At 42.2% G+C, this 55,123-nt stretch overlaps 1 protein-coding gene and 1 long non-coding RNA gene across 2 annotated transcripts; one reads left to right on the forward strand and one right to left on the reverse strand.

Moving 5' to 3' along the window:
* Positions 1-8,951: 8,951 nt before the first annotated feature.
* On the reverse strand, positions 8,952-13,034 carry LOC107969796 (uncharacterized). Its single transcript, XR_001711902.4, has 2 exons — positions 12,792-13,034; positions 8,952-9,234 (listed from the first exon to the last, which is right to left on the reverse strand). It is a non-coding gene; the product is annotated as an uncharacterized LOC107969796 (long non-coding RNA).
* Positions 13,035-24,547: 11,513 nt separating this feature from the next.
* FPR3 (formyl peptide receptor 3) lies at positions 24,548-53,459 on the forward strand. The gene is made up of 2 exons (XM_001174303.6): positions 24,548-24,722; positions 51,121-53,459. The coding sequence occupies exon 2, from the start codon at positions 51,131-51,133 to the stop codon at positions 52,190-52,192; it is 1,062 nt and encodes a 353-aa protein (XP_001174303.1). The 5' UTR covers positions 24,548-24,722; positions 51,121-51,130; the 3' UTR covers positions 52,193-53,459.
* The last annotated feature ends 1,664 nt before the right edge of the window (positions 53,460-55,123 follow it).

The following is a 55,123-nucleotide window of genomic DNA, read 5'->3' on the forward strand; positions in this document are numbered from 1 at the left end:
AATACAAAAATTAGCTGGGCATGGTGGTGCACACCTGTAATCCCAGCTACTTAGCAGGCTGAGGCAGGAGAATTGCTTGAACCCGGGAGGTGGAGGTTGCAGTGAGCCAAGACTCTGCCATTGCACTCCAGCCTAGGGGACAAGAGTGAGACTTTGTCTGAAAAAAAAAAAGTATGAAACTTGAAATGCTTTCTTTTATTTATTTATTAATTTCTGATTTTTGTTCTTCTTGTTGTTATTATCCTAGAGCACAGCCTTTGGAGATACAGTTTCTTTTAAACAACGAAAATGTAAGCTCTCTGAAGTCAGGGATTTTGGTCTGTATGGTTTGCTGATTGAACCCCATCCTCTATGTGTAAAATACTGTCTGATATGTAATAGACATTCATTAAATACTCATTGAATAAATGAATCAATAAACAATAGTATCACCTAGGTGTCAAGTGAGAAGTTTTAATGTCAAATCAAAATTATCTCCAACCCTCATTACATGAACCAGACCATGTCCAGTAAACACCCATCCTCAAGCACACAATATTTAGAAATACTCATGTGGCTTACTTTTTCATCAATTTCTGGTTTTGAGCTTCTGCTTTAAGGAAAGTACCATGGCTAACTGTTGCCTCACGCCTTTGTTTTGAAATAAATCAACCCACAAAGGTACTCAGCCCTTTAATTTGCTTACAGGAAATGACCACTCAGAAATGGTCCTTCGGTGCGGAACATACATTCCGGATGCACTGGCAAAAGACAGAACTCTACACGAATATGAGGCAGTCGTGTTATCAGCGTCCTCACTCACTCCACCGCTTCTCCCTTTCCCTCCTGTTTCCCCTAAAGTTATTTACATTTCCAACATTTCCAAAACAGAGAAGTTTACTTAGTTCATTTGCATTCTTGACTCCTATAAATGCTTTCCAGTTCCTAAGAAAAGTATACCCTTTAATGCCCGACTAAGTTGTGGCCATAGAAAATAAGGAACAAAGAGAAAACCCAAGAAGGAGAAACCTGGAGCCAAGAACAGCTTATGACCTTGAAACAGGAGAACCAGGGTTTCTAGATTGGCTAGTTAACAGCCTTCCTCCACTGCCAGGACAGAGGAGTCTTACTTTCCTTCCCACTGGCCTTGGTTAATTGCACTGGAACAGTGCCTGCTGCATCCTCCCCATTTTTCTTTTCTTCATTGGAAGTTGCCATTGTGGATTCTCAGTTCCAATTGCACCCTTGTGTACTGGGGTCTTCAGAAGCTGAGGATTCTTGGTGTTTATGGGACATTCACCACCAATAAACATTTCTAGACTTGCTCGAATCTGGAAGTCCAAAATAAAACTCTGGGGATAGTGTCCATGGGAAGAACAGGACCACTTTTTCTGTTTGGGGAGAAGAGTGTAGAGACTGTTGAGTACCCAAAGGCGTAAGCTCCCCTGGAGACTGCCAGCTGCCTACCCAGTATTCTTCCCCCTACTTTATTAACAAATGTGGGCAGCAATTCATTCATTCAGCTAAAATAATCCTTTTCTCAGTCATCCTTTCATCCTTCCAGCTAGGTGTGGGTAAATTCTAGGCCGTAAGATACAAAAATAGTATCACATTAGTACATAAGGGGCTGCCTCATTATTTTATTAACATAGTGTTTATTGATTGATTGATTGATTGAGACAGGGTTTCACTCTGTCACCCAGGCTGGAGTGCAGTGGCACTAATCACGGCTCATTGCAGCCTTGACTTCCCAGGCTTTGGTGGTTCTCCCACCTCAGCCTCTTGAGTAGCTGAGACTGCAGGCTTGTGCCATCATGCCCAGCTAATTTTTGTATTTTTTGTAAGGACAGGGTTTCACCAAGTTGCCCAGGCTGGTCTTGAACTCCTGAGCTCATGCAATGCTCCTGCCTTGCCCTCCTAAAGTGCTGGGATTATAGGCATGAGCCACTGTACGTGGCCTAGAGTTTATTTTTTAGGGCAATTTGAGATTCACAGCAAACTGGGAAGAAAATACAGAGATTTCCCATAAATCCACTGCCCCTACACATGCACAACCCCTCTCGTTATCAACATCCCCGACCACAGTAATATATTTCTTACAGTTGATAGACCTACGCAGATACATCATTAATCCAAAGCCCACAGTTTACATTAGGGTTCATTCTTGGTGTTTTACTTTCAGCGGGTGATATGGTTAGGCTTTGTGTCCCCACCCAGATCTCACCTTGAATTGTAATCCCCATAATCCCCACGTGTCAAGGGAGACACAAGGTGGCGGTAATTGAATCACAGGGGCAGTTCCATGATGGTCTTGTGGTAGTGAGTGAGTTCTCATGAGATCTTGATGGTTTCATAAGGGGCTCTTCCCCCTTCACTGGGCACTTCTCCTTCCTGCTGTCTTGTGAAGAAGGTGGCTTGTTTCCCCTTCCCCTTCTGCCATGATTGTAAAAGTTTCCCGTGGCTTCCCCAGCCATGCTGAACTCTGAGTCAATTAAACCTCTTTCCTTTATAAATTACCCAGTCTCAGGCAGTTCTTTACAGCAGTATGAAAACAGACTGTCCAGGCACGGTGGCTCATGTCTGTAATCCCAGCACTTTGGGGGGCCGAGATGGGCGGATCACAAAGTCAGGAGATCGAGACCACCCTGGCTAACACGGTGAAACCCCGTCTCTACTAAAAATACAAAAAATTAGCCAGGCGTGGTGGCAGACGCCTGTAGTCCCAGCTACTCGGGAGGCTGAGGCAGGAAAATGGCGTGAACCCAGGAGGCGGAGCTTGTAGTGAGCCGAGATCGCGCCACTGCACTCCAGCCTGGGCGACAGTGGGAGACTCCATCTCAAAAAAAAAGAAAAAAGATAACAGACTAATACAGTGGGTTTGGACAAAAGTATAATGACTTGTATTCACCATTACAGTATCATACAGATTCGTTTCATTGCCCTAAAAATTCTCTATGCCCTGCCTATTCACCCCTACCTCCTCCCTATCCCCTGGAAACCACTGATATTTTCATTGTCTTTATAGTTTTTTCCTGTTCCAGGATGTCATATAGTAGAAATCATTAAGTATGTAGCCTTTTACGATTGGCATCTGTCATTTAGTAGGATGCATTTAAAGTTTCCTCCGTGTCTTCATAGACTGATAGCTCATTACTTTTTAGCATTGAATAATGTCCACTGTCTGGATATACCATCATTTATTTATCCATTCACCTACTGAAAAACATCTTGGTTGCTTCCCAATTGGGCAATTATAAATAAAGCTGCTATAAACATCCATGTGCAGGTTTTTGTGTGGACAGAAGTTTATAACTTGTTTGGATAAATACCAAAGAACATGATTGCTGGATTGTATGGTAAGCATATGTTTAGTTGCATGGGAAACTGCCAAACTCTCTTCCAAGGTGGCTGTATCATTTTGCATTCCCACCAATAATGAATGAGGATGTTCCATGTCTTTGCCAGCATTTGGTTGTGTCAGTGTTCTGGATTTTGGCCATTTCTAATAGGTGTAGGGTGGTATCTCATTGTTTTAACTTGCATTTCCCTGATGATATATGATGTGTATCACCCTCTCATATGTTAACCTGGCATCTGTATATCTTCCTTCTTGAGGTGCCTGTTAAGGGCTTGGCCCATTTTTAAAATGGGCTTTCTGTGTCCTTATTGTTGAGTTTTAGGAGTTCTTTGCATATTTTGGATAACAGTCCTTTATCTGATATGTCTCCTGCAACACTCTCCCAAAGAGCAGATTTTTTTTTTTAGATTTTTTTTTTTTGAGACAGAGTCTCACTCTGTCACCCATACTGGAGTGCAGTGGCACCATCACAGCTCACAGCAGCCTCAACCTCATGGACTCAAGTGATCCCCCCACTTCATCCTCCCAAGTAGCTAGGACTGCAGGTATGCACCACTATGCCCAGCTAATCATTTATTTTCTGCAGAAATGGGGGTCTCACTTTGTTGCCTAGGCTGGTCTCAAATTCCTGGGCTCAAGTGATCCTCCCACCTCAGCCTCCCAAGTGCTGGGATTACAGGTGTGAGCCACCATGCCCAGTCAGAAATTTTCAATTTTAATAAGAATTGCCTTCTTGATTCTTTCTTTCACGGATTATGCCTTTTGTTTTGTAATTACAAAGTCATTGTCAAACCAAACGTCATCTAGATTTTCTCCTATGTTATCTTCTAGGTGTTTTATAGTTTTGTCTTTTACATTTAGGTCTGTGATCCATTTTAAGTTAATTTTAGCAAAGCACGTAAGGTCTGTTTCTAAATTTACTTTTTTGCATATGGATGTCTAGTCATTCCAGAACCATTTGTTGAAAAGACTTTCTTCATTGAATTGCCTTTGCTCGTTTGATAAAGATCACTTGACAATATTAATGTGAGCCTATTTCTGGGCTCTCTTATTCAGTTCCATTGATCTATTTGTCTGTTCTTTTGCCTGTAGTACACTGTCTTGATTACTGTAGCTTTACAGTATGTCTTGAAATCAGATGGTGTCAGTCCTCCAACTTTGCTCTTCTTGTTCAATATTATGTTGGCTATACTGGGTCTTTTCTCTCTCCATGTAAACTTTAGAATCAGTTTGTTATATCCATAGAATAAATTGCTGGAATTTTGATTGGGATTGTACTGAATCCAAAGATGAAATTGAGGAAAACTGACATCTTGACAATCTTGAATCTTCCTAGCCCTGTACATGGACTATCTCTCAATTTCTTTAGTTCTTCTATAATTTCTTTCATCAGAGTGTTGTAGTTTTTCTCATATAGATCTTGTACATATTTTGTTAGATTTTTACTCAGTGTTTCATTTCTGAGGGACATAATGTAAATAGTATTGTGTTTTTAATTTCAAATTCCATTTGCTCACTGTTGGTATCTAGGAAAGTGATTGATTTTTTTTGTACTCTGCAACCCTGCTATAATCACTTATTACTTCCAGGAATGTTTGTTATCCAATCTTTTGGATTTTCTGCCTAGATGATCATGTCAGTTGTGAACAAAATAGTTTTTTTTTTCTTCCTTTCCAATATGCATACCTTTTTAGTTTGTTTTTAATTGAATTAGCTAAGACTTCAGCAATGCTGAAAACCAATATGAGAGAAGACGTCCTTGCCTTGTTCTGGCCTTACTGGGAAAGCGTCAAGTTTCCCACTGTTAAGTATAATGTTAGCTGTAGGATTTTTTGTAGGCATTGTTTATCAAATTGAGGAAGTTCCTCTTTATTCCCAGGTTACTGAGCATTTTTAAAAATTATGAATGAGTGTTGAATTTTGTCAAATACTTTTTCTGCTTCTACTGATATAACTATGTGGTTTTTTCATTAGTCTGTTGATGTAATTGATTACATTAATTAATTTTTGAAATTTGAATTAGACTTGCATACCTGGCATGAATAATTTTTATACTTTGTTTTATATATTACATTATAATAGTTTAGACATTTTTGGGTTTGATTTCCTAATATGTTTTTGAGAATTTTTGCATCTATGTTCATGAGAGTTATTGGTCTGTAGTTTTGTTTTCTTGTAATGTCTTTAAATGGATTTGGTTATTAGGGTGATCATGGATTTATCATGAGTTAGAAAGTACTCCTTCTGTGTCTGTATTCTCAAAGTTCCTCATTCTTTTTAATTTTTGCATTGTATTTTATTGGATGAATGTAACAAAATTTAATCTGACCAAATTGCTTTGATCTTTTGCTCATTACAAAAAAAAAGCTACAATGAATACCTGTGCACACACACATTCCTTTGCATGACTGTGTGTTTGTCTATAGAAAAAAATTACAATAGTTTGTAACCTAAGTGTCTATCAACAGATGAATGAACAAAAAAAAAATTGTTCATATACGTAATGGAGTACTATTCTGCCATGAAAAATAATGAGGCTCTGTCATTTGCAACAACATGGATGGAATTGGAGGTCATTATGTTAAGGGAAATGGATCAGGCACAGAAAGAATAACTTTGCATGTTCTCACTTATTTGTGGGAGCTAAAAATCAAAACAATTGAACTCATGGAGATAGAGAATAGAAGGATGGTTACCAGAAATTGGGAAGGGTGGCAGGGGTCGGGGGAGAAGTGGGGATGGTTAATGCGTACAAAAAGAACAGAAAGAATGAATGAGACCTAGTATTCAAAGGCACAATAGAGTTAATATAGTCAATAATAAGTTAATTATATATTTTTTAAAAACTAAAAGAGTATAACTGGATTTTTTATAATCCAAAAGATGAATATTTGAGGAAATGGATACTCTATTTTCCATGATGTGATTATTACACATTGCATGCCTGATATCAAAGTATCTCATGTACCCCATAAATATATACAACTACTACGTACTATGTACCCACAAAAATTAAAAATTAAAAAAAGTAATACTAAAAAAGATCGTTTGTAATTTAGTTGATTTCTCTGCTCTTATCTACTATCAGAGCTATAAAGCCCATTGCCACATCTTAGGAAGACAACTTTTCTGAAAAACAAATAGTGATCTATTTCTTGACATGAGTGGGAGTACATGAGCATTTTGTTTTACACAAATATATTAATCTTCACGTTTATCTTTTTCTCATTGTGTGTGTTTATGTGGGGGGTGGTTGTTATAGTCCACATTTTAAAAGCTAAGAGAAATAAGTCAGCTGGATGTAGCGGCTCATGCCTGTAACCCCACCACTTTGGGAGGCCGAGGTGGGCGAATTGCTTGGGCCCAGGAGTTCGAGACCAGCCTGGGAAACATAGTGAGACCTCGTCTCTACTGAAAATACAAAAATTACCTGGGCGTGGTGGTGCGTGCCTGTAGATCCAGCTGAAGGACTGGGGCTGAGGTGGAAGGATAGCTTGAGCCCGGGAGGCGAAGGCTGCAGTGAGCTATGATTGTGGCACTGCACTCCAGCCTGGGTGACACAGCAAGACCTTGTCTCAAATAAAAGAGGAAAACATGAAAAATAAGTCAATCGAATTCGGGTCCCCTTTTCTTTATACCAGTAAAGCTTCATAGCTCCTGAAATTAGGCTGCTTGAAGCAGGACACCTTTCATATAGGTGCTGCAATTCTCTAAATTCATACTTGCTAGGACAGGGAGGGTCAAAGGCAGCAGGAGGAAGCCATACCCGGCATGACTGGCTCGGGTCTCCTGGGCTCGTGAAAACGAACTCATTAGACATCGAGCTCCCTCTTGTGGCAGCTAAAAGAAAACACAAGGAAATGCAAGTCTTGCTTCACTCAGTTCTGTGACCGCATTGGGAGATAACCCTTGGAAAGCTTGATTATTTGTGGGCTAGCTCGCCCAGAATACATTTCTAAGCACATCTGTACAAGTAACGTTGTTCTTTCAATGCAGAAAGTCCCCTTCATTCCAAAATGTACATTCCAGAGACGGTGGAGGCTAGAGATCTCTCCTGTATCTCATCCCATTCTATGAGTTACCAGTGCCATTAGACGAAAGAAAATCCATGTAAATGCTTAGGATGCTGGCGACTGTTCAACTGTGATTCCATTCTATCTTTCCATCTCATGCCTCCTGCGGCTCCAAACACCATCTAGTTAACTGTGTCCCAAATGTTGACCTACACTGATGCTGTTTCATCAGAGTCAACTGGGGAGGTGTTTGTTTGTTCGTTTGTTTGTTTGTTTGTTTTAATATGGGTTAGGTCACTGCAACATCAAAGCATCTTGATTTATAAAGTTTGGAGCAGAGCACAATAATCTGTGTTTAATCACAGATTAACTTTGTTCCCTTTAGGTATTCCCTGGTAAATTGTAATGTGCAATCAGATTCCCCTGTTTTCTTTTTTTGTTTTGTTTTGTTTTTGAGTCAGGGTCTTGCTCTATGGTCAAGGCTGGAGTGCAGTGGTGCAATCATAGCTCACTGCAGCCTCAACCTCACCAGCTCAAGCGATCCTCCCACCTCTGTCTCCCGAGTAGCTGGGACCACAGGAACATGCCACCACACGGGGCTTATTTCTACTTTTTTTTTTTTTTTTTTTTTTTGTAGAGACAGGGTTTCGCCAGGTTGCCCAGGCTGGTCTCAAACTCCTGGGCTCAAGTGCTCTGCCTGCCTCAGCCTCCCAAAGTGCTGGGATTATAGGTGTGAGCCACTGCGCCCAGCAATGATTCCCCTGCTTTCTAGCAGTTGAATAAATACTCTCTTAACTAGAGGATATAATAAGAACTAATATTAGACCATGAGAATTAGAACTAATATTACCTCTTGGAAACACGGATATATCTTTATGGTCCACACCATAGAACAAATGGTCTTTTTTATATGCAGTGGTAACACAGCCATTGGGAGGGAAACATGGGGAGAAGTCCTAGTTAGGAAAGCAAATTTGGAGAGTGAGGCTGTGATCGTGAAATCACAGGTGTGGACAAGCTAAGCTGTCAATACTTTGTTCTTCTGAAAGAAGAGGTTCTCAGCAACAGTGAACAGAATTAATAATTCATCAGAAAAAAGTTCCCCATGCCCTTTACACCTCAATTCTTACCACAAATAGCAAACCAACTAAATCTGGATCTGATTTTTGTATGCACACACAAAGCGCATAACAGTTACTGAGAAACACAGTGAAAGAGGAAAGACAACCTCTGATACAAAAAGAGCCAATATCGCCTCCAAAAACTATGTCCCTTACTCTCACTCCCTCAGGTGCTAACACTAACTTCCTGTCCCAATTTGTAGGGAAGTAGGTGCTCAGTGGTTCCTCTTGCCCAGTGTGTTCTCTTCCAGTTGAAATGGCAATCTAGGCATAAAGTTTGGAAGATAGAGTCAAAGAATTAACTACTAATGATGGAGATTTTGTGAGACCCACACAGAGTTGGGAGGCTTGCTGGTTGATAAAACTCCTGGCAATTCATAATGTTTCACCTATTCTAAGTCACACTTGAGCTAATATTATACCAGGTTGTCCCTGTGTTAGTTATCTATTGCTGCAGGCAAATCACCCTCAAAACATGGCTTAAAACAATAGTAATCTAATTTACTATCTGTTACAATTTCTCTGGGTCAGGAATTTGGAAGTTTCTGGCTTGAGTGTTTCTGGATTGAAATCTCTCATGAGTTTGTAGTCAGATGTGAGCTGAGGCTGTAATTATCTGAAGGCTTGACTGAGGCTAGAAAATTCACTTCCAGGTGACATAATCCCATAGATAATGAGTTGTTGCTGGAAAGTTGCTTCCTCACCACAGAACTGCTGGAGTAGTCTCATAACGTGGCTGATGGTATCTCCCAGGATGAGTGATCTGAGGGGGAAAGCGTTAAATGGAAGTTTCATTCTTTTTATGAACTACACTTGGAAGGGATATAGCATTACTTCTGCCATACTCTATTGGTCAGGGCAGTCACAAGCCCTGGTCCAGATTGAAGAAGAGGGGGAAAAAATCCTCACCCCTCTGTGGAAGGAGTGGGAGGAGTGTGAATTACCTGTACAGACAACATGTGGGATGAGATAAATATGTAACATAGATATCAGTGGAAAATATAGTCTACCACTGTCTCTAGAGATCATTCTAGATAGTCAAATCACGGTAAACATTTTACCAGTCACAATGGGTATCTAGACTATGGGAATAGGAATGTAATTTCAAGCCCAGTTTTAGGGAAGGGAAAGATTTTTAAAGTTTATATAGGTTATGCTGTTGTACATCAAGTACAATTTCTTCCCAGTTGGCACCTCCTATCCCATTATTGTTACAGTCAAAAAACCATAAGAGGAAGTAGATACATTCAGAGAAATCTAGTTTCTATCCTTGATCATTCTAACATGTTTCCTGCTTCTACAGTTTCAGTGGCAGGAATGGAAGCTGTTCCTGGGATCAGCAACATGGACTTTTGCTTGCCAAGGCCAATCTGGCTACACTCACTGCTGAGTGCCCAATCTGCCCACAGCAGAGATGGACACTGAGTCCCTGATATGGCACCATTCCCTGGGTAATCACCCAGCTCCCCAGTGGCAGGGTGAACACATTGGACCACTTCCCTTGTGGGAGAAGCAGAGCCTTGTTTTTATCGGGATAGATGTTAATTCTGAACATGAATGTGCTTTCTCTGTACATAATGCTTCTGCCAAAACTATCATCTGTGGACTTACAGAATGCCTTGTCCATCATCATGGCATTCCATACAGCATTGGTTTGATTGCGGGATTAAATTCACAGCAAATAAACTGTGGCAATGGGTCCACACTCTGGAATTCACTGGTCCTACCATATTGTCCATTTTGAGTAGCCGGCTTGAAGGAATGGTAGGATGACCTTTTGAAGACTTACCCAAGTACCAGCTAGCAGGCAATACCTTGCAGGGCTGGAGCAATATCCTTTAGGAAGCTATATATACTCTAAATCAGCACTCAGTATATGGTGCTCTCTCTCCCATAACTAGAATCCAAGGATCCAGGAATGAAGGGGTAGAAATGGGAATTGTACCACTCATTATTACCCTTAGTGATCCACTAGAAAAATTTCTGCTTCCCATCCTCATGACCTTATGCCGTGTTGGCTCAGAGGTCTTGGTTCCAAAGGAAGAAATGTATCCACCCAGCGACACAACAATGTTTCTACTGAACTGGAAGGTACCACTGCCCATCACTACTTTGGGCTCCTCTTGCTCTGAATCAGCAGGCAAAGAAGGGAGTTACTGTATGGATGGGGTGACTGATCCTGGCTACTAAGAAGGAAATTGGTATGCTACTATATTAAATAGAGATAATGAAGAACATGTCTGGAATATGAGAGACCCATTAGGCAGCTCTGAGTACCACCTTGTTTTGTCATTAAAGTCCATGTAAAACCACAACTCTATCAAGCAGGACTGCTAATGCCCCAGATCTTTCAGGAATGAAGGTTTGGGTTTCCCCACTAGGCACAGATGATGACCAACTGAGGTACTAGTTGAGGGAAAATGGAATATGGAATGAAGAGTGAAAGATGGTAGTTATAAATACCACGATGATCACAGAATCAGTTACAGAAGTGAAGACTATCATTTTAATGAATATTTCTTATTTTGTCATGAACAAATTTGTGTGTTTCAAAAATTTTTGTTTTCTTTCCTCTTTTGTCTCATTATCACCTAACATAAAATGTATTAATAATAGGTAATTTTAAATCATGGTGTTTATATTAGAGGAGATCAAAAAGAAGAGAGAAGGCTGGGTGTGGTGGCTCACACCTGTAATCTCAGCGCTTTGGGAGGCCAAGGCGGGTAGGTCACTTGAGGTCAGTAGTTTGAGACCAGCCTGGCCAATGTGATAAAACCCCGTCTCCACTAAAAACATAAAAAGTAGCCTGATGTGGTGCTGTGCACCTATAATCCCAGCTACTTGGGATGCTGAGGCAGGAGAATCCCTTGAACTCAGGATGCGGAGGTTGCAGTGAGGTGACATTGCACCACTGCACTGCAGCCTGGGCAAAGAAAAAGAAGAAGAAGAGGAAGAGGAAGAGGAGGAGGAGGAGAAGGATAGGAGGAGGAGGAGGGGAAGGGGAAGAGGAAGACAGGAGAAGGAGAAGGAGGAGAAGAAGAAACATCACCCAAGGACTCTGCATCCTCTTCTGGAGAAAGAGTCAGTGCATTTTTGGCTATAAGGAAGATAGGTGTATCATGTTAGGAGGAAGGAGGACTTTGTTCTTACCTTTCTTTGGAAAATAAACATGATTTAAGGAAACGTGTATGGGTGACTGGATGACAAGAATGGACTGTGAGGGTTAGCTTTGTGTGTCAATGCGACTAGGCTATAGTGTCCTCCTCATCAAAAATTATTATAGATGTTGCAGTGAATTTCTTTTCAGATATGATGAACATTTACTACCAACTGACTTTAAGTAAAGCAGACTAACCTTTATAATCTGAATGAGCCTGAAACAAAAAATTGAGAGGTTTTAAGAGCAGAACCAAGGTTTCCATGAAGAAGAAGAAACTCTCTGTGGACTGAAGCATCAACTACAGCCTGGGAGTTTCCAGCCCTCCCTTCCTGATGGTCTGCCCTATGGATTTCAGACTTACTGAGCCAGCTTCCAAAGTCTCATAAACCAATAAATCTCATATATATATATATAAGTTCTATTTAGCTGGTAGAACCCTGACTGATATATGTTTTCAGTGCTTTCCCCCCAGAGAGGGGGGAAAAAAGGTCTACTGCTCTGTAAAAAACTGAACATAATTATTATTGCTTTAAAATTCCTCATTTGATTCTTTATCATCTGACATCCCAGGTACTTACACTAATTATTTTTATTTATCTATGGAAACTCTGTAATTATGAACTGTGTTTTGAAACGCCAATAATATCTACTTAATTTCTCATTGAAATAAGGCTTTATATTTTGCTCTATTTAAAAACTGTCATTACTTTTATCGCTTCTGTACTTTCTATTAAAAATCACTATTCTGAGAAAAAACAGAGGAATGATAAAACATTAACTAATATAAATGAGTAGGTATTGAGAGGAAGAGATGGAGGTGGTCTCTCTTTTTCTCTCTCTCTCTACTGTATCATTAAATTTTATTTTGTTATTGCCATCAGCATATATATATGTATATATATGTGTGTATATATGTATATATGTGTATATATGTATATATGTGTATATATGTATATATAGTGTATATATGTATATATGTGTATATATGTATATATAGTGTATATATGTATATATAGTGTATATATGTATATATGTGTATGTATGTATATATGTGTATATATGTATATATGTGTATATATATGTGTATGTATATGTGTATATATATATATAATATGTTCTCTAATCTAACTGAAAAAAAGAAAACTCTTTGTAGCACAAACCTCCTTCTGAACGTTACAACCAATCTCTGTTCTCCTTGACAGCAAATACAAGGGCCACTTCGACTTCAGTTCTCTACTTCCTCATTTCACATTTTCACAACAACCCATTCTATATGGGTTCCTTTCCTGATTACTGCACCGGGACTACTCTTATTATGGACAACAGTGACATCTGTTGCCATGTTACCGCACTGCAGGTTCAGACATTTGGTGCTTGGCTAAGAATCCAATGGGGGGAAATCTACCATCTCTCAGGTAACAATGGAATCTTATGCCCCTAAGCATATATGACTCAGTTGACCAGTCCTTTCATCTTTAAATATATAATGTTCCTGGTGACATCACTCGTGTTTGGTTTTCCCTCCCACCTCAGTGACTTCTCTTTCTCAATTTCCTTGATTAACCCTTTTCTGACTTTTAAATATTGGTGTACCCAAGGGCTCAATTCTAGACTCCCTCACCTATTTGTGTCAATGTAGTCATCCTAGGTAATTTGTCCCTATAACTTGAAATCCCACCTGTCCATTGATGACCCCTCCCAAATCTCCATCATAATCCACAACCTCTTCTCAGAAGAAGTCCTGACTGGTATCTACCTCTCTCCTCTGCATTTCCACTTGAAAATCTAACTGAAGTATTTTATGTGGCATGACCGAAACAGAACTATCAATCTGATTCTTCCCAAGAAACTGATTGCCATGTTTTCCACATCACTTCCAATTTTAGAAAAAGTCACCACCCTCTATCTAATATCTTAAGTACCAAATATGAGTTATTCCTGATTCTTTTACTGTCATCCATCACCAAATCACATTGACTCTATGTCAGAAACATCGATCAAATCTGTGTGTTTCTTTTCTATGCACTGCTATCACGTGACTCCAATCCACCTCCATCTGGATGACTGTAATAGTCTCCTAATTCTTCTTTCTGCTTCCACTCTTGCTTTGTAGCAATCCATCTTCACAAACCTTTTTCATAGTGTAAGCATCATCATGCTCCTCCCCTGATTAACACCCTATAATAGCTTTCTATTGCACTAATAAAACAAACATTTAAAGCCTTTCTCTAGGAAAGCCTCATATTATCTGGTTCTTGCGTATTCTCTCATGTCATGTTTCTTCTCACTTATTATGATGTAACTACACTAGTAGTATTTTTATTTCTCAAACACACCAAGCTTACTCTTGTCTCACAGTCTTTGTACTAACCACTCCTCTGCCTGGAATATTTCTTCCCTTGAACTTCTGAAACCACCTTTGCAAAACTATGACTGAGATAGTGAAAGAGCTCTAATTTAACCAACTCCATCTTGCTTCTAACCTCCGAGCTGTCCTTGTTCATTTCTGGGTGTAGGCTGAACTGACTTTGGGAAAAACTTAGTTTGTAGTTTAAAACAAAGATGATAACAGCCCTTTCCCAAAGCAGACCTCCTTCTTCCCTGGGGACTAGATTGCCTTGTAGAACTAACATTAGCCACAAGATTAGAAATTATGGTTTAGGAGTCATGCGGCTGGAGGCTACAAGATTCTGACCCTCCCTAAACTGCTCCTAAGATCAGTGTTTGAGATATTTTGCAGACCCTGCACTTGATGGATCAGCTGGCACCACCCAGATGGATAAACTGGCTCATCTGATCTTGTGGCCTCCACCCAAGAACTGACTCACTGCAAGAAGACAGTTTCAATTCCCTGTGATTTCATCTCTGACCCAACCAATCAACACTCTTGGCTCCCCGGCTTCCCCCCACCCACCAAGTTCTTCTTAAAAACTCTGCTCTCTGAATGGTTGGGGAGGCTGATTTGAGTAATAATGAAACTCCAGTCTCCTGCATAGCTGGCTCTGCGTGACTTACTCTTTCTCTGTTGCAATTTCCCTGCCTTGATAAATTGACTCTGTCTAGGCAGCCGGCAAGGTGAACCCATTGTGTGGTTACACTTCACATTAGCAGTTCATGTAATTCTGATTTCAGCTCACATGTCACCTCCCCAAGATATTGTTTTCTGAGCCTCTAAGATAAAGTAGCCTCTCAGTCACTCTCCATTCTAGTCCATGAAACTGTACTTATTCTCTTGATAACCTTCATTGCTGCCTTCCGTCAATCACAAAATAACCCTTTTCCCTCAATCTTTACAATCACTGATCTGAGTGCCTTTGCATCTCTCACTCTCTGTCTCTTCATCTATTGAAACAGCCTCTGCATTCACCTGTTATTCTGTGAAAGGAGAGTAGATTTCCACCAAATGATGTCTGTGCCAGTTCTGGTAGAGCTTGGTAAGCATGAGTTAGAAATTTGGAAACCACTGGAGAATGAAGAGCAGGGGAATGTCATGATTTGCTATGTTTTTTAAATTTTTATATTGACTCTGAAGCCGAATAGCAACTTTCAAAAGAGTAAATATTTTCCATTTTAATTAAGTCCAATTTATACTTTTTTCTTCTATGGATTGTGCTTTTGGTGTCATGTCTATGAACTCCCTGCTTAGCCTTAAGTCTTCACTATTTCTTCTATGTTTTCTTCTAAAAAGTTAGTAGTTTTGCATTTAATATTTAAATCTGTAATCCATTTTGGATTAGTTTTTATAAAGGAGGTAAGACTAAGATTGAGGGGTTTTTGTTTGTTTTTATTTATTTATTTTCGAGACGGAGTTTCGCTCCTGTTGCTCAGGCTGGAGTGCTGTGGCACAACCTCGGCTCACTGCAAGCTCCGCCCTGCCGGGTTCACGCCATTTTCCTGCTTCAGCCTCCCGAGTAGCTGGGACTACAGGCGCCCACCACCACACCCAGCTAATTTTTTGTATTTTTAGTAGAGACAGGTTTCACCGTGTTAGCCAGGATGGTCTCGATCTCCTGACCTCGTGATCCACCCGCCTCGGCCTCCTGAAGTGCTGGGACTACAGGTGTGAGCCACCGCGCCCTGCCTAGAATCTCTTACATGTTCTCACTCCTAAGTGGGAGTTGAACAATGAGAACACATGGACACAGGGACGGGGAATATCACACACTAGGGTCTGTCGGGGGCTGGGGGGCTAGGGGAGGGATAGCATTAGGAGAAATACCTAATGCAGATGACAGGTTGATGGGTGCAGCAAACCACCATGGCACATGTATACCTATGAAACAAACCTGCACATTCTGCACGTGTACCCCAGAACTTAAAGTAAAAAAGAAAAGAAAAGAAATTATTCTTCAACTTCACATTCTTCTACTCACTCCAAAGAGTCTATTGTACTCCAAAGGGTCTATTAAGAATGCCCTTAACAAGCTCCCCATCCCCAGAGATATGTTCTTCATCTGGATTTTATATTCCACCAGCTGGGTCCTTGCTCTGGGAAGTTCTAGGTCCTGATCTCCTGGAGAGAGTCACTGTCATGTAATTTTCACAGGAGAAGTTAGCCCAAGGGACAGGAGGAGGAGTAAGAGAACTGAAACCAGTTGGGGAACAGGAAACAGAAACCAGAGCTCCTTCTGATTTTTAATGGCCCTAAGAACACACCAATATACTACTTGTTTTAATAGCAGTGGATTGTTGCGGGCCCATTTAGAAACTAAAGTACCTGACTGTGTTTCTCAACCTCAGTCTTTGTGGGATGCAGAGATTCAACCCTCTCAACCTAAAGGGCCAAGGAATCTGGGTGTCCAGGACCCTTCTCTCTCCAAGAGTCAAGGTAAAGAGAGGAGCAAGTACTGTAATGATGTCAGAGGCACTGGAACCAGAGCAACTCCATGTTGAATAGTAGCTGGGTAAAATTAGGCTGAGACCTACCGGGCTGCATTCCCAGACAGTGAAGGCATTCTAAGTCACAGGATGAGATAGGAGGTCAGCACAAAAAAACAGGTCATAAAGACCTTGCTGATAAAACAGGTTGCAGTAAAGAAGCCGGCCAAAAGCCACCAAAATCAAGATGGCCACGAGAGTGACCTCTGGTCATCCTCACTGCTACACCCCCACCAGCGCCATGACAGGTTACAGATGCCATGGCAACGTCAGGAAGTTACCCTATATGGTCTAAAAAGGGGAGGAATGAATAATCCACCCCTTGTTTAGCATATCATCAAGAAATAACCATAAAAATGGCCAACTAGCAGCCCTCAGGGCTACTTTGTCTATGGAATAGCCATGCTTTATTCCTTTACTTTCTTAGTAAACTTGTTTTCACTTTATTCTATGGAGTCACGCTGAATTCTTCCTTGTGCGAGATCGAGAACCCTCCCTTGGGGTCTGGATCAGGACCCCCTTCCAGTAACAGAAGAATTAGAGGGAAGCAATGAAAGGCAGAATGAAGACGAGAAGGATGGAGACCAAAACCACTGAGAGATTGAAGGGAGGCAGAGAAGTTGACAGGACAGAGCATCCACACCCAGGCACATTGCCAAGATTAACCCCATAATTTTTGGCTCCAGTGGAAGCTCATTTGTAGGTTTCTAGTGCAAAGAGGTGGTGGGCTTTCTGAAATATTAGGTTCTATCCAAGGGTATCAGAGTGGTATGGAGATAAATGGGAAGCAGAGACAGAAATAAGGTAGTCCACCTAAAAGCATTATTCCCAAGGCTTTGTGTCATTAAGGCTGTTTACAATTTTAAGTAGTTTATAATTTAAAATTATACCTAACAATGGCTTAAACCAAAGACAACATTTATGGTTTATTTGCTTTCCAAGAATTTTGCAAGTGAGTAGTACTAAATTACTTTCTGTCCAAATTATATCATTTAAAAAGTTTATTTTGATCTTTTCACTTTTTCATCACTATTTTGGCGTTTTTTTTTTTTTTTCCTGGAAATTGCCACCTCACGGCCCCAAGATAGCTGCCATAGCTCCTGGTCTCACAATACAGCATCTCATGCCAGGAAGATAGGGATGAAATGAAAAAATGCTGAAAATTTTAGATCTGAGGCGAGATATGTTCAGATTTATTTTATAAAAATTTATCTTTGGGTCCTAATAACCAGAAGCATTTTAGAAGATTCCCAAGGAAGGAAGGGTAAGAAGTATAGATGTGTCTAAGAGGCACAAGGAAACCAAAATACTGTGTGTGTGTGATGGTTGGGAGGGGGGAATTAAAATAAGGGAAATGGCAGAGGACACCATTATGCATAAAGGAGAAGGACCCAGATGTCAAGAGAAAAAAAGAGGCAAAGGACCCCACAGAGACTAATTGCCAAACACATTTGCAAGTCTTTTGAAGTCCAATTATTCTTCCTAAAACTGGGTTCCTGGATGCCTCTGCATGTTCCCCATAAACTCTCGTTATTAAAACATAAGCGGTTGGGTATGGTGGCTCACACCTGTAATCCCAGCACTTTGGGAGGTCGAGGTGGACGGATCACCAGGCTGGTCAGGAGTTCGAGACCAGCCTGGCCAACACGGCGAGACCCCATCTGTGCTAAAAATACAGAAATAAGCCGAGCATGTTGGCGCATGCCTATAATCCCAGCTACTCAGGAGGCTGAGGCAGGAGAATCACTTGAACCTGGGAAGTGGAGGTTGCGGTGAGCTGAGATCATGCCACTGTATTCCAACCTGGTTGACAGATCAAGACTCCATCTAAAAAAAAAAAAAAAAAAAAAAAAAAAAAAAAAAACCAAAACATAAGTAGGTTTTCTTTCTTGCTACGAAATGGCCCATGATTAACAAAAATGCCTAGAGGCAAGTAAACAGAATAAGAGTCTTAAAATGAACTTCCACTCCAACGGGGCAAAAATCATCTAAGGATCGTCTCAATCGGACATGGGTGAGACTCAAAGTATGATTCATCCTGAGGCAAATTCCTCTTCAGCTGTAAGCCTGTTAAATCAGACAATTACGTGCTTTCAAAAATATAGTGGTGGGACAACCTAGGATTGACATTCCCATATCAAAAAGGAGAAATACGAAGGAAGAAAGGGGAACCAGATCCTGAGGAAGTCCAAAACAATGTGGCAAATACATTTTAAGGCCTCGGTATAATGTTCTTTGACTCCATGTTCTGCTTTTTGGACACATTGGAGCTGGGGTTGGGCCACCACAGCTCTGGGCAGAACCACCATCATGGCTTTGCTGGGTGTAGCTGATGCAGCAGCTCTCAGGGGCTGAAGTCAGGTGCTGTAGCTCCCCAAGGGTGGTATTGCACACAGGTGGCTACACCATTCTGAGGTCTCAGGGGCAGCCTTACCCCCAGGGTTCCACTGGACATTGCCCTAGTGGAGGCACTCTGTGGTGGCCCCATCCCCGCTGCCGTACTGGGCATTCTCTTAATGCCATCATATTGGGGGAGGGACTCTCTGTGGAGAGACAGAGAGTCTCTGGAGACAGCCCTCTCCCTGAGTTGCATGCCTGCGACTCCAGGTAGCGCCTTCCTTCAGAATCTAAGGGGAGGCAGCCACAACCCCGCAGCTCATGCACTCTGTGCCCTGGTGGAGATGACACCACACAGATGTAGCCTTGGCTTACAGCCTGTGCCATCCAGAGAAGTGGCCTGAGCCGCAGTCTGGCGTGCTTGAGCCAAAGCTTGGAAGGCCAAGGAGTGCTATACTGGAATATGGGGAATACAATCTTGAAATTGTGTGCTGCCAAAACCTTGAAATTGTTTGCATTCTGTGCCTGTGATGGGCAGGGAAGATGTGAAGATCTGTGAGATGCCTTCAGAGTCATTCTTCCATTGTCTTGATGAATACTATCTGGCTTCTATCCATGCTAATCTCCGTATCAAATGTTCACTTACCCACACCATTGGTGTTCTCCCCTGAACATACTTTTGCACTTTTTACAGGCTGAGAATTTTCCAAATCTTTAGGTTCTACTTCCTTTTTGATTATAATTGCCATTTTTTTTTTTTTTTTTTTTTGAGATGGAGTCTTACTCTATCGCCCAGGCTGGGGTGTGCAGTGGTGCGATCTCGGCCCACTGCAACCTCTGCCTCCCAGGTTCAAGCAATTCTCTTGCCTCAGCCTCTGAGTAACTGGGATTACAGGTGTTCACCACCACACCCGGCTCATTTTTGTATTTTTAGTAGAGACAGAGTTTCACTATGTTGGCCAGGCTGGTCTCGATCTCCTGACCTTATGATCCACCTGCCTCGGTCTCCCAAAGTGCTGGGATTACAGGAGTGAGCCACCGTGCCTGGCCTATAATTGCCATTTTTTATGTAACTCTTTTCCTGCATTTTACTATAAGCAATCAAGAGAAGCCATGCCACACCCTCAATGCTTTGCTTAGATGTAACTTCCACCAAACATCTTATTCCATCACTCAGAAGTTCTACCTTCCACAAAGCACAAGGACACAGACACAATTCAGCCAAGTTCTTTGCCACTTTATAATGAGGCTGTCCTTTCCTACAGTTTCCAATAATATTTCTCATTTTCATCTGAGATCTCATCAGAATGACCTACTTCTACATTTCTACCAATACTCTGATCATTATTGCAATCTTCTTCTGAGCCTGTAGCAGAATCACCCTCAACGTTACATTCATGGAAATGTAGAGTTTTTTCTAGCACTCACATACAAACTCTTCTAGCTTCTCACATTACCCAGTTCCAAAGCCATTTCCACATTTTTAGGTATTTCTAATTATAATACCTCTACTTCTTGGTACAAATTAGTCTTTTAGCCCATTTGAGCTGCTATAACAAAATCTATTAGAGTAAGTTATGATCCACATAAATTTATTACTCACAGTACTGGAGGATAGAAAAACCAACATTAAGGCTGGGCACAGTGGCTCATGCCACCATAATCTCAGCAGTTTGGGATTGCTTGAGGCCAGGAGTTTGAGAACAGCCTGGGCAACATGGCAAAATCCCATCTTTACCAGAAAAAAAAAAAAATTAGCCGGGCATGGTGGCACACTCCTGTAATCCCAGCTGCTTGAGAGGCTGAGGCACGAGAATCCCTTGAACTCAGGAGGTGGAGGTTGCAGTGAGACGAGATTGCACTGCTGCACTCCAGCCTGGGTGACAAAGCAAGACTTTCTCTCAAAAAAAAAAAAAAAAAGGAAAGAATAAAAAAAGAAAAACCAAGGTTAGGGTGCCAACAGATTCCATGTCTGATGAGGGCCCATTACTCATAGACAGCGCCTTCCATATGTCCTCACGTGGTGGAAGACAGACAAGCTCCCTCAAGGCTTTCTTACAAAGGCACTAATCCTATTTATGAGGGTGCAACCATCATGCTCTAATCTCCTCCCTATGGTCCCGCCTTTTAATACCATAACCTGGGGGGTTAGGATTTCCCATACAAATCTGGGGAGGGGAGAAACAAACATTCAGACTGTAGCAGATGCAGCAATAGTAACTTTAGGAATGTGGAATTTATAAAGAGCACTCATTCTTCCCCATTCCCCACAGCCATCCAGTCTCCAAGGCTGGTCTACTCAGCCTGGACAATCTGTCTCTAAGCTACGCCTCTTCTTGATCACACTATTCCTGCCCTGGGTAGCTCTTCAAGAACCTTACCTTGATTTCTGGCAACATTCTCCATTCTAATATCTCTGTCTCCAATTAGAAACATTCTCAAAGGCATCCCTTTGCGGGACTACAGAACAATATTTTTCAGAAGCACACACCTGACAAGTCACTGTCCTGCTTAAATGGTTATTCATGTTATTATGAAGAAATTCCAAGTCCTTCTTGTAGCATTCAGGACCCTCCAACAGATGGCTTCTGCCACTTGCTACACACTCAGTGTTTATTGCTGTCTGCCTCACCATCTATGCTCCAATAACCACAGGTAACCTGCTATTTTTTGACCCTTTCCTGCATGCTTTCACTCTCCTCTGCCTGGAATGTATTTTTTTTTTCTTCTTTATCTGAGTCTTTAAGATTCATCCCGGATGTTATCTGCATTGCACTTGGAAGTGACCCTGGACCCTGTCAGTCTCAGTTAGTTGTTCCTTTTGGGAAATCTCATAATGAACCAGGCATCTGTCTATCACTATATACCCCCACTCTACTGTGACTGCTTAGGGAAATGGCAGAGGACACCATTGTGCACAAAGGGTGCATAAGACTATGCTTAGTCACAGTAGAGTGACGCTGTCACCTCTTTACCTGGGTAGTCGGCAGCTCCAGGGTAAAGCACATGTCTGTTTAAGCTCTATGTCTGCAGGAGCCAGCAAGGGAGCACATCTTCAGAGGCCTCATGCAATACCCACCACCCTTTATTATGCTGATAAGTAAATTCCATTTTAATCAGGTGGCAGGTAGCAATGTGCCACTGTCCTAGGAAATCAATCATGATTGGCCTAAGCCAATATGAGCAACTTGTCTTTTTTTTTTTTTTTTTTTTTTTTTTTGAGGTAAGGTATTGCTCGTTGCCCAGGCTCAAGGTCAGTGGCATCATCATGGCTCACTGCAGCCTCAACCTCCCTGACAAAGCAGTCCTCCGACTTCACCTCCTGAGTAGCTGGAACTACAGGTCCACACCACCATACCCAGCTAATCTTTTTTTGTTTTTAGAGATGGGGTCTCACTATGTTGCCCAGGCTGGTCTTGAACTCCTGAGCTCAAGCAATCCTCCTGTCTTGGCCTCCCCAAATTCTGGCATTACGGGCATGAGCCACTGTCCCTGACCTTTATTTTTATGTATTGGTATTTTTGTTATTTCTTGGCCATTGATTGGTCTAGAGATGGCATGCTTTGGCAATGAAAGACAAGGAGAGGTCCTGAAGAGACTCTGGACAAGGTTTCCCTCTGCAATAAAATGAAAGAGGCATGTGAATGAGTCACATTTTCTGCCTGTCTCATGATTCTGGCTCGGGAGGGCCTGTTGATGCAATGTCCAGAACAGTGGCAGCCATTCTGTGGTCACTTTCAAGAAGGCCCTAGAAGAAAACCAATATGATGATGGAGTGGAAGGGTGACATTAAACTCAATTTTTGTTCAAATTCCAGATCTATCCCCTTCCAAAACTTTTTTTAATAATAAATTTCTCCATGGCTTATGTGCTTCATTGGTTTACTCTACCTTATCACTGAAAACATCCAGTGAATCAGAGAGAAAATAGAAAATAGTTGACTCTTGTTTTGTGGCTCTCCACTGTTTTTCATGGTTCTATTCCTTGGGCTTGAGAGCAACATTCTGATGGTGTCTAAAACTCAGAAAGAGCCCATCTCCTTAGATCAGTAGTCCATAGAGCATCTCCCTAGGGGCAGAAGGTTAGGGGGTTAATCTCGGCAATGGTGTGAAGTGAAAAGTGTCTCTCATTTACCTTCCTTACCTCTCTCCATGCTCCTAGTTACTGCTTCTTTTTGTAACTCTGAGGTATGAAATACCTCAAAGCATATTTGATTTTGTCACAGATTTCTGGCACAGGACTCTTAAAACCCTTGGAATTTCCTGAGTGATAGGAGTATTATTTGTTATTCATAAACAGCCCCTTTTGATCATACCTGAGTTTATGCTAAGGAGATCATGGCCTTAGGATGGGACTGGTCACCAGAAAGACCAAGGGATTAGAGGGTTGGAGCTGTCAGCCCCACCTACTGATCTCCAGGAAGGGGAGGCAGGGACTGGAGATTGAGTTCCATAAAAACTCTTGAACAATGAGATTTGATGAGCTTCCACATTGGTGAACACTCAGGAGTGCTGGGAGAGTAGCTGCCTGAAGAGAGCATGGAAGCTTCATGCACCACCCAACCCCTTCCCTGCCACATACCTGCCATATGCCTCTTTCCAATGGACTATTCCTGAGGTATATTCCTTATATAAAGCAACAGATGTAAACAAAGTGCTTTCCTGAGTTCTGTGTGCCATTCTAGCAATTTATTGGTGTCATTGGAACACCCAGTTTATAGCCTGTCAGTCAGAAGTACAAGTAGCCACCTGAGACTTGCAACAGATGTCTGATCTGATCTGAGAACAGTTTGTGGGAGTGAGCCCTTTAGCTTTTCGGATCTGACGCTGAATCCAGGTAGACAGCATCATAACTGAATTTTTAATTGCAGGTGGCTCAGGTGGTGTCCCCAGAGAATTGGAGAATTTCTTGGTGTGGAGAAAAACTACATTTGGTCAGAAGGATTGTGAAAGTAGAGAATCGAGTTTTTGTTTCACCGTGCATCTTTGTTTTTTTACTGTTTTTCTTCTCATTCTTCTCACCTTGGTAATTGTTTCTTTCATTTTCCTGAATCTCTGAAAAGAAAGGGCCTGGACTCTCAGATTTCTTGGCCTTTGATATTTGGAAGGATGAACTCCAGTCTCCCACAGAAGGCTGGACGTGAAGGAACATTCAGACACGTAAGTTTCTAAGATAAATCGTCTGAGAACATCTCCAAGGTGTCTTCTGGTAATGGTAAGAAACCCTGAGTTTGTGTCAGGGTTGATTCCAGCTCCATTGTCCCCGTGTCCTTCAACTAAGTCTCTGCTGAAGCCTGTTCTATAAAAACAGGAAGTAAGTGGTTTGGACTGACCTATTGTACTAGGTTCAACAAAGCAAACCAAATGGAGTCAGTCATACTAAAACTCCACATCACCAAACCAAAACTAATTTATCTGAACTTTTGAGAAATCAGGAGAGAGAGAAAATGGACAAATTCCTAAAACAGGCCAGTTTCAGTGGGCATGAACATGAAGTTCTGTCTGCTTTCATCTTTACAAAAAAAAAAAAGCAATCTGTGGTAACTTGACTTCAATCAATCAGTTGTTCCTTATTGCTGTCTCTCTATTCCTGCTGCACAAAAAAATGCAACGTCCAAATGACCAATCAGGTTTTTGTTCTCTGTTTCTGCTTTCTTTAGCCCTCCTATCCCTGTAAAACCAACTTCCTTGGCTCTAACTATCAAAACACTCATTTTGTTTTATAGCATGACAGGCTGTCTGATTCCATCTTTATAACCAAAGCCAATTAAGATCTTAAAACTAAACATATAACTTCATCTTTTGACAAGTACTTAGAGCCTGAGTTGCTCCACAGGAATCCAGGAACTGGGCACAGGAAAAGGATCTCAGCTGGTGGTAAGTTGGGGTCTGAAAATTTAAAAGTTATTGTTGAAATGCCTGCTATATGACAGAGCCCTTCTAACTCTGGAGTAGCGTAGTCCAGTGAAGAATCCACTTCTTTAGTATGAAAACAATGTTAACTATTTCATTAACAACGTTTAATTTGGTACATGTTCCAGTAACATTCTTTTTTTTTTTTTTTTTTTTTTGATGGAGTCTTGCGCTGTCACCCAGGCTGGAGTGCAGTGGCACAATCTCAGCCCACTGCAACCTCTGCCTCCCAGGTTCAAGCGATTCTCCTGCCTCAGCCTCCTGAGTAGCTGGGATTACAGGCACCTGCCACCACGCCTGGCTAATTTTTTGTATTTTTAGTAGAGACGGGGTTTCAATATGTTGGCCAGGCTGGTCTTCAACTCCTGACCTCGTGATCTGCCCACCTCGGCCTCCCAAAGTGCTGGGATTACAGGTGTGAGCCAATGTGACTGGCCAATTATTTATCATATATGTAATTAGATAAAATTTATTACTAAAATAATTTCCCCAAAGGTGTTTTACTTTTTTAAAAAGTGGCTACAAAAAAATTTTGAGTCCCATATGTAGCTAAAGTTAACACATTATATTTCTACTGGAGATGTAGCATTGTAGAGATGTAGCATTGAAGGATCTTGATAGTCCTGTGGAGCTTACGTACTAGTGTGGAGGGTATTTAAGAGAGAAGATAAATGAACAAACAAATAAAGGAGAAAAGTATCTGGTGAAATAGGCTGTACCTGGGCATTCTTCTTTGCAGAGTGGGTCAGGTGGGATCTCTCTGAAATAATATTTGACCTGAAATATGAATATTCAGAATGAGCCGGGTGCAGGAAGCTCAAGACGAAGAGCACGGTAGGCAGAAGGAATAGAGAAAGCAGAAGCCCTGAGATGACAATGAGCTGCAAGTTCAAGGAATTAGAGCCCAGTGGGTGGAGCCCAGTGTGTCTGATGAGAGTGCAGAGATGAGGTCTGAGGGATGCACAGGGCATATGTGGCCGTGGATAAGGGAACCTAGGATAAGGGAACCTAAGATAAGGGTAACTTAGAAGTCTGGAAGCCATCAGAAGGTATTGAGAATAACATCACCATCTTATTGGACCTTTTTAAAGCTTATTTGGTTTCTGTCTGGAGAATGGATCTTAGGGGAGGGGGCAGCAGGACCAGGAAAAAGCTATTTGCAAGGCTTGTGCAAATATCCAAGCCTGACAGGGCCATGGACACTGGTCGTGGAGATGGCAATGGCTCTGGCTGTGCATTCAGCATGTTCTGTAGATAGAATGAGTAAGACGTGGATGGCGTTGGGTGGTGAGGAAAAGAGAAATGAAAGGTGAGTTCTAGATCTGGAGCTTTAACAACTGAATATTTAATCTCCAAATAGATACAGAATATTCGAAGAGTGGCAGGTTTGGGAGGCAGAGAACATCAACAGTTTGGTAAAACCATGTGAGGTTTGGAGTCTATGGGACTCCCACGGGGAGAGGTTTTATCAGACTTGAGTGCCAGGGAGAGGCCACGGCTGATAATTTAGATGAAAAGACAGCATAATGGTTTAATCCCAGAGACTGGATGATATCATTTATAGAATGTGAGATACCCCAACATTTAGAGTCAAATTTAGAATAGAAAACACCGTACATTGGACTAAAAAGAGGAAGAGAATCGAGCTGTAGAGACGACCAAGAGTGTATTGTGTGTACATATCTCTTGGATATATCTCATGGCATAGGAAAAATGTGTTTGAAAACGGAGAAAGTGGTCCAATGGGTCCTGTGTCATTGGGATATCAGGTCTTAAAAACTGAGAAGGACTCACTGGAGTTGGCAGCCTGGGGGTCATAAGCATCCTTGGGAAAATGCATTAGGTGGAGGGCTAAGGACAGAAGTCAATGTGGAGTGGATTAAGGAGAACAGCTGAGGCGAGGAAGGAAAAGGAAGAATTAGAGACATTCTCTTTGGATGTTTGGCTGGAAATTCCCCTTACAGAGAGGTCACTTGGCTAGATAGGGTTGAAGCTGGAAAGAAATATGGTTCAAAGGAGGTTTCTCTTGAAAGAGAGGGGGCGTGATTATGTGATAGAATGATCTAGTAGAAATACAATTCTCAATTTTTTTTGGTATAAAAAATGGCCTTTTATCCCTCACCACATCCCACCTCAATCTAAGTCTTAACTTTCTCATCTGTACGATGGTTATACAAATTAAAACTAACGTTAATCAATATTCACCGTGTCTCAGGGTGTGTTCAGTGCTCACACATATTAACACATCCCATCCGCAGAGCCTACGAGAGGAGTTGTGAGGGTTAAGGGAGAAGCTCTTGGTGTGTGGATAATGTTCATAAGTAGAAGCTACTATTGCTATAAGCATCGTTCTTGTCCTGACCCTGAGCTTCATAGTGCAGGGTTCGGGATTGTACCCCACAACACAACACACAGCCTGGTGAGGGCTAAGAGTTCTAATTTGTTACAGATTTACTGACCTATCCTAGATGATTTCCATGTCTATTCTTTTGTTTTGTTTTGTTTTTGAGACGGAGTCTCGCGCTGTTGCCAAGCTGGAGTGTAGTGGTGCAATCTCAGCTCACTGCAACCTCTGCCTCCTGGGTTCAAGCGATTCCCCCACCTCAGCCTCCAGTCCATGTCTATTCTATTTAATCCTCCCCTGAAAATCAGTCTTTATCAAAAAACCATTTCAGTTCTGCAGAGGGGAAAATGGGGGCTCAAAGAGATGTCACTGATCAAGAATTTACACCATCGAGGTGTCAGAGATAAGATCAGAGTAGAGATCTGACTCCAAAGCCTGGTACTCTTTACACTGTTACAGTGACACCCAACTGGCAGGGGGAGGGGGTGGGAGGTATTTTGCCTCCCAGGGGATCTTTGACAATGTCTTTTGGTTGTCACTCCTGAATGGGGAGTTGCTACTGGCATCTCTGGATAGAGGCCGGGGTGCCGCTAAACATCCTACTGTGTACAGAACAGTCCACCACAACAAAGAATTAACCAGCCCTAAATGCCATTGGTGTCAAGGCTGAGAAACCCTGAGCTACACTAAACAATGTCCCTGGGAAGACCTCAGTGAAAGTGACTGATAATGATAGGAAAAAAGGAGGAAATGAGTAAAAGAAATAGGAGAAAAAATTTATTATATGAGGGCAGGACCCTATCCTGGTAATTTTGGAAGAACGCCTTTCAATGGCAGCACTTGAGCGTGCAAAGGTAGTGACTCTGTTCGGTCTGGTTTACAAATCTTGCTGTCTCCACTGACTGGCTAGGCATGATGCTGAAAAAACTACAGGAGTCCCTGGGCCATGGATTCTCCCTAGTAAAAAAGGGATGATGATGGCTGCCTCACAGTGTTATTATGAGTATTAGATGTAAACAAGTGCTACATAATTGCTATCATTCTTAAAGAGGCTAAATAGCCCAGGGTGGGAAGATTCTCAGATTTTCATGATCATAGAAAATTGCTGTAGCTTGGCTGGGCGCGGTGGCTCACACCTGTAATCCCAGCACTTTGGGAGGCCGAGGAGTTCCAGACAGCCTGGCCAACATGGTGAAACCCCATCTCTACTAAAAATACAAAAAATTAGCCGGGCGTGGTGGTGGTGCCCAGCTACTGGGGAGGCTGAGGCAGAAGAATTACTTGAACCCAGGAGGCGAAGGTTGCAGTGAGCCGAGATCACACCGCTGCAGTCCAGCTGGGTGACAGAGGAAAAAAGGGAACCATTCGGACATTTGCCCCTGAACTTGAAGTGCGCCACCCCCCACTCCCACTGCCAGTTGCCACCCCCGTCAGCTCTCTTTCTGCCTGTCCTCTTGCTCCTCTGAGTGTGGCCTCCAGATGTCTCATGTACCTCCCGGGGTCTGTGAATACTAAAACCTCTCGAACTTTAAACACTGTCGTCGCCTCATTGAAGACGCACCCACAATCCAACTCACGATGCGAGGCTGCCCGAAAGCGACCTGGGCAGTTGGATCCCCTCTTGATGTTCTTTTGTCCTGACCTCTGGTGGCTGCTGAGGATGGTCACTAGCAGCTGAGTTGATAGAGAAACTTGAAGAGCTTCATTTAATACCACTGGCATAGCAGGCAGGCTTTTGGCTGTCTTGGACACAATCCCAATGTCTGTGTGTGTGGATGACTCACGCACTTCCTGCATCAGACAGCCCAGTTGGTCTGGCCCAGACGGCACTACTGCTTGCTGGTGCTCGATTTTGCTGCTTCGTGCAGCTTAGTACTGCTGTCCTCAGCAGTTAACTTGGAGATTCTCCAGAAATTCCAGTGACCGTGGACGGCTCTTTGAGGCTCCAGGCTCCCCAGCAGCTGCAGGAGGGCAGATCCTATTGTAATGAGGGTGTTTTCCCTGTGGGACATCAGAAACCCTTTCTGGGATCAGGCCCCTGACAGGGGGCCACTACTGGAGGGCATGTTGCCCCTTGAGCCATACATACTTCTCTGGTGACCTAGGGCCTCGGTAGTGGTCCGGCCTGTATTGGCTCTAAGTAGCAAAGTACTGGCCTCCAGCCAGAGAGAGCTGGCCAGGATGCTGAGCTGGCCACCCGGTAGTCCATGGCTCGATCCTCAGCTCTACCTCCATCTTGCTGATGATAGGGCCATGGGCCAACAGGCTCCTGGGGAGCAGCGATTCCCCCATAAGTGAAGTTGAAGAGGATGACAGAATGCTGGCTTCAGTGTCAGTGAAGGGGAGCTGGGTGAAAGGATCCAGTCGCCTAACTCTAACCTGTGACACGGCAACTGCACCTGAGTCCCCAGGGCACCTTGCAAGAGCAGGTGCTGCTGAGGCCAGCGCCTCCTTGGTTGCTGCATTCCTTGGTGCTATCACTTCTCATTCTCCCAGCCCCTCAGAGGTCGATCAGGTCACCCTGGAAAGAAAAGCGGCTGCCTACAAGGCCAGTGCAAGTGGAGCTCATTGTTCGGTTTTGAAGAGAAAGTGAGATTAAAGAAAGACACACAAAGACAGAGTGTCTCAACAGCAAATGCAGGCATTTATGTCCAGTATAAACCTGCAGAGGTGCCAGTGCCCACCACTGCTTACAGGCTGGGGCAATTACAGGCCTGGGTGGGAGAAGTCTGGAAGTGGAGCATGGCCCGTTGCCTGGGAAAATGTTGATAACATGTTCCCATGATGAGGCGGTTTGGCACTTGTTCCTGCAGAATGTGATAGTGATGTTCCTTGGGCCTTTGCCCGGCAGAGTGTGATAAGGATGTTCGTGTGCCTTGTGGTCAGGTGGTTGGGCAGGATGTTTCTCATGACCCGAAACCCCATGGAATGTTTCACTTTGACCAAAGTCTGCAAAACGGTGGGGGGCTTACAAAGTGGTGCAGTTTGGACTAACTCTCAATACCATTTTTTTTTCTTTTTTGGTAACAATGTGTAAAGTGAAAACAGCAGAGTGCTACTCCATACCACTGGGATCTTGTCCGGTAAACATCCAGAGAGTGAGGTTAGGAAATAAAAAGTATATAAATATTAGATGCCTAGAAATGCAAGTCACTTTAAAGATTTTATGTGAAATAGAAAAAAAAGAGAGGAGAGGGACTCATTGTCTTGTAATGGGTCCTTCCCAGAGAGAGGTGACTGTCCAGTGGCGCCGGGCCCTTTTCCTCCTTCCCCTTTTACTCTTATCAACTAGGACAGAAACTAAGAATTTTGGCTTCAAGTGGCTAAAAGACTGATGGGGGAAAAAAGAAAATAGAAAAAAATAACAGAGAGACTGACGCTCTAGGCAGTTACAAGTCCAAGAAAAAAGACAGAAACTTTTAACTTTAAGTATTGAGCCAAAACCAGGTCTAGCAAACATAATGCTGGCCCTAGATTATTTATTAATTTATGAAGAAACTTCTAGATATGGGGGTGACAAAAGGAAATTAAATCCATTATATATGCATATATTTTAATGTAAATATATAATAGATAAATTATGTATACATAATATATAACCAAATTGAAACAGTTTTACAATTTGGTTTGACTGGAAATTCAAAATCCATATATTAATTTTTGTAGTAAAAGTTTATGTAAAAAAAGACAAAAAGGACACTGATTGGCTTTTGTTCCTCTACAATATAGGTTCTAACTTAACTTCTAACATTAGTGGCCGGACGCGGTGGCTCACGCCCGTAATCCCAACACTTTAGGAGGCCGAGGTGGGCAGATCACCTGAGGTCAAGAGTTCGAGATCAGCCTGGCCAACATGGTGAAACCCCATCTCTACTAAAAGTACAGAAATTAGCCGGGCGGCGTGATGCTGGGTGCCTGTAATCCCAGCTACTCAGGAGGCTGAGGCAGGACAATTGCTTGAACCTGGGAGGTGGAGGTTGCAGTGAGCCGAGATTGTGCTACTGCACTCCAGCTGCACGAATTGACAAAAATTTATGGACTTCATAGTGGGATTCAAATTATAGTTATACATAGGGATCTCATTAAATTTACTTACTCTACCCCCATAATCTTGAGAAGCTAACTAAAATTTTGAAAAATGAGTAGACCTCACTTTACCTGTAGCGTCGCCTAAATTTCCCATAGTCATACAGTCATTGCTCTAAAATATTCTATGTTGGACATAGATTCTGTGACACAATTAATAACAAATTAAAATTAAAGTAAGCTTTTGGCACTTACAAATTGGCTTGATCAAATGAGGCCCCTTAGTCCCCCAGTTAAGATAATTTATTACGGCCCAATAGAAGTTGAAACAGCACCTTCAAGGATTAAAATTTATTATATAAAACCGAATTAATAAAAGCGTGATTATCGACACCACATCTCCATTTAGCAACCCAAAAGTTCTTCCCGTTCCCAAATCTGGAAAAAAAAAAAATTCGTAAAAATGCCTTACGATGGATGACTACAGCAGATGGGCTGTTGAGGGCTGCCTCAGCCCTTCAGCCCAGACCAGTGACAGAGCTACCAACACTGCTTCACCTCCTGCAGAGGTAGAGGTACAGGCAATGTGAGGAGGGGGTCAGGGATATTTTTTAGCTCTTTCTCATCCTACCCTCATGCCAGTCCCAGCTTTATCTACCCTTGAGTCATATTAAGCCATTCAAGGATGAGTGGATCAAGTTTCTAATCAGGAAAAAATACTTCCAAGCCCCCCAATTTGAGAGTAAGAAATAGAAAATGAGGCTATTGTGGGTGTCATTTCTAATTTCTGGACCTCAGCCTGTACCCTGGGGTAAGTGGAAGTGGAAAAAAACTACAAGAAAACAGAAAGAGTGGTGGGGATTTGTAAGGCTTGGATGAGATAGTATATATTAAAGGGAAAACTTAATTACTTTACCCTTAAGTGTAATGTTTGCTGTCACCTTTTTTATCTTTCTCTTTTTAATCAGACTGTTGAAGGTGTCTTCTATTCTTACTTTTATTAAGAGTTTTCTTCTTCTATTGCTTAAATTATGAATGGATGTTAAATGTTTTCAAATGTAATATCTGCCAATATTAACATGATTATTTTTATTCTTTCATTTACATCATTACAAATTAATTATTTTATTGTATACAACTGTATACAAACTTCATATGTCCTTTCATATAATAAGTATGTAAGCTATCTGAGGGCAGGGATTGTGGTCTGTATTGCTTACAGATGAATCCTCACCCTCTATGTGTAAAATAGTGTCTGACATGTGGTAGGCACTCAATAAATACTGAATTAATGAATCAATAAATAGTGTCACCTAGATATTTAAGTGAAACATTTGATGTCTAATTAAAATTATCTGTTACAAATTATTTTATTAAATTAAATTAATTTAATTAAAATTAAAATAACGTGAACCAAGTCATGTCTAGTAAATTCTCATCCTCATGTGCACAGTATTTATAAATTCCCAGGTGGCTTCCATTTTCATGAACACCTTAAATTTTGAGTTTCCACTTCAATAGAGTACTCTCACTAACAACTGCCTAATGACTTTGTATTTAAATAAATAAACTCATAACTCAGCCCTTTACCTTGCTTTCTCCACATAAACACTCAGAAATTGTCAATTTTGTATTGTGTAACATACTTTCCTGATGCACTGGCAAAAGACACCACTCAACATGAATACCAAGGAATCCTGTTATCAATGTCCTCTCTCACTCCACTGCTTTACTCATTCTTCTCGTCTTCTCTAGAGTTCTGTGCATTTCCAAGGCAGAGCAGTTTGACCATTTCGTTCACACTTTTGACTCCTATAAATGCTTTCAATTTCAAAAAAAAAAAAAAATGTATATTCTTTAATGCCCAACTAAGTTGTGGCCATAGAAAATGAGGAACAATGAAAAAAATGCAAGACAGAAAGTCAGGAGCCACGAAGGACAGCGTGAGACCTCTAGATAGGAGAGCCAGGGCTTCCAGATGGGCTAATTAATAGACTCCCTCTACTGCCAGGACAGGGGATTCTTACCTTTCCTTCCCACTGGCCTTGGTTAATTGCAGTAGAACAGTGTCCGCTACATCTCCCTTTTTTCTTTTCCTCATTAGGAGTTTCCACTGTGGATTCCCAATTCTCATTGCATCGTGGTATATTGGGGCTTTGAAGCTAAGTATTCTTTTAAGTTATGGGACACTTATCACAAAGAAACTTCAACATAAAACGTTGGGGATCTCATCCTTGGGAAGGATGGCTCCACTTCTTCTATTTGGAAGAAGAGTGTAAAGGGATCTTGAGTACCCGAAGGCATAATTCTGGCCAAGACTGACAGCTGCCTAACCAACATTCATCACCCTTCTTCACTGCAGTGAATGCTTATAAGGGTCTGTTGCCTCGGCATCCAGTCTAAATACAAGCTTAATTTTCTCATACGAGGCTCAGGGCTCAGTCACCCTTGACACAGTTTCCAGTTCTACACCACAGTCACGAGTCCAAGAAAAAAAAAAGAGGAACTTTAAGTACTGAGCAGAATCCAGGTCTAGGAAACATAATCCTAGCCCTAGAATACTTACTGATTTATGAACAAACTTCTAATGGGAGGGTGACAAAAAGGAAATTAAATACATCATATGTATATATGTATATAATATTTTAATGTAAACATATGACAAATAGGTGAATTATGTACATTTAATATATAACTGCATCAAAACAAAGTTTTACAATTTGATTTGATTGGGAATTCAAAATTCATATATTAATTTTTATACCAAAAAATTTATGTAACGAAAGGATAAAAAGGCACTGATTTGGTTTTGTGCCTTTACAACATAGGTACTAACTTAACTTCAACAACAGCAAAAATGCTCAAATTGACAAAAATTTATGGACTTTACATTGGGGCTCAAATTATAGTTATATATGAGGATCTATTGAGCACCCGATTCTGTCGCTGTTCGGGGCGCCACTATGTAACCTGCCATGATCCCTGGTGGACTGAACAAAGGGGGGTGAACGCGGGAATAAAAGACAAGAGACAAAAGAGTATATTTGGAAGAAGGGGTCCGGGGGCACCTTGCCTCTAGTGGACAAGGCCCTGAGCTTTACACGGCCCTCTGTATTTATTAGACAAAAGCGATAGTGAGAAGAGGGGTGGAAGAAGAGGTCAGTTGGTTGGTCCAGAGTAGGCTTGCAAGACTGCATTCTCTAGATGTTCCAGTAGATAACTTCAAAGAGCTCGGCGTCAGGAAGCGATTGCCCTCAGCAAACCTTCTGGCGGCAGGCACAGTCGTGAGTTTGCTCACATCCTGTATTCATGATAAACAGTTTGCTGTTTGATCATATAGCCTCCAGTGGAATGCTGAGTTGGTCACGTCCCATGGGCCTTCGGCTCCCTGCATATCCCCCTGTTTATGAATTAATTGAAAGAATGTAAGACCAGGCTGGGCAGCTCTCATTCTCCGATTGGCGGTCCATCCGATTTTACAGACTATAAACAGAAGACAGAGACAAAACAACATTACTCCAAGAACTACATATAAGATGTTAATGTGGTGCCTTAGATAGGTCCAAGGGTTGAGGCTCTCCAGGCCTTCCTGGAATTCAGTCCAGTCTTCTAAAGAAGGCTGAAATTCTTGAGTTTGCCTATTTAAATCAAGAATTTTGTTTTGTAATTCACTAATATCAAAGGTGGTGTTGGATGTGAAAGCTCCTTGCAAATGGGCTTTCACAAGGTCCCACAGATACTCACTTTCGTTATATTCTAAGTTGGTTGCACAAATACGAGTGTGATTAAAATGACAGTGCAATTGCCACTGCAACTGCAAGCTTTATACTTGTTCCCCTAACCACAGAACCATGGATTTCAACATTGCCACTTCAGTTTGTAGCTCAGTGTTAATTTTATTCTGAAGTAGCCTCGCTTGGTTGGCTGTACGTGTCCAATTCTCTACGTACTGAGCCGTTTGAACAGAACTATGCAAAGTTACAGAGGACATCACAACAGAAGTTATTAGTGTGACCAAGGAAACGATAGCAAAAATTATCATGCCTAAGGCTCTACGGGCACAATGAGTAACCTGAGGTAGAAGAAGTTTCACAAAATGCAAAGCAGGTGTGGAGCCCAAGCCTCGGACAGATTAACAGGAATCCCTAGCCCAGGGATGCAACCTAAAATCATCAAAGTCGAGATATTATGTGTTCGCAATGTGCTATGATTAATGCAGTGATATAACTGGCAAGATTTACAGGTCAATTGGGTATTGTTTACCCGGAGCTGGTCCTTCTGAGCAGCCAAAAAGACATAAGGATTAAAAACACAAACCACAAATTGAGTGGTGATATTCTTTACAAATGTAACATTAAGACTGTGTCGTGAGTCCAGTCGGCCTTCTCTCCATCTTTGCACTCAGGCTCAGCTGACTCATGGCTCATATCGGAGGGACCGGGCCCATGGTTGGCCACCCCGTGTTTCTCCAGTCTCCCATTCCAGGGTTGCAAGCACCTTGAGGGCACCCACATGGCTTGTCCATCTCCTGTAAACACACAAGCATACCCTCTTCCCCATGTCAGTAAATCCACCGGGCCTTTCCATTGTCCTTCTTCTGGGGATTTCCATAACACTTTCAGATAAACTTTCCTCTTTTCCTCTAACACTTGCCAATGTCTTTCTGCTGGAGTCTTACCATCCGTACCAGGAGTCAAAAATTTTAAAGTAAATAAGGCTAAATGTAGTTTTGATTGAGGTGGTAGTTGGCCTCCTATACCCCCTTTTTGTCTTTTCAACATTCGTTGTAATGTTTGATGTGCCCATTCTATAATGCCTTGTCCTCTAGGATTATAAGGAATTCCTGTTTTATGGGTTATAGCCCAAAGCTGTAGGAAATTTTGAAAAGCATGACTAGTATAAGCGGGTCCATTGTCAATTTTTAATTGTTTAGGTATTCCCATATGAGCAAATGATGACAGACAATGTCGCTGTACATGACCAGCTGTCTCACCTGTTTGGCATGTACCATGCAGCATATGAGAATAAGTGAAACAAATTAAGCAGTTCTGGGTCTAGTGTACTTTTAACTGTAGCAGTTTCTGTGCGAATGGCTAAATTTACAACATAAGCTGAACAAGAAGAATCTCCTTGCAGGGTTTGGTAAAGATGTGTAAGTTGATAGGTAGCAATACCTAACATCGGGCGTAGCCAATTAATATCTCCTAATAATTGCTGAAAATCATTTAAAGTCTGTAACCTGTCTTTATGGTTGACAATGTTGATTGTAGCCTGCCACGATCCCTGATGGACTGAACAAAGGGGACGAGCGTGGGAATAAAAGACAAGAGATAAAAGAGTATATTTGGAAGAAGCGGTCAGGGGGCAGCTCGCCTCTAGTGGACAATGGCCCTGAGCTTTACACAGCCCTCCATATTTATCAGGCAAAAGAGATAGCAGGAAGTGGGGGGGTGGTTGCTGGCTAGCAGCCTGATTCACAGCAGGCTTGCAAGACTGCATTCTTAAAACAGTAGGCACTAGATTTCTCAATAGATAACTCTCGATAGATAACTTCAAGGAGCCAGGGAGTGAGGCCCTCCACAAACCTTTTGGTGGCAGGGCAGTGTGAGTTTGCCCACATCCTGCATTCATGATAAACAGTTTGCTGTTTGATCATATAGCCTCCAGTGGAATGCTGAGTTGGTCCCGTCCCATGGGCCTTCGGCTCCCTGCAGTTGATAGGATCTGAAGCTGTGAGCTGTAAAACCTCACAGCTGACTGCAACTAGCTCTGAGCATTGACCTGAAACCCCAGAGATCCTTATGGTTTGAGTATGTTTTGGTCCATAGATGGCGGCATGACCTTCGGAAGAGCCATCAGTAAAATAAGTCTGTCCACCTGGAATAGGTCGGTGATGAGTAATCACAGGAAGAATGAGAGAATGGATTTTATAAAACTGTAAAATGTTGTCTGAGAGTAGTGGTTATCTATCGCGCCCATGAAGTCTGCGAAAGCAGTTTGCCAGGCAGTTGACATTTCCCAAGCTGCAGCTTGTTGCTGAGAGTCTAAAGGAACAATAATTTTGTCAGGATCATATCCTGTAAGCATTTGTGACCTATGCCTGCCCATAGTCACAATTTGTGTAATTAAAGAAAGATAAACTTGCAAGGTTTTGACTGTTTGATTAGATAGAAAGAACCATTCTATTACTGTTACAGACTAGTCTATAAACTGGCCCAAAAGTCCTGTTGGAGAGTAGGGGGTAGGAAGAATAAACAAAAGCAAAGGTTTTTGTGGTTGTAGCCATGAGGCATGTCTCTGCTGTAACATTTGCTCTACAAGCTGTAATTTGGCTTCTGCCTCTTTAGTTAGTTGCCGCAGGGAATTTAAAGAATCTCCGTGCAGGGTTTGGTAAATATGTGTAAGTTGATAGGTAGCAATACCTAACATCGGTCATGGCCAATTAATATCTCCTAATAACTGCTGAAAATCATTTAAAGTCTATAACCTGTCTTTATGGAGAACTACTTTCTGAGTCCATACACTTCTCTCTGTAACAATAGTTCCTAAGTATTGGTATGGGGAAGTTGTTTGTACCTTTTCTAGAGCTATTTTGAGATTCCATTTAGTCAAAGCCTGCTTTGTTTCTCTGAATAGCTGATGTAGGTTTTGATCTGTAGGAGCAGCCAAAAGAATATCATCCATATAATGAATGATGTAAGCAGTAGGAAACATATTCCGAGGCTTCTTTAATGCCTGTCCTACAAAATGCTGACATAGCGTAGGACTGTTAAGCATGCCTTGGGGTAAAACTCTCCATTGATAATGAGAAACAGGTTCTCTTTGATTAATAGAAGGCACAGAGAATGCAAATCAAGGCTTATCGTTCTCGTGTAAGGGTGTAGTAAAGAAACAATCCTTAAGATCTATTACTACAAGAGGCCAGTCTCTTGGAATAGCCGCTGGAGATGGTGACAGTTTTTGTAAGGCACCCATCAGTTTTATGTGTACATGAATAGCTCTTAAATCATGTAGTAGCTCTTAAATCATGTAGTAGCCGCCATCTTCCGGACTTTTTTGGAAAAACAAACACTGGAGAATTCCAGGCTTATGTGTCCGGCATCCCATTGTTCTTTTACTAGCTGCTGAAGTTGCATCAGGTTCTCCTGAGATAGGGGCCATTGATCCACCCACACGGGTTTGTCACTGAGCCATTCTAATAGTGAGGCAGCGGGCAGAGGAGAAATATCAATGACCCTCATCAGAAATCCTGACGTCCTAGCCCTTTTCTATCTGTTTTTCCAGTTACTGATATTGGGTTAGGATTTCCTTGAAGAAATTTTCCTAAACATTTTCCCCTCTGATATCCCATGTTCTTCAACATTTTAAATCCTGGGTTATCAAAGTTTTCATTTGTAAATCTCATATTCCATGTTATAAGTAAGTCTCAACCCCATAAATTGATAGCTATATTTTCAACATAAGACTGAAAAGTACATGACTGTCCATCTGGACCAAGACAAGGTAAAATCTCAGTGCTCTGTTGAACACTTTGAGCTGTTCCTACTCCCACTAGGGATGTAGAAGTTAATTGCAAGGGCCAGGATGGGGGCCAACTGTCTTTAGATATGACTGACACATCAGCTCCCATATCCATAAGCCCATAAAATTTCTTTCCTTTAATGTGTACTACACAGGTAGGTCTATTCGAGGCTATGGGTTGGGATAGATAGATTTCCCATGTAGTTGTGCTCCCAACCTCTTTATTTTCTCATTTCTCCTTTCATGGAGAAGGGTGTGATTTGCAGGGAATAAGCAATAATTGAGCAGTATATTGTCCCAGCTCAAAACCCCAAAGATCTTGTGACATTAAAACTACTTGAACTTCTCCTTCATAATCAGTCAACAACTTCTGGGACTACAGTAATGCCCTGTAAGTTAAGGCAGATCTTGCCTAAAATTAGTTCCACATATCCTGCTGATAAAGGTCCCCAAATATCAGTGGGAACTTTGATGGGTTTGTCTGCCCCAACTAACATTACCCATTCTTTGACTGGGAGATCTAATCCTGCACTCCTTGTGTTCCTGGGGTGAGGGAATCAATGTGCCTCTGGGAACCCATGCCTGGAACGGGGTTGAGGTCTGGACTGGGAATGCCCTCATTGTTTGTGGGGCCTGGGTCCAGGCCCCCATCTCATTTCCCAGCAGGGGGGTGCCATTCTGATGAAATTTTGAGCGGCACTGATTAGCCCGGTTATTTCCTCTGTTACGCAAGGACAAAGTCCTGGCATTTTTTCCACTGGGTGGGGCACTGCATTGTAAGGTCCTTTCTGTCCTGAGATCTGGCGGTATTCCTTTTTAAAATGTCCAGGTTTTCCACAATTATAACATTTTCCCACTTTAGGGTTTGACCCTTGGCTCCTTTTAGATTTGTCAACTGCTAAATTAGCCACTGCTTGCGCTAATATTGCAAAGTGATGAAGCTCAGTTCCTACATCTTGACAAGCTCTGAGAAAATTTCCCAAGTTTTTTATACACCTCACCAGTGCCAGTGCATGTTTACAATCCGCGTTTGCATCCTCAAAAGCTAGAGTTAAGGTTAGCATTTCTGCAGCCGTGGTATGAGGAATCTGACGCTTCACTGCCTCTTGTGATCTTGTAAGAAATTGCACATAGGGTCCCTGTGACCCTTGCATATTTAAAAAGGATTGTACTGGGACTCCCTCTTCAGGAACTGTGGCCCAGGTGCATTTAACAGCCTGTGCACACTGCTGTTAAGCAGCGTCTGGGAGTGCCATTTGACTTTCCAGGTCTGAATAAGGGCCATGACCTAATAGCATACCCTCTGTAATGTCTCCGTGTCCAGCAACATGGTTCTGTTTAGCCTGGTCTGCACACATGTCTTGCCAATTTAAATTCCATGTCAGATATGCACTAGTGGACAAGCAAGTTCGCATCAAGTGTCTCACATCAAAGGGTAAAAAACGCATAGCACCAAACACAGATTCTAGCAATCCTAAGGTCAATCGGCTCTGTATGCCATGATTTACCACTCTCGCTTTTAATTCCTTCAACAACTTACTCTAGTGGGGTGTGTTCATGAATAACCTGCTGTGGATTGTTTGGATCAGGCCTTATGGAAATAGGAAAAGTGCAAGGTCCTAGGGGCTCTCCAGCTATGGCAGCAGAGCATAAAATTCTTTGTATTGGGGTCTCTAGTTCTGCTACCAAAGGAGGCAGTACAGATGTTTCTGCAACTGGAGGAGGCTGTATAGGCCAATTTTTATCCTCCCTCTCCTGTTTTTTATTTCCATTTGGAGGTGTGAGTGGGACAACAGATTCTTTCGGATTTTTAGATTCAGCCTGTTGTCTCACAGAATAATAAGGAGATAATGGCAGAAGTACAGTACGAACTAAACTCCAAGTGGAGAAAACAGAAGGATCAATTTTAAGACCTTTTTGATGAGCCCATTTTAATCCTTCTGCTCTGTCCCAATTTTCCACATCAAGGGTGCTGCCTGTGGAAACCATGGGTTATGTGTAATAACCTCCTGCAGCAGCTAAGTTAATGTCTGAGAACTAACCTGAGCACCAGTTTGTTTCAACAAAACTCTAAGCAACTGCACATAATTTTTTTTTTTCAGCAGACAAATTCTGCCCCATGTTACCCTGATTCAGAAAACTTCCCATTCCCAGTACTTCTTTAAGGAACTGATCCCAGTACCTCTTTAGGCACTGACCTCACGTGCGCTGCCAGCTGACTCATCCCAGGGTCCCCATTTGCGTTGTCAATTTCAGTTCCTCTGTTCCAGGAAATCTTCTTCATTCACATCCTCATAGTCCCGTGTTCAGACTGTCGCCTGTTTGAGTGCCACTTGTAGAGCACCTGATTCTGTCGCTGTTCGGGGCACCACTATGTAACGTGCCACGATCCCTGGTGGACTGAACAAAGGGGGATGAACACGGGAATAAAAGACAAGAGACAAAAGAGTATATCTGGAAGAAGGAGTTAGGGGGCACCTTGCCTCTAGTGGACAAGGAGCTCGGCACCAGGAAGCGATGGCCCTCAGCAAACCTTCTGGCAGTGGGAGTAGTCGTGAGTTTGCCCACATCCTGCATTCATGATAAACAGTTTGCTGTTTGATCATATAGCCTCCAGTGGAATGCTGAGTTGGTCATATCCCATGGGGTCTTCGGCTCCCTGCAAGGATCCCACTAAATGTACTCACTTTGCCCATATTGTCTTGAGAAGGCAACTACATATAAAATTTTGAAAAATGAGTATACCTCGCTTTAACTACAGCCTTGCCTAAATTACCCATAGTCATACGTATTGTTCTAAAATAGCCTATGTTGGAGGTAGGTTGCTCTAAAACAGAATATGTTGGAGGTAGACATAATAAATAATACATTAAAATTAAAGTAAATTGTTTGCACTTAGAGATTGGCTTGATAAAATGGGATCACTTAGTCCCCCAGTTAAGATAGTTAATATGGCCCAATGTGGAGTGAAATAATGGCCTTCAATAATTAAAATTTGTTAAACAAAACGTGATTAATAAAAGGGTGACTATCCACATTGCATCTCCACTTAACAGCCCAAAGTGCTTCTTGTTCCCGCATCTGAAAATAAAAAATATCATAAAGAATGTCTTATGATGGATGACTACAGCACTAAGGCTGTAGTCCCATCTATCAGGGCCCCCATATCTAACATCTAATATTATTAAAAATTGCTAATACTATTCAATCAAGAACTGGTAAACATTTTGCTCTCATTCATTTGGCTAGCATGTTCTGTTAAGTGCTTATTTCTACAGACCCTCAGCTACAGTTGCCTCCACCTCTGAAGAAACACAATACACCTTTCCAGGCTACCTAGGGGTACCCTCATAGCTTTGGCATCACACACAAGCCTTGCAGACAGGAGCTTAATGACATCCGCAGTCTCCATAAGCACAGGTGCAGCATTACATTGAGGACAACCTCCTCCAAGAAGATTCACTTGAGACACACATTACAGTCATTTGATTCGTCTCTCAGTCCATTCAAGGTACTATAACAAAATTTATTACGCTGGATAATTTGTAAACAACATAAATTTAGGCCAGACCTGGGGGCTCATGCCTGTAATCTCAGCACTTTGAGAGTCTGAGGTGGGTGAATCACCTGAGGTTACAAGTTTGAGACCAGCCTGCCCAACATGGTGAAACTCTGTCTCTACCCAAAAATACAAAAATTAGCAGGCATGGTGGTGCACCTGTAGTTCTAGCTACTGGGGAGGCTGAGGTAAGGGAATTGGTTGAACTCTGGAGATGGAGGTTGCAATGGGCCGAGATCACGCCACTGCACTCCAGCATGGGTGACAGAGTGATGCTCTGTCTCAACACACACACACACACACACACACACACACACCATAAATTTATTGATCACAGTTCTGGGGGCTGTAAAGTCCAAGATCAAGGTGCTAGCAGATGCAGTATCTGGTGAGGGCCATTACTCACAGACAGCGCTTTCTATGAGTCCTCACATGGTAAAAGGGAAAGACAAGTGCCTATAGGACTCTTATAAGGCACTCATCCTACCTATGAGGGCAGAACAATCATAATTGAAAACCTCCACCTTTTAATACCATCAACTTGGTATGAGCAACCTCATTTATATTTATATTTTTATTTTTATTTTTGGCCCAGGGAATGATCTAAGGATGTCATGTTTCAGTGGTGAAAGATAAGGACAGGTCCTGAAGAGACTCTGAAGGAGTCTTTATAAAGGAGGATGGGATGTTTTCCTTTTTTTTGAGACAGAGTCTCACTCTGTCACCCAGGCTGGAGTGCAGTGGCGTGATCTCGGCTCACTGCAAGCTCCACCTCCCAGGTTCACGCCATTTTCCCACCTCAGCCTCCCGAATATCTGGGACTAGAGGTGCCTGCCACCACGCCCGGCTAATTTTGCTTTTGTATTTTTAGTAGAGATGGGGTTTCACCGTTTTAGCCAGGATGGACTCGATCTCCTGACCTCGTGATCTGCCCACCTTGGCCTCCCAAAGTGCTGGGATTACAGGCATAAGCCACCGCAGCTGGCCGATGTTTTCCTCCTTTATAAAATGAGACAGGCATGTGAATGAAGCCAGTTTTTTTGTTTATCTTCATCCTTTTGGCTCTGGAGGGCCCGTTGATGTGATGTCCAGAACAGTGGCAGCCATTCTGTGGTCATTTCCAAGAAGCCCCTGGAAGAAAGCCAATAGGATGGTGAAGCAAAGGGCTTAAATGAAAACCAATTTTTATTTAGACTCAGATTCTATCTCCTTGCAAAACTTTTTGTAATAGTAAATTCCTTCTTGGTTTATGAGCTTCATATGTTTACTATACTTTATCACTGAAAACATCCTTTTGGTATAGTGATTCGGGGAGAAAAGAGAAAATAGTTGACTCCTGTTTTCTGCCTCTCCACTTGTCTTCATGGTTGTGTTGCTTCAGCCAGAGGACAATGTTCCAATGTTGCTTAAAATCTCAGAAAGGGCCCATCTCCTCCGATTTAGACCTTTAACTCTTCTCAGATTAAGATATTTGAACTAAATTTGTTGTAATTTTGTCTATTAACTAATCCTTAGAGCTGCATTGCAGGTCCCACAAATTATCTCCCTCTGGAGCAGAAGGTTAAGGGGTTAATCTTGGTAATGATATTGGATAACGGGTACTCTCTCATGCATCTGCCTCACCTCTCAAGGTTTTTGTTTTTTGTTTGTTTTGTTTTTTTGTTTTGAGACAGAGTCTAGCTCTGTCACCCAGGATGAAGTGCAGTGGTGTGATCTCGGCTCACTGCAACCTCCATCTGCTGGGATCAAGTGATTCTCCTGCCGCAGTCTCCTGAGCAGCTGGGACTACAGGCATGTGCCATCCTGCTGGGCTAATTTTTGTATTTTTAGTAAAGATGGGTTTTCGCCATGTTGGCCAGGCTGGTCTTGAACTCCTGACTCAGGTGATCTGCCCACCTCGGCCTCCCAAAGTGCAGGGATTACAGGCATGAGCCACTGCACTCGGCCTAAAAACCACTTTTTTTGTTTGTTTGGTTTGGTTTGAGACACAGTCTCACTCTGTCCCACAGGCTGGAGTGCAGTGGCGCCATCTCAGCTCACTGCAACCTCCACCTCCTGGGTTCAAGAGATTCTCCTGCCCCAGCCTCCAAAGTAGCTGGGACTACAGCCGCCTGCCACCACGTCTGGCTAATTTTCGTATTTTTAGTAGAGGTGGGGTTTCACCTTGTTGCCCAGGCTGGTCCTGAACTCCCGACCTCAAATGATCCACCCACCTCGGCCTCCCAAATTGCTGGGATTGCAGGCGTGAGCCACCTTTTATCACATCTCATTTTATGTTAGTGAGGTTATTTAGGGCGAGGTCCCTTGATAGGCTCAGGTTAGGGCTGACCACCACAAAAATCAAGTGACTAGAGGGTTGGAGCTTTCAGCCCCACCCATTGACTTTCAGGAAGGGGAAGTGGGGACTGGAGATTGAGCTCTATAAAAAAATGTTGGCTGGGTGCAGTGGCTTACGCCTGTAATCCCAGCACTCTCGAAGGCCGAGGTGGGTGGATCTCAAAGTCAGGAATTCGAGACCAGCCTGGCCAACATGGTGAAACTCTATCTCTACTGAAAATACAAAAATTAGCCAGGCATGGTGATGTGCGCCTGTAGCCCCAGCTACTCAGGAGACTGAGGCAGGAGAATTGCTTGAACTGCTTGAACCTGGGAGGTGGAGGTTGCAGTGAGCCAAGATCCCGCCACTGCACTCCAGCCTGAGGGACAGGGTGAGACTCTGTCTAAAAAAAAAAAAAGTTAGACACCAGGCACGGTGGCTCACACTTGTCATCCCAGCACTTTGTGAGGCCAAGGTGGGCAGATCGCTTTAAGCCCAGGAATTTGAAACCAGTCTAGGATACATGGCGAAACCCTGTTTGTACAAAAAATTAGTCGGGCATGGTATCTCACGCCTGTAGTCCCCACTACTTAGGAGGCTGAGGCTGGAGAATCCCTTGAGCCCAGGGAAGTGGAGGTTACAGTGAGCAGCGATCATGCCATTAGACTCCAGCCTGGGTGATAGAATGAGACCCTGTCTCAAAAAAAAAGAAAAAAGAAAAAAGAAAAAGAAAAGAAAAGAAAAGAAATTAGCCAGGCATGGTTCCAGGTACCTACAGTCCCAGCAACTCAGGAGGCTGAGGTGGGAGGATCACTTGAGCCCAGGAGTTTGAGGCTGCAGTGAGCTGTGACTGCACCACTACACCCCAGACTGGGGTAGAGAGTGAGATCCTATTAAAAAAAAAAAAAAAAAAAAAACCTTGAGAAATGAGATTAGATGAGCTTCTTGAGTTGGTGAACACATAGAGGTGCCGGAAGGTTGAGTGCCTGAAGAGAGAGCATGGAAGCTCCATGTACCACCTCAACCTCTCCCTTGCTATATACTTGCCCTAAGCATCTATTTTGACTGTTTTTGAGCTGTATTCTTTTCTCCTTTTTTTTGAGACAGAGTCTCACTCTATTGCCCAGGCTTGGAGTACAGTGGCATGATCTCGGCTGACTACAACCTCTTCTTCCTGGGTTCAAATGATTCTCGTGCCTCAGCCTCCTCAGTAGCTGGAACTACTGGCATGTGCCACTACGCCCGGTTAATTTTTGTGTTTTTAGTAGAGACAAGGTTTTGCCACATTGGCCAGACTGGTCTCCAAATCCTGGCCTCAAGTGATCCACCAGCCTCAGACTCTCAAAGTGCTGGGATTACTGGCGTGAACCACCATGCCTGGCCTAAGATGTACTCTTTAGAATAAACCAATAAATGAAAGCAAAGTGATTTATTGTGTTCTGCGTGCCATTCTAGCAAATTACAAAGCTGATGAGGGGGTCACAGGAACCCCTGATTTATAGCCCATCAGTCAGAAGTACAGGTGGCCACATGGGACTTGCATTGGTGTCTGAAGTGAAGACAGTCTTGTGGGAGTGAGACCTTTAACTTGTGCGATCTGATGCTATCTCCAGTTAGACAGCATCAGAACTGAATTTCATTGTAGGATAGACAGTGGTGTCTCCAGAGAATTGGAGACTTGCTCTGTTTGGAAAAAAGCCCACACATATGCTGTTAGAAGTATGTGTGTAAATAGAGAAGTGAGTTTTTGCTTAATCATATATCTTTGTTGTTTATTGTTTTCCTCTCATTTTTTCACCTTGGTAATTTTTTGTTTCATTTCCCTGAATCTCTGAAGAAGAAAGGGCCTGGACTCTCATATTCTTTGACCCTTGTTATTTGGAGGGATGAACTCCAGTCTCCCACAGAAGGTTAGAGGTGAAGGAACATTCGGACACATAGGTTTCTAAGATGAGTAGTTTGATGACATCTCCAAGGTGTCTTCTGGGAATGGTAAGAAACCCTGAGTTTCTGTCACTGGATTGATTCCAGCTCCATTGTTCCCTTGTCCTTCAGCAAAGTCTCTGCTGAAGCCTATTATGTAAAAATCACAGGACACCATTGGTTTAAACTGAGCTACTGTACTACACTCAACAAACAAAACCAAAATAGAGTCACTCATACTAAAGTTCTATGTCACCAAACCAAAAACTAAGTTGTTTATCTGGCTTTCCAAGAAATCATAAAGAGAGAGAGAGAGAGAGAGAAAATAGCCAAATTCCCAAACAGGTCACTTTCAGTAGCCATGAAAATGCCTCTGCTTTAATCCTTACAAAAGAAGTAACATAAGTAACCATGTCAGTCAATCTGTTTTGTTTGTTTGTTTTTTTAATTATTGTTTCCCTATTCCCACTGTATGGAAAAAGCAACTTTGAAATGACCATTCAGCTTTTTTTTCTTTGTTTCTGCTTTCTTTAGCCCTCCTCTCCCTATAAAATCAAACTTCTCTGTTCTACTCATCAATACAGGCATTCTGTTTTGAGGGATGAGGTGTTGTCTGATTCTAGAATTATGAATAAAGCCAATAAAAACTTTACACTAAATTAGTTGTAATTTTGTCTTTTGACAAATCCTTGGAGCTTGTGTTGCTCAACAGGAAGCCAGGGACTGGCCACAAGAAAAGGAACTCAGCTAGTGGTAAGTTGGGGTCTGGCAATTTAAAAATTATTGTTGGAATCCCTGCTGTATGACAGACATTTCCTAAACTCTGGAGCAGGGCTGTACAATGAAGTATCTACTTGCCAAATACAGCTTTTTTGTTTTGTTTTGTTTTTTCAGTCTTTTTTTTTTCTTTTTTCTTTTCTTTTCTTTTATTTTATTATACTTTAAGTTTTAGGAAATGATGAGTTCATGTCCTTTGTAGGGACATGGACGAAGCTGGAAACCATCATTCTCAGCAAACTATCGCAAGGACAAATACAGCTTTTGAGTGCTTGCTATTTTTCTCATTTAACCTTAAGTGTGCTATAAATATAAAATGCATCTCATGTCTTCTAAGACTTAGTATGAAAAAAGAACGCCATTTATCTCATTAATAATTTTTATTCTGATTAAATGTTCCAATGATACCCTTTTTGATATGTAGGATTCAAGAAAATATATTATTGGTGTTAATTTCCCAAATGTTTCCTACTCTGTTTACACGTGGCTACTTGAAAACTATAAGACACAAATATGGCCCGTGTTTACAGATCACATTATGTTTCTATTGGACAGTGCTATGCTAGAGACATAGCACTGAAAGAAGGTGCTACTTGTGGAGTTTGTATATCAGTGCAGAAAGTATTTATGATAGAAAATAAATGAACAAACAAATAAGAAAAGCATCTGGTGAGATAGGCTGGACCTGGGGCAGCTGTTTTGCAAATGGATTAAGAGAATATCTCTCTGAGGACAAGATATTTAAGCTAAAATATAAATATTCAGAAAGAGCCAGGTGTGGAAAACTCCAGAGGAAGATCATAGTAGGCAGAAGGAAGAGAGAAAGCAAAAGCCCTGAAATGGCAAGAAGCTGGCATGGTCAAGGAATCAAGGAGTCCACCATGGGTCCAGCACAGTGTGTCAGGTGAGAGTGCAGAGATGAGGTCTGGGGACACACAAGACAAATCTCAGGGTGCTTGAGAAGTGTGAGTTAGAAATGTGGAAGCCATAGAAGAGTGCTGAGAAGAATAACATCATTGTCTTATTTTTCCTTTTGAAATATAATTTGTCTGTGTCTGGATTTTAGCAGAGGGAATAGCAGGACCAGGAACAAGCTATCTGCAAAGTTTGTACAAATATCCAAGCCTGGCAGGGCCATGGACATGGGTAGTGGAGATGGAGATGGCTCTGGCTGTGCATTCAGCATGTTCTGTAGATATAATCAATAGGACTTGGATTGTATTGGGTGGTAAGGAAAATGAAAGGTGAGTTCTACATTTAGAGCTTTAATAACTGAATATTTAAACTCCAAATAGATACAGAATATTGGAAGAACGGCAGGTTTGGGAGGAAGGGACAAGCAACAGTTTAGTTTGGGCAATGTTTAGTTGGGCAAGGTGCCAACGATAAGAGTAGCGATCTAACTGACCCCAAAGCCCAGTGCTCTTTACTCTGTAACAGTGATGCTCAACTGGGGGGAATTTTGCCTCCCACGGGACCTTTGACAATGTCTATAGACACTTTCAGTTGTCACTCCTGAAGGGGGAGTTGCTACTAGCATCGGTGGATAGAGGCCAGGGGCGCTGCTAAATATCCTACTGTGCACAGAACAGTCCCCCACAACAAAGAATTATGCAGCCCCAATTGTCTGTAGTGCCAACGTTGAGAAACCTTGAGCTACATTAAACAATGTCCCATGAAAGACCTCAGTGAAAGTGACTGGTAATGACAGGAAGAAAAGAAGGAAGAGAGAAAGGGAAAGGAGGAAAAAACCATGATACTAGGGTATGACCACATGCTGGAAATATCTGGGGAACTCCTTTCAAATGCAGCGTTTTAGAGTTGCAACGGTAGTGGCTCTAAAGTTGCTCATCCTGAATTTCAAATCTTGCTGCCTCCACTGACCGGCTGGACATGATGCTGAAAAAAAAAACCTACAAAAACCCCAAGGCCATGAATTCCCTCTGGTACAAAAAGGGGTAATGATGGCTGCCCACAATGTTATTATGAGTATTATATGTGAACAAGTGGTGGATAATTCTGTTACTTTTAGAGAGGCTGGATATCCCAAGGTAGGAAGAGTCTCTAATTTTCCTGGCCATAAAAATCACTGTAGCTTTTACACAGAGAGATTCTAGAGTTGGGTTCATGAACATGCATTTTAACAAATACCTTGGATGTTTCTGATACAGCCCACAGACCACAGTATAAGCAAATTTGGTCAAGTGGCAAAGACACAAGGGACACAGAGACCTTTGGGTTGAGTTGGATGCAACAGCTTCCCATGTGACCTGGTGCAGAGGCAGGGACTGTAATTTTGTGATTCTGTTTCTTAAAAGCAAGGAAATAGATCCCAGAAAGATGCCAGGATATCTTCCCATAGTGTTATTGCCCAGAATTTAGTCATGTTTCCACCAATAAAGCAATCCCTTGCAAAGCAAAAGGAATTCTAGTTAAAACAAATTAGAAAATCAAGATATGCCCGCAAAGATGGAGGAGGGATACCTTCCCCCAAAAGAGTGAGTAACTGAACAAAATTGCAATTTGATTTGCAGAGAAGAAATGAAGAACAGTTATTTGTGGGGGCAGGGGGCATCACCAGCAATATCTGTCAGAATTGTTGCATAGAGAAAGGGCTTAGAAGTCAGACTAAGCTAGATTAAAGATCTTTGTCTACTGTTTCCTACTTAAGTGACCAGCAGATTTCACAATTGCTCTCAACATTGAGTCATTCTTGTGGAAACTACAAACAATGAATATTACAGAGCTACTATGTAGACCAAACTACAACCCATATGTAGCAATTAACACAGTGAATAGTCTCTGATAAGAACCCTACAAATACTAGCTAAATATTCATGCTCATTCCGTTTATCCCACTGACCTTGAAGATATACAATGGATGCTAATTCACTGCATCCCAAACAGAGAACTTTATATCAAGTAGGGACGATGAAAAGCAGACGGGAGAAAGTAAATATAGGGCCCTCTTTGTTGACTTCATCTAGCACAGAATCTATAGGATGTAATATATTTCTGCTCTTTTTTTTGTGGGGGGGGAAATGGAATCTACTCTGACACCCAGACTGAAGTGCAGTGGCACGATCTTGGCTCACTGCAACCTCTGCCTCCCGGGTTCAAGCAATTCTCCTGCCTCAGCCTCCTAAGTAGCTGGAGTTACGGGCTCTTGCCACCACACCTGGCTAATTTTTGCATTTTTAGTAGAGATGGAGTTTCACCATGTTGGCCAGGCCAGTCTCCAACTCCTGATCTCAAGTGATCCACTCCCCTCAACCTCCTAAAGTGCTGGGGTTACAGGCATGAGTCACCACGCCCGGCCTATAGCATGTAATATATGTCTACATATTACAAGTAATGGTTCAAAATCCTCTTCAGCTAACTCAATCCAAACCCTAAAACTTCAAATTAAGTATCAACTAAAAAATAGGTCAAGGGTCCTCACAGTGGGAGGGACAGGAGCTGGGAGACTGGGAGAGCATGTGGCCGAAAGAAGTTGCAGAGCTTGCCAGCATGTTTGCATTGAGTGATGGAGGCCACAGATGTGAACCTTCTGACTCTGAGTCTTGTGCCTTCCTCACGAAGCTGAAGCTGCCTATGCTCAATTTTCCATTGTCCATACACTCTCAGTTCAGTATTTCCGCTAGTGGACAGAGCCCTTTAATCCTCTTGGTAATCAGCTTGATAGGTGGCATGCATATTAATAATGATGGGAATATAGAGAACTATCGTTTCCCAAAGGAACTCCGAGAGAGTGCCAATTTTACGTTATAACCATTCACAAGGCTCACTGGGGCGGGTCTGCTGGTAGGAGGAGGAGCTATAGTGGAAGTTAATGAATAGTTGTATTGTAAGATGGTGTCACAGCTGAGAAATGGCCATTGCTGAAATGTTTCAGGTGTGGGAAGATGGAAACCAACTTCTCCATTCCTCTGAATGAAACTGAGGAGGTGCTCCCTGAGCCTGCTGGCCACACCGTTCTGTGGATCTTCTCATTGCTAGTCCACGGAGTCACCTTTGTCTTCGGGGTCCTGGGCAATGGGCTTGTGATCTGGGTGGCCGGATTCCGGATGACACGCACAGTCAACACCATCTGTTACCTGAACCTGGCCCTAGCTGACTTCTCTTTCAGTGCCATCCTACCATTCCGAATGGTCTCAGTCGCCATGAGAGAAAAATGGCCTTTTGGCTCATTCCTATGTAAGTTAGTTCATGTTATGATAGACATCAACCTGTTTGTCAGTGTCTACCTGATCACCATCATTGCTCTGGACCGCTGTATTTGTGTCCTGCATCCAGCCTGGGCCCAGAACCATCGCACCATGAGTCTGGCCAAGAGGGTGATGACGGGACTCTGGATTCTCACCATAGTCCTTACCTTACCAAATTTCATCTTCTGGACTACAATAAGGACTACGAATGGGGACACATACTGTATTTTCAACTTTGCATTCTGGGGTGACACTGCTGTAGAGAGGTTGAACGTGTTCATTACCATGGCCAAGGTCTTTCTGATCCTCCACTTCATTATTGGCTTCAGCGTGCCTATGTCCATCATCACAGTCTGCTATGGGATCATCGCTGCCAAAATTCACAGAAACCACATGATTAAATCCAGCCGTCCCTTACGTGTCTTCGCTGCTGTGGTGGCTTCTTTCTTCATCTGTTGGTTCCCTTATGAACTAATTGGCATTCTAATGGCAGTCTGGCTCAAAGAGATGTTGTTAAATGGCAAATACAAAATCATTCTTGTCCTGATTAACCCAACAAGCTCCTTGGCCTTTTTTAACAGCTGCCTCAACCCAATTCTCTACGTCTTTATGGGTCGTAACTTCCAAGAAAGACTGATTCGCTCTTTGCCCACTAGTTTGGAGAGGGCCCTGACTGAGGTCCCTGACTCAGCCCAGACCAGCAACACAGACACCACTTCTGCTTCACCTCCCGAGGAGACGGAGTTACAAGCAATGTGAGGTCGGGGATATTTTTGGGCTCTGTCTTTTTCTACGCTGCGTTAAGCGGAAAAAAAAAATTCTGACAGTGTTTTTCTTCCTCTTTCATACCACCACCACCACCACAATCATCAACATAAAGGAAGTCTGTACCAAATCTGTAGGGGGTTTTCCCCACAACCAAGCAATAGACACCAGCTGGGTGTCCTACAATTAAATTCCAACACTATCTACCTGGAGCTACTGTCAGATCCCACAGGTTTAAGGGCTCATTCCCCAAGTCTGCTCCTCCAGTTGAGACACAAGTCACAAATCCAGGCTTCTGAAACTTCGGACCAACCAGCTTCAATCAGGGTTCCCACTACCCCCTCTTTGGGGGTAGAGTGGCTCATGGAACTCAGAGAAACATTTATTTTGGCTTGCTGGTTTATTATAAAAGCAAGGTTTATTATAAAAGATACTACAAAGGATACAGATGAAGAGGCACATAGGGCAAGGTACAGGGTTCCATGCCCTCCCTGAGTGCATCACCCTCTGGGAACCTCCGTGTGTTCACGTCTCATGAAGCTCTCCAAATCCAGTCCTCTTGGGTTTTTATGGAAGCTTCATGATGTCAGCATTCTTTCCTCCAGTGTATAGGATGGGACCCTCTCTGGGGAGGGTCTTAAGACCCACAATTAGAAAGGCGAGGGAAGATTAGAGTCCTGCTTTGGGGTAGATGAAAGGAAAGGAGAGAGATTCTGTTTCCTGAGGCTTAATACACCCAACATTATAACAAAGGACTGTAGCAAGGGCTATGGGAGTTCTGAAGCAGAAACCATGGGCTAAAACCAACATACATCTTAATACCAGATACCCTAATCCCAGTCCTAACTTCATTTAACCTTGGTCACATTGAGTCATTCCAGGATGAGTGGCTCAAGTATTTCCTCAGGGAAAATACTTCTGTGCCCCCTGATTTGAGGGTAAGAAGTAGATAATGAGGCCACTGTGGGTGTTATTTTTTCATGTCTGGACCTCAGCCTATATCCTGAGACTAAGTGGAAGTGGGAAAAGAGTACAAGAGACAAAGTGGGGATATTTGTAAGGCTTAGATGAGATAGTGTTCTTTTAGAAAAAAACTTTATCTTACCATTAAGTAAAATGTTTGCCATAGGCTTTCTGGGGCTTTCTCTTTTTAAAGTCAGACTGTTGAAGGCTTCTTCTATTCTTATTTGTTAAGAGTTTTCTTTTATTGTTTAAATCATGAATGAATGTTGAATTTTATTAAATGCAGTTTCTGTAAATATTAACGTGATCATATTATTTTTATTCTTTCATTTACATAATTATAAATTAGATTAAGTTTTCAATGTTAAGCTACCCTTGCATTTATGAAATAAACCACGCTTGCTCATGATGGTTTTTGAACATTTATAATCTGTCTCACAGATTTGTTTAGAATTTCTGTATTTATGTTTATGTAGAGATGGCTCTGTTATTTCACTTTTCTCTACTGTCCTTGTTAACTTTTACATAAAACTTACGTTTTCCTGAAAGGAGTTTGGAAGTGATTTTCTGATTCTATCCTCGGGTATTATATCTTTGTCAAACATTTAGAAAAATTTGCTAGTGAAGCCAACTGGATCTTGGGTTTGCTTTTTGGGAAGGCTTTTAAATATAGGTTCGATTTCTTTAACAATTATTAGACCTGGCAGTTTTCTTTTTCACATTGTTCACTTTTGGTAAACTGTGATTTTCAAATTCAAGGAATTTGGCCATTTCATCCCAATTACCAAACTTATGTAATCACCCAGTGGGTTCTTCCTGCCTGCTGCACAGACAAAACCAGTTTACTGAGACTGTAGTATTGCAGTAAAGAAAGATGCAGTATTGCAGTAAACATGATGCTGGCCACATGGATGAACTGGAGTTATCAGTCAAATCAGTTTCCCTCAAGGCTGAGAGGTTATGGTTTTTCAAAGATAGTTTGGTGGGCAGGAGACTAGGGAATGGGTGCTGCTGACTGGTTGGGAAGGCAATCATAGGAGAGTGGAAAGTGGTCCTCAAGCACTGAGTCTGCCTTGGAGTGAGAGGGTCACAGGACCACTTGAGTCATAAGTCATGAGCCCTGGTAAGGTCAGTCAGTTGCTAGAATGCAAGTCTGAAAAACATCTCAAAAGACTAATCTTAGGTTCTACAATAGAGGTGTTACCTATAGAAGTGATTGGGGAAGTCACAAATCTTGGTCTTTACTGCCCAGGTGTCTCTGGCCACATGACGTCTGGCAATAAAGGATTATAGAAACTATAATCCTACATTTTAGCAGAATTCAGACTCCTTGAATAATCCTCATCTTAGGGCCTTTCATTACTTTTCAGTCTCAGAGCAAGAAGGGTGTTAGTTAGGGAAGGCCTACTATCATCCTTGCTTCCATGTTAAACTATAAACTAAATTCTTCCCCGGTTATCTTAGCCTACAACCAGGAGTGAACAAAGACAGATAACCTTTGAGGCTAGAGGCAGGAAGGAGTCAGCCACGTTAGATTTCTCTCACTGTCAAAATTTTTGCAAATGTGGTTTCACTTATTGGCATGAGACAGTATAATAACTGTATGGTACTTGATATGTTTCTTTCAAGTAATGAGAATGTAAGCTACCTGAGGGCAGGTATTTTGGTCTATATTGTTTGCTGATGGATCCCAATCCCCTGCAAATAAGATAGTGTCTGATATGTGATAGGCACTCAATAAATGTTTATGGCATTGATAAACAATAATATCACTTAATGTCCAGTCAAAATTATCTCCAGCCCTCATAATATGAATCAGGTCAGGTCTAGTAAATTCCCATCCTCAGGTCCACAGTATTTGTAAATTCCCAGCTGGCTTACATTTTCATGAACATTTCTGATTTTGAGTTTCCGCTTAAGTAAACTACTCCAGTTAACCATTGCCTAAAGACTTCATATTTA

Source organism: Pan troglodytes, chromosome 20 (genome assembly GCF_028858775.2).
Source record: "Pan troglodytes isolate AG18354 chromosome 20, NHGRI_mPanTro3-v2.0_pri, whole genome shotgun sequence".
Taxonomy (NCBI): Eukaryota; Metazoa; Chordata; class Mammalia; order Primates; family Hominidae; genus Pan; species Pan troglodytes.

Bases quoted from the DNA above. Each gene is read 5' to 3' on its own strand.
- FPR3 (XM_001174303.6), top strand. From the start codon at position 51,131: ATGGAAACCAACTTCTCCATTCCTCTGAATGAAACTGAGGAGGTGCTC.